Genomic DNA, 60,948 nt, shown 5'->3' with positions numbered 1-60,948 from the left:
AATATGTTCTGCCAGGCCCTTTTAGAAGTGCCCTGAAATATGTTTACACGATGCATGAACTGTTTCTTGCAGTGAAGAGTGTCAGTTTACGAATCTTTTCAAGAGAGAGAGAGAATAAACTTTATTGAAAACTGGTCCGGCAATTTTACTTCGGGGCGAGACAGGGGTAAAGGGGATTAACCCCCGTCACGTCCCACCCTCTGTCGATGACAGTGGTGGTGCCTCAGGTGATGGCTTGAAGTCCTTGGACCCGGGTGGCATATTCAGCTTACCGGATGTTTTAACATGCATTGCATAATATGGAGGTTTTAAACATGCATTGCATAAACAGAGTCATCGGAAGTCGAATGCTGCTGGTACCACCATCTTGCACCCTTGTTCTCATTTTTTGAACTGCACTCAAACCTGTGCTGTTGTGCACATGTGAGTATGCCTGCCCTTTCATATGCTTTCCATAACTATGAGATAATGACACTGCTCTCCATTGCACTGCTTAATTTTGGTATTGGTGCAGTGGTATCATTCTCTGCCTTCACATGGTGCCACCGCCTAGTTAGTGATGAAATATCACTTTTGCTTCTCCTGGAGGCACTGCCATGGAAGAAAGAAAAAGAAGCCTAATCATAAAAGATATATAAAGGGAAGGCCCATGGGAAGTAGACCGTTACCACATGATAGGGCAAACGGTTATTTATACGAATGCTAACTTTAACCGGTTAGTACATATCAAAGTAGAGTAACAGCACATGGGATAGGACGAAGGAGACGGACGAAGTGCTGGTTATTTAAGCTGACAATCGTGTGAAGAGTACAGTGACCTGCTGGCAAGGGCCAATCGTAACAATCTATCACAAACCAAGCAGTGCCTTGAAAGGGATGCAACAAAGGAGTGCTTATTTCCAAAGATTCTATGTGCAAGTGGACCTCGAAGGAAAGGAGGCGTTGCATCAGAGGAGATTGGCTTTCAAGGCTATCGGGCCAACATCGTGCTCCCTCCTAGTATATTTGCTTCCTCCATGGGCACGGCTAAAGTAGCGATGTCTGAAGAAACCAGGTCAGCGGTAGTCTTTCGAACAGAACTACAGGCACACTGCTGCTTGTAGAAGAACAATACTAGGCTGAGATCATGTTCATGCCAGTACTTTCAAGTAACTATGGAGATTTATTTGCCATGTTCAGCAAGCGTTCTTCACTTCTTTCTATTTGGTACTGGAGAATGTTATACCAGAACATGTCTTGCGTGCAGCAATTGCAGGTGTTGCCGATACCTTTGAAAGTTTCTTGGTAACCTTTCTCGGCAACCTTTTTCAGCACCCAGCTGTAGCCTATAATAAATGCAATGTGTCCTTTTACTCTGATTTTTTATAGCCGCCTCATGGACTTAGTGTGTACCCAGCACCTCCTCACTCCAATAAATTTTTGAATACGTCATTTTTCTAAAGCATACATTAATAGCTCATTCTGTGTCGTGACCTATTTGCAATTAGTACTAATAAACTTGAGTATTGTGCTGTGTCCAAAAGGCCAGACTATCACCGTGAAAGATGCTGTCTGAAAAATACTATTGGGGTGAAATAACTGACACAATCTTCTGTAACTACCTTGTATAACTACCTATGCTTGACCTATTCCTTGACATGCGTTTTGTGAGACAATAAATTGTGTTCTCCTCTTTGCCAGTGAGAGATGGACGTGGGTGTGTGCAAAAGTTTATCCAAGGAAGAAGGCATGGGTGAAAATAGTCTTCAATTAGTGCACTGGAATGAGCAACTGCCTTGTAGCATATCCAGTTTAAGAGGGTCTGAACCAGAGCTTGTTGTTACTGCTTCATGGCAAAAGAGAGAGTGAGAAAAACATGACAAGAAACACCAGAGAGGGATGAGTGGTGGCTACCAGGAGGTGCATTTATTTTGTGTGCACAATTGTATACGCCCCAGAGGAAAGAGGGTGCTCAAAAACTTTCAAATCATATGCATGTCCTAGCAGTAAAGTTTAACCAAGGCATCGAATCGCTCAGTCATGAATATAGCTAATCCATTGGTCAGTCAAGGCTACTGATGGCGAGCTGATGGCAAGATGGCCCCTTGCAACGCATGGATGCTTCATATGCAGTTAAACCTGGATATAGCGAACTTAGATATAACGAGATTATCAATGGAACAAAGTATTTAACCTTTCATAACTTCATATCCACAGAACACCATGCATATTTAGAAATAGGACATAATGTAGTGTTTGTGTATATGCGATTTCAATATAACGATATTTCACTGCTGCCGTGAAGGAATATCAAGAGAACAAAGTATGCAGAAACTCCACAGAAGTTCTAAGTAGGCATAAGCATACCCCAAATTCCAAGTTGGCCCATCTCCAATTTCAGTTGGCCCAGCCCTACTGTAGGCTTCCCATGCATTTTCTATGGTGTCCTGTGTATCCCTATGGGTATGCAGAAATCTGATCATATTTGGGTATTCTCTGTGGTCAATTTTTCTTTCTTCAATTGGCTCTTATTGCTTATAAAGCTAATAAGTGTCTGCATTTACACTGCTATAACAACTAAACATCCTTGCAAATTATGCATTTTTGTGCACATACAAGGCATTACACTTTCCGCGTGACAGATTTCGCAGGGGTACTTCCCAAAGAATGCTTGCGCTTTCAAATGGAAACCTACATGGGCGCAGATGGTCAAATGGCTGAGTTACAAGTGGCTGCTTACAAACGCACTTCTTAAATCGTGTGCCGTGCCGCCAATATAATGATCCTCGAAGCAGAGCAGCATGGTCCGTATAAAATCCAATTGCGATAAGATCCTATTGCATGCGCAAGTGTGGGTGGAGGAAGTAGAAAACATTTGTGGCGATGCGTCGTCTGCATCGCCGATAGGGGAGGGGAAGGTTGCCGCACATCTTTTCTAGCACGGCTGTGGCTTTGCAGGGCTGTCAGCGCAGATTAGCGCATACGTGGCCTGCACACCCTGTTTTACATGTCATCTGCCGCACGTGCAAAGAGTGTGTGTGCCGATACGGTATGGCATCATGCGCACCGTCTTTCCGTGCGTTCACTACTGGAGGCTGCGTAGTTTCGAGTTCCGGAGATGCGTTGAAGCGAGGCAGACAATGCATTCGCTTCCCGCTGCCGGCGCTCTTCACGATAGCATCGTCCCACTGCAGGCAACACTATATCAGCCTTGGGGGTGGAGCTGACACGAAAGCGTGGCTGGCTTTGCTTCGTACCGCCGATGTGAAAATATTGTAGACACTGCACGAAACCATCTCTTTCGTCACAAACTCTCGCAGTCTACGAAATGAAAATTTTCTGGTTAAGATTTGCCTATGCACTTGCCCGATAATTCAGAAAAATTTGCAGCCCCTTCCGTACAAGACAAATCCATCGGAGACTGTATTCTTATTTGCATAAAAGGTCGAATCTCAATATAACGAAATTTAGATGTAAGAAAGCAAACTCCCAATTTTACCAACTTCATTATATCGAAGCTTAACTGCACTTCACGAGTGTGCAGGTCACGGTACCCGCACAAGGTACGCATCTGGTGAAAGAAAATCCTGGACGTATATTTGACACAATTATAGGCCAGATTGCTGCCCATCTTCAACTTCAGATTATTGGCATGCTCTCGCAGATGGTCATTAATGCAATGACTCGTCTGTTCGACGTACGAGCTGCTACATGACTTGGGCATCTTGCACACAACTTTGGCCTTACAGGAAATGAAACGTGTGGAATCTTGTTTTCACCAAGCAAATAGCGTTCACTTGCTTACACAGGGAAACCTTCTTTTTTGGTCACAGAGTAGATTACTCGCATGCCTGGCTGCCTTCTTCCTCTAGGGCACATATATTCGCGTACGCAAAATAAATGCACCTCTTGGTAGTCTGCACTTATCCTGTTTGGTCTTTCTTGTCCTATTCGTTCCAAGCTGTTTTTTTTTTTTTTTGCCATGAAGCATATCCAGAATGCACAGATGAGTGGAAAAGACAGCAATTTGTAACGGGTTGGGATTTGTCTGCTGCTGTCGTGTACAAGTTCTTGCAGAAGGATCTCACATGCATGATTTTTTCCATCTGCTCTTTAATACCTTCCAGTCTTCAAGCATGAACAACAAAAACAGGTAACATGCCTCTGCAAACAGCAGACATAGGTTGGGTCGTGGTGAGTACAAACCTTTACAAAGCTTCAAGTCTGAAGGCATGTCTGAAAAGATGCAGCAATGCAAAAACATATAATGCATTGCATAGGCTAATTTCTTGTCAACACACACATACCTCTTTTTGGACTGTAGATACCACAGAACGGCCGATAGAATTGGATAGCACACCTATTAGGTCATCACTGTGAGGCTTGAACTAATCTAAGACAGTGCCAACTTTGGACAACCAATTGACAAGTAAATAATACACGTTTTAGGAGAGCAAGATAGTGGCAGCAGATCTGCAATGTTATGCAATGGAGCTGTGGTGCAGCTCCAGAAGTGGAATGCATATTCTGGGCTATGCCGACACTGTGCATCCATGGAAAGGCTTCAAGGCTGCTTGCCTGAGCAGTGCGTACTCCGTGATGAGCAACCAGTGCAGGAAGGGTGCTAACTGCAAGACCATTAAGAGAGATTTAGACGCCCACACTGCGTCTACTTCTCTTTCAGTGTTGTGGTGACCAGTACTACTACTGCGCTGGTTGCCTGCCATGGATTCACCATTTCAACTCGTCTAAATCAGTACCAATGAGTATTATTTCATCACAGTAATGTTGACTGTCCACTAGGCAAAATCTCAGTGCATTGCTGGCTTCTTCTAGGGTGTGATCACTTCTTGTGGATGCCTGTAGCATGCTACGAGAGGTGTGATGCCTCTCCAGTTCTTTGGAGGCAACAATACAGCTTGCAGTGGTGGCAGGCCACTCCGCGGGCAGTGGGCAGGCAAACTGCATTCGCATCTGCCTTGCAGTAAACAGCCAGCACTTCACAGAATATCTGTTTGGAACTCTGCATCAGGAAAGTGCAACACATTTATCTGTATGGGAAAGTTTAGTGAGGGAGTGAAAGGAACTGAAGATTTACATAAGGTCCATTATGGTAGCAGGCAATCAAGCTGAGCTTTTGGGTAGCAGTCACAGACCACTGGAAATAAAAGAGAGCCCTGCATTAAGCCATCCCCTTCTTTCAATTCTTTGTGGCTCTGTCTTTATGACCTTGGCACAGTCACCAGACGTACACACCGTGAGCACACAGAAACAACCCAACGCGATTGCAGACGCTCTTTTCAGCCTTTTGCTGAACGGAACAAAACCAAAAACCTGACAATACTGGGTGCGCCTTTTTTTACAGGACACGTGCAAGCACAGAAGGCGAGTACACAACAGATGTTTCTCATGTCCAAACGACCAACCAGTGGCAGCGCGCTTTATTATTGCAACGCGCCTTTGAGCTTGTCCATGATGCGGGCCCACTTGGTCGTCGGTATAACGAGGACCTTGCGTATCTGCTTCATCTCTTCATCTTCCTCCTTCCAGTCGCCGGCGACAGCAGTGCCGGTGTCTGCTGTCACGTTGTACTCGAACTGCAGGTCAGCCTCCTCTTCGAACAGCTCCTCTTCGGCGTTAGCGAACACGGCGCCGCCCTGGTCGTCGTTCTCCGACGCTCTGTACTGTTTGCATATGACCAAGAGGTGGGTGAAGTCGTACTTCTTGCCTGCCGCTTTGGCAGCTTCAACGTCTCGTGCTAGGGCGTCGTACAGAGGTAGAGCGATCCGCGGCGGTATGTTCACGAAGCGCTCGCTGATCACCAGACCGATTTGGTAGCTGTCCTCGGTAAAGTATTCGTCGAACTTAGCCGCCAGTCCGCTCGCTGAAGCCCGGCACTGGTCGCGCAGGAGAGCCACGATCTGCTGGACGCACTCCCGTTGCCGGCTCTCGGTGAGGTTGACTACGCTCATGACGCCGAAGACGCCGTCTTCGTCATCCTGCATGGCCTCGTCGTCATCGTCCACATCGTCGTCACACTGCTTGATGACGCTGGCAACGAAATTTCGTTCGAGAATGAGGTTGCTAAGATCTGAGAGATTGACACGTGCCTTGAGGAACAGTTGCTGAAGGAGCCTCTTGATGCCATGGAAGTCTGAGTCGTCCGGAGTGCGCGCCTCGAAGTCGACGTTCACCTCGGTGTCGACTAGTTCGTCTTGCTCGGAATCACTGTCTTCGTTTTGGGACTCATTCGAGCCGTCGCTCTCCTCGTCTTCGCCGAGTCTTTTCTGCCGTTTTGACATCGCCATATTCCTTCCGCACATCGGTAAATTGAATGGTCACAGTGTTCCTGGCATAGCTATTAGCTTAAGGAATATTGCGCCAAAGGCAGCGCCGGGTCGTATCGACGTGGAGTACCTGCCGCACTTCCTATTTATTCCAACCTATAACAATAACCAATACCGTTTTTTTAATAAGTGGTACGCTTACTGGCGTTTGTGCACCCTGAATATCGACGTTCTTCTTAATACGTACTCGAAGACTGTTGTGCGCTAAATCGCTAAACGCGCTGATATTTATGTTGTACGCCAGGTGACGCAGATGGTCGTTGCGAGCAAAATGGCGGAAAGCAATGACTTGTCAGCATCCCAAACAGAGAAACTGCTACAATTTCAGGTAGGGGCCTACTTGTATGATAACTTCGACTGTACACTAGGGGTGATCATTCACACCACAGTTGCTGCGCAAGCTATACTGCGTGGAGTGACTTATATGTTGTTCTCAATAAACAACATCGCCTTTACAGCTCCTGTACTCGAGCGTTACGTTCCGATCCGAACTGCACTTGTTTTTGCAAACTGTTCTCGTACATATCCTACCGTGTCATTCATTAATGTCATCATACTTGTTGTGAGCCGAGCAAGCGCTAATTTTGTGTGCTGTAGCAACAAGCCACGTCTGGAAAACAGCGGAACATGACTATCGTGTGCGCGTCTGTTATTTGTTACGATTAATTTGTATTTGAATTTATTCTCTTTAAACAAAATATAAAATGAAGAAATAGCCACAAAAAGCTACTGAGATTAGCAGCTTGACAGGGTGGTTGCCCTGTCACACGGCAGTAACAGTTTACAAACACTTCTTACGCACGTGACTGCTTTTTACACGCATTTAGAGAGAATGAATTCACAAGGTAACACACATTTTACAAAATACAAAGGAACACCGCTAAGAGTAATAGAATAAATACAACGTAAATTACTGAAGGTAATCTTGGATTGCTTTATTTGGGCAACTATGACACATGATGCTTCTCTTTGCATTTTAAAACGCAACTCGAAAATTTTTTTCAAATCATTTTGAGCAAATGTGGTAGGATGTACGTGATTGATTCTTTAGCATAGGTGTTATGAGGAGTAGGTATAGGCCAAATATTGGGTTGACGCGTGTTATACGCGGCAGCACTTTCCCATTATTGTGAAAGCTCTCTGTGAAAACAGTTGTTCTTTTTTATGGTTGGGCAGTGTGACTGCCGATAAACGAGTTATAATAATTTACCTTTATTATCTTAAATAGTTTAAAGCATTGCTGTGTATGAAAATCATATGGGACGTTTGTAATTACTCTTGTAGTAGACTTGTTCTTCAATGCCTTTTGTTTTGACAGGATCTCACAACGATAGAAGACCTCGAAAGGTGTAGGGAAATACTGGACAGGCACAATTGGGACCTCGAGGTGAGAATTTGTTGCGTATGATATGTTTTGGTAATTGACCACGGATCAGTTTGGTGTACGAAATCGAGGTGTTTGCTTTAATGTTTTGGCACAGGTTGCTGTTCAAGACACCTTAAATATCCAGGAGGGTTCACCGTCTGTCTACTTGCCACCTTCTAGTCGGCAACCATCGGTAGTGGTCGATCACGCGGACCAAAGGTTAGTAAACAAGACTGCCTTAAGTTCGATGGTCACGGCTGTTTTGCCCAACATTTGTTTGAATAACAGTAGCACATGATTGCCTGGAGTTTCTGTTGCCTGCTTCAGAAGTGGCATGGTACCTTGAATAACGCAGTGTGATGTCGACGCATGTCTTTCAAACAGCATGCAATATTGTGCGTACTGCTACTAATTTGGGTTGCGTTATTCCAGTAAGAAATGAGTAAATAGTCTGCCAGTTTCGCTGTAAGAGTAGTAGTTTGGTGGATGATATACAAGAAAAAAGAAAACAGGGTTTTCATGAAAATTGGCCTTCCAGGTTGGATTACTGACTCCTATTGCTCTAACATCCTACCCTCTATTGCAAAGGAGACGCAATATTGAGCGAGATGATGACATGCAAATTGTTGATTTCTGTTGGTGGGTTGTTGCAGGGTGATGACATTCAGTTGAAAATAGCATTCACAATCTAATGGTTGCAGAGGCCAACCCGCAATATAAGCAGTGCAATGTAGGTAACAGTAGTGTTTTGAATAATATGAGAAATATAGAGACGACCAGAAAGGAAGCAAGCCAGATGGTGGTGCCACAGAGGAGTTTGTAAGCAATGTTGCAGAATGATAAGCTAATTTAAATTAATAAGCCTTCACTGTATTCAAAACAATAACTTATACTCGAATTGTGTGCAGTTGAGCCCACCTGTAACAAAGCACAAGATGCATGAAGATACATTTGATATTCTAGTGTTTTATACAGGTGGTATTTTATAATGTTAAAATTGTTATTTTTATATTTTAATGTGTCTTAAAATATTGATTCATGTAATAAGTATTTAGAAAATAAGTACCTTTACGTGCACAGCCTGGCTTTAAATAATTTTTTTTTCACAAACCACTGTAATACACAGATTTATTTTTTTAGCATTCTGTGATAAAGCCACACATATTTGCTAATTTATCTCTTCATCACCTGATTTTCACTTCAGCAAAGCACAAGCCTAAGCACATATTGGCCAATAAAGAGTAGGATTATCATCTTGGCAAAGAAGGGCTACTTATATAAATTAAAGAAGACATGCTTACTTATTTAGTTATATATTAGTACCTACATCGCCCAAAGGCATTGTTGTAGGAGGTCAAAAGAAAAAAGTTAATAGACGGTTACTACTCTCTAATGCAAAATTTGAGTGCAACTCTATGTGTGTTTTCATTTTGCAATATATTGGCTGGCGTGAACAATCTGTCTTCTGCGGCACGTCACAAACGGAGCAAGTTTGGCGTGACAGCAGCCACCGCAGATAGACCTCCCAGACGACGCATGCTACTCTGGCGCCATCTCGTAGTCATCGTCACCGCAGTGAGAGAGAGAGAGAGTGTTTGTGGTTGTGAAGAGGAAGGAGGTGCCGCAGAACCCGTATCACATGGCACTAAGCTTTCCTTCTCACACTTTCTCCATACCCTCCTCCTCCGCTTTCCATCTCATGGTTCTGCTACACCCTCCTCCTCACGTTCTCTTTGCTATCGCCGTCCTTCATTTGCTCTGTGTTTGCTTTAGTCCTTCGCTGTGCTCGCTCGTTTGGTTACGCACACGTTCGCTGCAGGAACGGGCGCCTAAGAGCTGTGCTCTAAAGAAAGCAGGTACGAACATCGGGAACGAGGTCAGCTGTACCGAAAACAACCTATATGAAAATGTATTCGAAGAAAGAGGACAAGCACCAAAAGAAAAGAGGACAAGCACCAAAAGAAAAGAGAACAACATTGACATAATAGAATAGAATCGAGACAAGGTGCAGTAAAAATGGACATGTGGCTTAACAAACACTTAATTGCACTAATGACACAAGGCATCAAAAATATATCCACAGGGAGCTCATTACAAGCACTAATAGTATGGGGAAAGAATGAGAACTTGAATATGTCAAGGCTACATTTGTACTCCCTAATTTCTTTTGTATGGTCATGCCTTGCTGATACATAAAATGTTTGCTTAATATACTTATTTCTGTTTGCTTATTGTAAATACTGAAGAGAAAAGCCCTTGCGGCATTTGTTGGGTTCATGAGTGCCCATTCTCAGAATTTTGTATATAAAAAATGTGTTTTGCACTGATTATGTTTGCTCAGAGTTTCAGTAGTTTGATATCGGGCTTAAATCACTTGATATGAGCTTGTTACAACTGAACACCACTGTATCAATGAAGTAATAGAAAAAATATTCAGTTTGCATTTGAAATGTTTAATACAATGTGAATTTAATACAGTGTAAAGCCCGAGACAGTCACAGTACATTGTCAAAGATGGAAAGAAGAAAACGGGTAGGAAATGGTGCTACAGCTATGTGAACATATACAGATGGAAGCAAACCAGTTAAATCTTATAAAAATCCATCAGCTACACAATAACAGTATTTGCATATGTGTCATCATAGCTTAGAGAGGCAGATACCTTTTATTGAAAATGAAGTGTCATTAGCCACTTTGATATCAAGTGGTACTAAGTTACGAGGCCTTCTCTCAACAGGATTGTATCAGGTGCTGACCTTGTGTGTGACGGCTGTTGTTTTCACTGTTGTAGTAGCTCTTCCTTGTGGCTCATAACGGGGTAGGTCTGCAATACTTGCCTTAAACGATGCAACTAAAGTTAAACCTCTATGTAATGAAGTAGGTAAAATCGGCAATTTGGTTCGTCATAAATTTTTTTGTATTGAAATTCGACCTTTTATGCAATTAAGTACAGACACCGATTGATTTTTCTTACCAGGAAAGGGGCCGCAGAATTCTCTGAGTTATTGGGCAATCGAAAAAAAGTAAATTTGAATGAGAAAACAATTCATTTTGATGAATTTGGCAGTCTGCAAAGAATAATACGGTTTCATACCATGTCGACAATATCTTCACATCAGCAGTACAAATTAAGCAAAGCCAGCCATGCTTTCGCGTGCACTCCACCCCCGCAGTTGATGTAGTGTCGCCCGCGCTGTGATGACGCTATAAGGAAGAGCGCCGGCAGCAAGGAGCAAATGCTTCGTCAGCTTCTTTCTCCAATGAGTCAACGAAACTCGAGATTACGCAACCTGCAATACTAAATCCGTGTGAAGACAGCTTACTTGATGCCACGCCGTCTCCGCATGCCCACTGTTTGCATATGTGGTAGATTACGTGGTAGATTAGATGATTGGATGGGAGCCACCATCTTTCTTGTCTCACCCTCGCACACTTTCACTCTCACCTGAAGCACACAGTATGTGGGGGCACGATAGGATCTTATCGTACTTGAACTTTATAAGGAACATGATGAGGCTCCTCTTCGGTGGTCACTCTAGTCACGCTGCGCGTGTTTTGAGAGGTGCGTTTGCAAGCAGCCGCTTGTAATTCAATCGTTGGTCATCTGCGTCCGTGGAAGTTTCCGTTTATTTTCTCGGCATACCTTTGCGGTGGAAGCGAAATTTCGTTACATTGAAATTGCATACAAACACACATAGTTATATTGAGGTTCTAAATACATGGTGTTCTATGAACAAGAGGCTATGAAAAGCTAAATACTTCGTTATATCGAGAATTTCGTTATATTGAAGTTCAGTATATTGAGATTTAGCTGTATTCTCATTTGCAATATTTTTTGAGAACAATAAGCCCGAAAAAAAGAATGGTGTGGTGACTTAACAGTTGGACCATCAGCTGTGCTTTATGATGTGTCTTCACCCCACAGGTTCTTCTACTCTGTCCAGAGCTGGCGGCCCAGTGGTCTTCTGGGATGGGGCAAATTCATCATCACCTTCCCCTTCTGCTTCTTCTACAGCACCTTGTTAAGCATCATGCGGTATGCATGTAAGTGAGATGGCTTGTCTTTATGTGTTCTTGCACTGTTCCTCTACAAGGGCATGAATATTGTGACCTTCACAGCAAAGCTGTGTAGGGGAGTTCCACAATGCTTTTGTGTGACTAAGGTGCGTGTGCGATGGCGTGGTCAGTATCAAATGGGAATGAAACACGTGCGATGAAACCCTGTATTTGCTTTAAAACATAATGATCAATGATTATAAATAAAGTTACCTTGTGCATATCTCTTTAGATGGACCGCTTATATGATGGGTTTTTTAAGGAGGAGTACATAGTTTTTGTTTCTTGCGTCACCACATACCGGCTCCACATTGAGGGTCAGCTAGGAGTTTACAGCTGTGGCGGCAAAAGATGACGCCGTGGTAGGGTGGCGCATCCTGCGTGGGGGCCTTTGCTAATAACAGCCAGGCAGCGAGCCAGCAAACAGACCTCTAGTACTTCTGAGTGGCGTGAGAACTCACTTATATACGGCTTTGCTGTCTTTGTTGTGTCAGGTGTCAGATAAACGGGCATCTGTGAAGGAATTTTTCGAAATGTTTGGATTGCTATGCTTGTTGCACTTCTGTGACACTTCGAAATATTTTTTGTTACACGGTATTCAGGTAGTGCCTGTAAGCGGCACCGGCTAACCTTTTTCAAATTAGTGGCTCAGTGGCCATGGCATTCTGCTGCTAAGCGTGAGGTCACAAGTTCGATTCCTGGCCGAGTTTTGGCAGAGGCAACATGTTAAAACTCTCATGCGCTTAAATTTAGGCCTGCATTAACCCTTTAAAGAGGGAAGAGGAGCTCAGCTCGTCTAGCATAAATTGCAATAAGGTGAGTGACAAGATCAACTCATCCAGCACTTTATTTTTTTTTTTTGTGCAGCCCCGAAGGCGATTTGAGCTCCTGTGTAGCTCTGCACTTCTTCCAGGTGGTGTGCTTTATTTTGTGCTTGTTGTTAATAACATCGGATGGTGCAAGGAGCTGTTGAAGATAGACTTTGGGAGCATAGACTCACTTGTGTGCAGTGAAGCCTACCTTTGTTGCAGTGTAAAATATATTTTTTTTTCTTAAGAAACTTCACCTGTTTGACAAATTTTTTTTTTCATGGTCTTGCTTGATACGATCATCAGAATCATTTGCACTTGATGTTGGGAGCACACACGAACTCTTATGCAGTGAAGCCCAGCTTTGCTACATTGTAAAAAAACTTCGTTTCGAAGTAAAATTAACTTTTCTTACAAATACTTTTTCTGTGCTCTTACTTTATGTGATCATCAAAATCACTTGCACAAAAAAATTTTTTCCTTTCTTTTTGCAAATTTTCTTTTTTCATTTCGTCCTTAAAGGGGTTAAGGAAACTGAGGTGCTCGAAATTAATATGGAGGCCTGCACTAGTGCACCTCTCCTAGCTTCAATGTTTCTTTTGGATGTTAGACACAAGCTAGAGTTGCCATGTTGGCTAAACATTGACTAAGTGGCTATTATAGTATTATACGAGAAGAAACGGGGTTAACCGAGGGGCCCGATTTTTATTAGTCATATGATAAGCCAACAAACACTGACACCAAGGACAACATAGGGGAAATTACTTTTGCTTAATAAATGAAATAAAGAAATGATAAATTAACGGAAATGAAAGTTGAGGAAAAAACAACTTGCCGCAGGTGGGGAACGATCCCACCTGTGATGCCAATGCAAAGGTTGTGGGATCGTTCCCCACCTGCGGCAAGTTGTTTTTTAAGTTACAGCAAGCTGGTAGAAGTGCTAGAAAGGCCACTTAAAACGTTAGCGGGCCAATTTTAGGTAGAACAATTTCAGTTTACTTGGCAAATGTGTTTTTTGTGGGCGGCCATCACTGTCAACGCCAACATTGAGAGTGAGAGTATGCACTTGATGGCTGAGTTGGGAGAACACACTAAGATGCAAGCGGCATTAAGTATATGCCCATGTGACACCACTTGAAATGGCATTAAAGCTAAGGGAGTTAAGCAGTTAATGTCATCTTTTAAAGGGACACTGAAGGCGAATACTAAGTCGACGTGGACTGTTTAAAAACTAGTCCCGAGACCTCGCAACGCTTGTTTTGCACCAAGGAAAGACTTAGTTTACGAGAAAATTGCATCTGAAAGGTCCGAATGCCTTTTTCGAAATACAAATCTCCCTCCACCAAACTGGGGGAGTGGTAACGTTGCATACGCCATCACCACCCTTTGATGTCGTCAGTGAGTAAGATGGCACCCGATAGACGGCGGTACCGAGCCAAGACAGAGCGGTGGATTCGCCTCTGTAGCTGCTTTTTGGTCAAGTGGTGTGGACAGTTCGGGCATCCCACAACCTCACATGGAAGTTAAATTCTCTGCTACTGGCAGTTTGTGCAAGTTTCGCGAGCCAGCAAAACCATTGCAGCACTACGTGATAACAAAACTAATGAACTGCGAAAGTGTGGGCAGTGTGCAGTCGAGCGAAAATGAGACCTTTCAACCGCTTGCGTCGTTTTCAAGGGTAATTTCAACTAGTTCTTTTTTCTAAAAAATGAAATGGAACTGGACAAGTAGCATTTTATTTCGTCTTACAATACAAGGATGTTTTTTGCAACGAATGGCTGAGTACTAGTGACAGAATTTAACTGAGGAGTGCTTTAGTCATGGGGCGAGTACTTGAATGTCACGGGTAGTCTCTGACCGTGTCCTGCATTCACCTCAATTCCTCGATTATTAAGGCTCTGTTCGCAATAATATTGACGCCTTATAGATTCTCGAGCACTAATCTATCACTTTAGCTGGACTTAATATTTGCCTTTAGTGTCCCTTTAAGCCCAATAGCATGGGTATTAAGTTTGCCAGGATGTTGCCTTGCGTTGATGAGTCAGGCACAGTAGAGATGACCTATTCTTGAGTCTTCCAGTGCAGCACCGCTCATAGCCAAAATGTGGCTGTGACCACAGGTCGGTATAGTCACTCATGAGTGCACTGACTCATACCCACTCCACAATCATTTCACAGGAGTCAAATAGAGCGATAGTGAGTGATGAAGGATTGTGAGTGGACGAGAGTATGGATGGGAGTGAGTGGCAGTAAATTTCACTGACTTTCATCATGACTGACTTTCAGTACGTGAAAGTCAGTGACGGTGATTTTGAGTAGATGCGACCATAAACACGGGTGACTGTTGGCAAATGTGAGTAGACATGAGTATGTATGTGAGTTAGTGCTGGTGAGCGGGAGTGGACACGTATATGAACGGCAGTGAGTGCGGGTAAATGTGAATGACTGTGAACGCAAGTGAGAGTGGGTGAGTGTGATTAGGAATGTGAGGGAGGGCCAACGACTGGGAGCACACATGAGTGTGAGCGTGTACAAGGCCTGTAAAAATATTGCTGAGTCAGTATGAGTGAGTATTTCCTTATTCTGCTGACCTATGCTTAAGACCCTGTGAATATAATAATTGATTGCTGTCCATTAAGGAATTGGCAACACCACAGCCTTGTCAGGGTGTGTTGGAAATACTAGTTCTCAACCGATAGCCTGTAGTTAATGCAGAATGAGGATATCATTTAAGCCAGAATGCCATACAGTGTGGTCACTCTGCAAACTTGATCTGTAGCTAGCTTTGACTCGAGATTTTATGACAGCCATTACTTATGCAGCCTTGTGCTGTTGTAAGTACAGTAGATGGCAGTGTTGTAATGTAGTGACCTACATTGTCCGATGCCAGAGTTTCAATAAAAGCCAGAGCACATAGATAATATGCATTTGAGTTGGTTCTTGATGAAGAGTCACTTGAAGTTCAGCCTTTAGCAGCTACCCTTCCTGTTTTCCTAATGTAGAAAACACTAAACTAGATATCTACATGCCTTTCTGTTGGGCCTTCACCAACTTGACTCTCTTCTCAGTCTTGAGTGCAGCATTTCTCTTTTTTTTTTTCAGGGAGCATCATTTGGCCAGGACCAAGAAGATGTAAGTATAGTAGCTGACAACAGGCTACTTCAGTTTCTTCTTTTCTTTAAGCTTATTCAGCTTTTTTAGGTGGATATTGTGCGGTGCGGACCTAAGCAGTCAGAAATTATGAAATCGGTGGGAACGCTGTTTTGTGACAAATTGAGCTCTGGAACTATGTCAAGCAGGAATTTTGTGCCCTGATTGCTGTTTATACTTTCAGCTTTGCTGTCGTGTTACCAAGCGTACATTGTTTTAGTTTTTGCTGGTGATTGCTTTCAGGGAATTGTCGCTGTTAGGTAAATGCTCGCTTGCAAGACATGCAAACTGTATATGAGGCTTCGTGAACGTTATCAAGTCACTGGCGAGGTAGGCATACATAGTTTGCATGCAGAAAATGGGTAACATTGTGCAATGTCGATTTGACGTGAACACGAGCGATTGCTTTGAAGTGAATCATGACGCATGTATAAATGCCAAACCCACTTCAGCCATGACATGGGATTCAGCAAATACCATTCTAACATTACTTTGCAGCCATGACATCTGCGAAGCTCATGTGGGTTCTCATGGTGGGCATGTGCGCTTGTCTCTTCTGTAGCTAGACTGTTGTGAATGTTGTTGGAGTTTTCTGAATAAGAGCTGCGGGTAACAGTCTTGAAAACTTTGGAATTGTTATCTTTTGAGTTTGCTTCCAGATACTATTTGAACAAGACAAACATTTGTGGAGGAAAATGGCATGATAGCAGTTCACCAGTGTCTCACACCTCTAGCTTTAGGAATGGCGAGGATAGTGCCCTATCAGTTGACAGTTGCTTGCTTCAGTCTTTGCTGCTGGTAATGCAAGCAGAAAAGCCTGTTATTAAAATATGCAATCTTATTGAGAACCTAACTGCAACAGTGCAATATGAAGTTCATAGTGTTAACCTGAAGTTGCTGAGGGCACAGTAATGAAACATTTTGAATCTCCAGTTGTCTAAAAATTAGGGGAGAAAGAAGAAAAAGGATTGCCTCTTTCATAAAAGTTTTAAAATAAAGGAAAGACAGTCTCCGTCGCACTTATCAGTCAAAACTGTAGCTTGAGTGCAGTTCTGGGGAACTGCTGCCAACTGAGCAATTTGCATTTATGTTTAGGCTAGACCATTTGCTTCAACGGCAACTGGAATTTGTCTTATTTGAATGTGCAGCAAAGTGGTACAAGCTGAGGCAAATTTCTTCCAAATCAGTTTGGCTGCTGCCTAAGGAGTGCACACATACTTTACGCATGCAATTGATTTGCATAATTGAAGTTTGAACCAATCTATATTTTACCACGTGTAGCAAAGTATGTGACGCCCCCTCAGGCATAATCTTGGTTCGCCCGGAAGAACACGTGGACTTGCTCCTCGTCAATTTGCCAGGCGGACCCATCTCGCTCGAACGGCTCGAGCCTTCCGTACAGCGGCATGGCGACAGCAACGGGGGGTGGTGTTTCGGCGCTCGCGGCGGCGTGGAATGCTCTGTGGGTACTAGTCGCCATCTTCGTCCTCCCTGTCGCCAAAACGAACGCTGACCTGTGCCTGACCCTGGATCTAGGAGAGTTGCCCGGAAGAGCTGTGCAGCATCACGCCCGAAGCCTCGACGGACACGCCGGGGAAAGCACGCTTGAAAAGCTACCCGGCCATTACAGACATGCTGGCCCCTGTGTCCAGCTCCATGGAAATGGGGTGCCCGCAGATTTCGACGGTCAGCATGTATGGTGGCACAGACGACGGTACAAAGCCTGTGTGCCACATGTCGAAAATCGGCGGGTCCTCGGCCACGACGTGGAGCCTGGCCGCAGAAGAACTTGAGCTTGCTGCCGCACGCCCCCGCCGCATACCCTTGCGACGACTACTCTGGCCGTGGGCTTGTCCGGTACCTGGGCTTGAATCAGGCTGCTGCTGCTGTTTGCTGTTCGTCCTCCCCCTTGCTGTTCGTCCTCCCCCAGTGTCACGAGGATCCCATCCTCGTTGCCAGTGTCACGATCCACCTCGGGTCGTGAACAAGGGAGGGCTTGTGGCACGCTCCGATAGACGGACGCTCCGCAGCGTGGTGGTGCTGAACGATGACTGACCGGCGAGCAGCCGTGCTCGTCGGTGTTTATTGTGGTGCGGTGATCAATGCTGCCTGCCGAGCTTTAGCAGGCCACCGAGCTTGGCGGGCGAACCAAGATTATGCCCGAAGGGGCGTCACATACTTGCTACACCACGTGCAGTGGTTCAGTGGCCACGGCCTTCTGCAGCTGTGCACAAGGTTGCAGGCTTGGCTCTCGGTTGCAACAGCCACATCTTGATATGATTGAAACTTTAAATTCAGCAGACTCCAGCGATTCCTTAAACTCTTCGAGTTCATTTGCTGCGACAAAAAATACTGATTTGAACCATTCACTGCTGTTGCAGCAAACTGTTGCCTGTGGTAAATGTATTCTGTAATAATTAAAAAATTCATGAATCATGGCCATGGCATGGCAATGCACGCACGCCGCATTATGAAATGGATGGACAGAGCAAGCTTTGTTTGGAACTCATAAATCTTAAGTGCCCATGTACTGAAATTCGGTTGCTCGTAAAAAGAAACAGAAGTAGTAGTCCGAACTGACTATGTGTCCTCTGCTATGGTGTCTCCACTACGGTGTTTCCACTATGGTAGCCCTGCATTGCTTTGCGTGATTAAACCCAGTTAATCAATCAACCAATCGCTTAGTTGAGCTTATATTTCCTATTAAAACCACTCAGCTCATACTTTCTTCTTGTACTTATGTACAAAAAGACTGAGATAGGAAAACACCGACAAATGAATGGTGCACAAACTTACAACTGGTTTATTAGTTTAGTGAAGCGATGAGCAGGGCTAGTTGGTGCACATTCGTGATTATGCTGCGCTGAGTTTTAACACCGAAAGACTGAAAGACCACAAGATGGAAGGATGAAATGCAAACTACCAACTCTTAAGTTTTGTCAGTGAACACCTGTACAAACATAGTGATAGGAGTTTTATTTTAAAACTCAATGCAACAAAATTATGGTTTATTAGTGTCAGGTCATGTATGTGTAAATGATAAAAATCAGATTGAAAAAGAAAGAGCAAGAGAGGGGGAACACATGAATCTTTGCTTATCTTGCTCGGACAAGCCAGTCCAACAGATTATAAGTTTTTCATCTTTTCGTACATAGTGCAAGAAGAAAGTAAGAAAAGCCACCAACTAGCCCCTTTCGTCACTCTTTTGATCCACTCAGTCCAATGCTCAGCTAGGAAGGAAAATCAGACTTAGAGCCTTCCATATTGTTCACTGCCTATCTCTTCCCCTTGCAGTGGGCACAGATCCCCTGGCTGATGTGTTGAACTTTATCCAAAGCTTTGAGACCAGATATGGGAGCAATCATCCAGTCTTTTATCAGGGCACATACAGCCAGGTGAGTCTGGGTTTTTGTGTATCATTCTTTCTTCGTAGGCTTGGTGCGTGAAATGAAGCCATTCATCTTAGGAAAATGTGAATGGAAGGTGCCTATATTGATGGTATCCATCACTGGACTTAGTTGTGATGGAAGCTTTCATGGTGAAGAAGGGTTCTTTTCAACCACCAGATTGATTGATTGTGGTGGCTCAGGGGCTACAGCAATGTTAAAGGGCCCCTCACCCGGTCTGGCCATTTTGAGATAACAAGCTGAGTGAATACAATGCACGTTAATGATCGTGTGTGCAAAGAATGTGCCACAGAAAGAGCTTAAATTTCAAACCAAACGCCATTTGCCCTTCCCCTCGCGAGTGCCGTGCTTCCAGCTGCATATGTGCGCCTATGTACATGGAAGTGCTGTGACATCGCTTATAGTGACACATGACTTGGAGAATTATTCTAAGTGACAGCAGTTATTGATTTGATCTATTGCTTCAATAGACAAATTAAAGCTTAAAGGGACACTAAAGGTTACCAGAAACTCAAGTTAAAGTGGTAGAGCAATGTTCTAGAACGTCTAAGGCGTCAATATAATCGCGAACAGAGCTTTAGTAACCGAGAAATTGAGGTAAATGCATGACACGATTTGAGACCCCCCAGCGACATTCCGGTACTAGCCCGATGACGAAAGGACTCCTCATAATTTGTGTTACTAATACTCAACTACTCGTATTAAAAATATCATTTCATTCGATTATAAGACGGAAGAAAATGCTACTTGTCTACGTCTATTCGATTCTAAGAAAAAATAACATTTTGACGTTACCCTTCAGTAATATGGGTGTTCGAAAGGTTTCGTTTTCGCTCGACTCTGCGCGCTCGACTCTGCGCCGCGCACGCTTTGGAGTTTCAGTAGTTTCGTTATCGCGTCGTGCTGTGAGGGTTCTGCTGGCTCGCGAAACTTTCATTTGGAACAAGCAGCGAAAATGCCACGTGCATGTGATGTCGCGGGAAGCCCTCGTTGCTTTCCCGCTCCGGAGAGCCGGTGTCGAGGCCGCCGTCGTAGTACGCAACGACGCCGGCAGTGCGAGCCCTCAGCAGCAGGTTGCGCTCGTCGGTGCTCAAATCGCTGAAGTTGAGCCCACCATCGCGAGCCAATCTGTAGGTGTCAGGGTCCATTGCGACGAGCGTCGAAGTTAGCGTCATAGAATGAAGTACCAGCTTATGGGCGTCTTGCGCTGGAGTTTGAGGTATAGTAGCGGCGCCTGGTGGCGGTGCGGGAAACGACATCTGGGTCGTGCCAGCTTGGGTCGTATTGAGCCCTGGCTGTGGCGAAGCACGTTTCTAGGCCGAGTTTTGCGTCAATTCGCACATTTTTATGCCCTGTTGCGAGTGCGAAAAGGCTCGTCGCTTCTCACAGACCACGCCGACCACACTGCGAGCTCGCCGCAGCCTATAGTTTAACGAAAAAGGACTCTCCGTGTGCCGTGGGACGTAATGTGGGACGTAATTCGTTTCTCCTTCCGCTAGCCACCATACTCCCGCTTTCGCTCTGCTGTCGGCTCTGTCTTGGCTCTGTTTCTGGCCGCGCGTTCGCATTTTGCGCAGAAAAGCCGTAGCGCCGTCTGCGGACGCCGTTCTACTCACCGATGGCGCAACGTCACTATGAGACCATGATGTCAGTACTCCTCGATCGGAGGGCGGGCGATTTGAACTGCGCTAGAGGTACGCGGACGCTTCAGAACGCATTTTCTCTTAAAATAAGTCTCTCCTTGGCACGAAACAAGCGTTTCGAGGTTTCTGTGATGGTATTTCAACAGTTTACGTTGACTTAATAGTAACCTTTAGTGTCCCTTTAAAAAATAATAAAAACTACAAACTGAATGGCTGCGTGTCATTGTTTTACTTTGCATCGTAGCAAGAGAGATGTACTTCCGTTTCATCTGCTTGTTCCATGTCCCATGTCGTGCAGTCTCGCACACACAGAGTAAAACTATGTCATTTTCTACCGTGTTCCAGCTTGCGATCATGCTCTGTGATCTGCTTGCGTCCGCCTCAGTGTTCATGCAGCACTGACTTATACCGCTAGTCGTGTTCAAGTGTACAGCGAGCAAAATCGTGTGCTGTGCAAAACTAGACAAACTCAACAGCTCGCACGCAACACCGCCAGCGGAAGTGTGCCGTGCAGAAAGAAAGTGAGGGGAAAAGAAAGAAAAAAAAAAAAGAAGGCAGGGCCCATGACGTATGCATCACACGATCTTCCAGCTCCGGTATAGGAGAATGTAGGGCAGGAATTTCGCTGGGAGCAAGTGGAAAGAGTGTCTGTGTTGGCGGTGATGCACACCTCTCAAAATCATGGGTTTGCGGCACTGAAATATTTCTATCTCAGCTATTAATTACCCAATTTGAAAAATTCTTGCTGTAGAACACTCCCTTGAGGACACGTAACAATGTCCAGCATATAACCAAAGTTTGCTTTGTGTCCTGGCAAGGGGCCCTTTAAGGGTGCTGACATTACATTCCTGACTTGTGACTTTGTTTTGTTCTTTTGTTTTGTTAAATGTCCAAACCCTCTAGTCTAAATGCTGGAATAAATACTGGTGGCAAGTGTAGGAATGTGCTAACTTTCTGTAACACTAATCTTCAAATGTGTGTACTTTCATACAGGTGCATGTTCAAGGGACACCAAAGAGGAATGTTAAGCTGAATTCCAGGATACTAAAAATGTCAGTCATGAGCATAATCTTGCTAAGCCAGACAAAAACGAAAAAAAAAGGGGGGCTTGCTGTTTCCACGCCAGCACTTCCTGATGACATCACATTTAGACAGAATTTGCTGGGATACGCAGTAGAACCTCAATGACACCAATCTCTCTGGATGGCACAAATATTTGTAGCACCCAAAATTTGTATCACCCCAAAACGTAAGAAAATCGGGAAATTAAGGAGAGATGCGGTGATGGAATGTGCAACTTGCTCAGAATTTCTGATTCTTTACTTTTTTCTTTCGGCAATCCTAAGACCTTTCTTTATCTGATGGTGAAATACAGTTAAACCTCAATATAATGAACTTCGACTTAGTGAAATTCTCGGTATAACGAAGTATTTAACTTTTCATAACCTTTCGTCCATAGAACACCATATATTTAAAATCTCATATAACGAAGTGTGTTTGTATGCGATTTCAATAGAACGAAATTTCACTGCCGCCGCAAAGGCATACCGAGACAATAAATGGAAACTTCTGTGGAAGCAGATGGTCAGATGATTGAATTACAAGTGGCTGCTTGCAAACACGCCTCTCAAATCGCGCGCCGCCACGCAAGGAGCAACCGCGGAAGTGGAGCCGCATCATGTTCCGTATAAAGTCCAAGTGCGATAAGATCCTATCGTGCCCCGTGCATGGTGTGCTTTAGGTATGAGTGAAAGTGCGCGAGGGTGGGACAAGAAAAATAGTGGCTTCACGAGTGACGCCTTCCCGCATGAGCAAAGGGGAAAAGAGGGAGGGGAGCGAGCTCGCGGTAACGCGATCAAGCGCGCACGAGAGGGCAGAGGGGGGGGGGGAGTAAGTTGGCGCGTGCCTCGATTTCTGGCGCATCTCTGCGGTGGCAGCACATGGCTGTAAGCGTGGCTGAGCGCATACGCAGCTGCATACCCTGCTTTAGGGGCAATCTGCCGCATGTGCAAAGAGTGGGCATGCCAAGATGGCATGGCACCATGTAAGCTGTCTTTCCGTGCGTTTAGTATTGGAGGTTGTGTAATCTCGAGTTTCCGTGATGCGTTGGAGCGAGAGGCAGACGAAGCATTCGCTGCCCACTGCCGGCGCTTTTCCTGATAGCGTCGCCCCAGTGCGGGCGATGCTATCAGCCGCAGGGGTGGAGTGCATGCGAAAGTATAGCCAGCTTCATTTAAGTCGTACTGCCGATGTGAAGATATCATTGAAGTTACGTGGCATGAAACCGTATCATTCGTCGCCTACTACGAAATTTATTAACACGAATTGCTTTCTCATTCAAATTTGCTTTTTTCGATTGCCAGATAATTCGGAAAATTCTGTGGCTCTTCTCCATGCATTAAAAATCGATCGACGACTGTACTTATTTGCATAAAAGATCAGATTTCAATACAACAAAATTTCGATATAACAAATCAAATTTCTGATTTTACCAACTTCATTATATTGAGGTTTAACTGTGTTTGTGAAAAATACGCAGCGAAATTTTAGAAAATTGCACCTTTTTGGTGTGTTGCCATTGAAATGACTTTCTGCTTGACGTTCTCTGTTGCTGTGTTGCCCACCCTACAGGCTGCATACTTGCTGGTATGCTTCGTAGTTCTTTTCCTCCACTGTGAATCAACATTATTTCTGTACAAATACTTGAACGCTCTTCCAGCTCATTAACTTTCTTCCATATCCCTCAGTCGTCCTTCATAATTAATTTTACTGTGAGCTTCCCTCACTTCAAAACTTGTCCAGCTCAGAAAGATACATGTTTGTACGCCACCTATAGCAGTGTGCAGCCGGTGCAGCTATGAAAGTACAATGAAGACCAACATTGCAGCAGGTTGTGGTGTGTTTTGCGAGTGAATTTTAGACCGCAGCTCTTGTTCCTGTGGCAAGCGTCGGCGACGCAAAGGCGCGTTTATAGTCTAATGTTTTTGGCATGTGTCGCTTACCGCCAGTCACGCTACACAGCTTGCACTGTGTCAGCCACAATGTCGTCCCCTCTAGATGTGTGCGCTGTACCTGTGAGCGCTGCTCTCTTTGAAGCATGCGTAGAACGAACCCCAACCCTCGCACCATTTTGAACGACTGACTGCGACCATCGACAAATTAGCATGGGCACTTTTTTTTCTCTGCACCATGCATTGTGGGTCGGCACGACGAATGTGCAAATGGAGCAAGAATCATTTCAATGTCGGGCATGTCAGACTGCATTGGCTGCGTCCGGTTGCATTGCTTCGAACTATAGATGTTGTTCTCACCAACGTGGTGGAGCATGGGTACGTGCGCGCGCACTCATGCTGCATGCCTTAACCTAGCTATTTTTCTTCTGACTTTCATTATTTCGAATTTTGTATAATTCGAATTTTCGTAGCGTCCCCGCAGAATTTAAATTAACGAGCTTTTACTGTAGTGTTTTTTTGGCAGCCTGCTTAGCAGTGATGGTATGGTTGATTGGTCTGTTCTTCTCTCTCCCAAATGTACTGACCGCCTTTTTCTTAAAGCAATTATTTCTCAGCGAACTCTCCCAGACTTTCTTGACTGTGGCTGCTGCTAGCTGCCGAATAGGCACGTGTCACGTTGCCTAGCACCTGTGTGTCAGACCACGTTCACACGAGAGCATGTGCATACACATCGGCTTCCATGAAGCCATGGAATGAAACAAGAAAAATCATGCTCATTTTTACCCCTGTCTTTTGCATCGCACTTTTCTCGGCACACATTTGGCCTCACCATTCTTTCTTTGACAAACATCACATTCATCTTTGTGACATCAATGTGTTAACATCTTGCAATGTGAATTTGCATTAACTGCTGTTTGCATTTCGCCTTATATTGCAAACTGTGTAGTGCATAAACAAACACTTCATTACGTTAAAGTTGTGACTAGTATGATGCATAAGTATAATCATATTACACGTTGCATAGATAACAATAAAGACAAATGTATGCATCACATTTGGTTTTATACCATTTAAGTAACCACTTCACGAAACCTCTGCTTCACACTGATTCCAACATATGCTTTACACTTGCGTAATTTAAGCACCTTCTCGTGCATATTGTCTTTCTCTATTCATGCAGGCCCTGAATGATGCAAAACGTGAACTGAAGTTCCTTCTCATCTACCTGCATGGCGATGACCACCAGGACACGCCAAACTTTTGCAGGTGAGTTGCTGTCGAAAGAGAGCCACGGAATGTAGAAAGGGGTGCAGGGGCATTGAGAGGTGAGGGACAACTCCCATTTATTTCCCTCCTGCTCCCTTATTGCGCTCCTCCCACCACTAAAGAGTGTTAATTAATTAATAAAGGGAAAATGAGGCATTGACCCGACCGTAGCAAATTTGAATGGATGGAAGTTTGGTTGGATGTCTCATTTTCCCTTTATTACTTAATACCTACCGTGGTTGCTCAGTGGCTATGGTGTTAGGCAGCTGAGCACAAGGCTGCGGGATCAAATCCCAGCCACGGCTGCCGCATTTCGATGGGGGCGAAATGCAAAAACACCCGTGTACTTAGATTTAGGTGAACATCTAAGAAGCCCAGGTGGTCGAAATTGCCGGAGTCCTCCATTACGGCGTGCCTCAAAGTCGAAAAGTGGTTTTGGCACGTAAAACCCCACAATGTAATTTTTTTATTACTTAATTCTCTCCACCTTGAGGGGTTCTGCACAACTACTGCGCCAACGTGCTAATTGATGTTCATATCTGCTCAGCCCGGCTGTTATTTGAAGTGCATGTGCTTCAGCACAAGCAGCCCTCCTTGTAAAAAGTCTTGCTACAATTATACAACAACTTCGGCCACTGGGTACTTGCCACTGGGTGTCTGCTTGAATAGACAAATTGGGCCACTGGGTATGTGAACATTGCCTGGTTAACATTCCTTCCTTTCTCTTGGCTGAACCCCCAGTATGGGTTTGGGCTTGAATAGACAAGAAGAGGCAGAAAGGGAAGAAGTCGGCGACAGAAGCATCCAAGTGCAAAGCGAACAAAATGGGACCAGAGGGTGCATTGAGCTTGGAGCGTTGAGCTACATAGAAATGAAGAAGGGAAGGCATTTCAGTAAACATCAAAGAAATCATCGCTTATCACCCAATCACACACATGTGTAGAATCGGTGAATTTTTATTGTTGCTTTTTATTGTACTTCCATTTTAAAAAAAGTGGCTTCAGTCATGATAGCATAAACACACTAATATACTCGGCTCATTTTTTTTTTTAAATGCAAGTCGTCAACACTGACAAAAGGACTAAGGACGATTACACAGTGGTAGCAATTTATTGAGAATAAAAGAGAAAATTGGCCTTCTTGCAGCTAGGTGCTGTTTACATACCGTGCTTGAGAATGTTCATAACTACGTATGAATTTTGTAGCACCTGTGTTAAACCTTCAATGCTTTACTTTAGTCACCATGCTTCTGTCATCTCTCTGTTGTGTGCTGTGTTAGCTGCTTCACCCATGTTCACATTGAGGTTTAGCACAGCCTTGTGCCTGGATAAGATATAGTAAATTTGCATTTGTAGAAACAACTTCGCTATTTTTATGACGTATTGCTTATTGACATACAGTATTTTTCTTGTCCCCCTTGAACTCATGGTATCTGCATGGAACTGTTTCAGTGTTCCGGTTATGGAAAGGTTGTATTAAAGTAGAATGGTGTACTGCAGTGCAAACTATTTGAAATAGTGAAAAGGAATAGCAGAAAAGGCATCGCTAGAATATTGCGGCTGTGGAATGTCTAGGCTAAAGGCAAGGATATGTGCGTGCAGCCAGATGTGTTGACAAACATATTTTCAGATGATCACTTTTGAAAATTTTCGCCTTATTTCGTGTAACTAGCAGTGGATGCATCGACAGGTGGCAGCTTTCTATACTGTGAAAGGATAGCATGCTTCGCACTGTGCCAAGGATCGCCCGTAGACACCGACGCATCTTGCGCTAGTCATGCGAATTTTAAGGTATCTCCGTAAGTGATGAACTGAGAATAATGCACACCTTTCTTGGCCGCTTGTGGTTGGCGACTGTACAGTAAAAGCATGTTCATTCGAATTCTGCAGGGACGCTACGAAAATTCGATTTATACAAAATTCGAAATAATAAAAGTCAGAAAAAAAAATAGCTGAGTTAAAGTGCATATATATTCCGGCGTAGCAGGAGTGTTTGCGCATGCGAATTGACGGCCCTGCTTGAGTTAAAGTGCATATATATTCCGGCGTAGCAGGAGTGTTTGCGCATGCGAATTGACGGCCCTGCTCAAATCTCAAAGGCCATGCTTTTTTGGTACTGCGAGCACCGATAAATGTCACGGCCGCCATTTTTTAGACATTAGACATTTTTAGTGTAGCGTATGCTATAACATTGCATACGCTAAAAAATAGCGGGTTGTCACTGCGCATGCGCTGAACGCTAAAAGAAATAGCGGGTATAGCGGGCGTACGCAACGCAAACGAGTTAGCGTTAGCGTTTTTTCGTGGTTTGCGGAGTTTGCATGAAACATGGCGGTGGTCCCGGCTGCCCGCTTCAAATTGAAGTTGGCGTTGCTTTTGTAAAATCCACTTTGTTCGTAGCAAATGATTGTGTAAATGGCTTTCGCTTAGTCTCAGGCCGCTTCGACGACAGAGTATTATAGATAATCTCATGTTTTCGAGATCGCTTCTCGTTTCGAACGAGTCGAAGCCTAACGGAAGAAACGTTCGAGATGTCAGCGCCACCTATCGTTCCAGTCGGGAAATAGCCACAATGACGGCGTATGGCCTCTGAGATCCGAGGATCTCGCCAGCCAACTAAAGCTAAAGAACGAGCGCTGCTTAGTGTACGCTACACTATAGCGTATAGTGTAACGCTATAAGCTGCGTACGCTAAACTGAAATTGTTTATTACCTAGTGCAGCTTCTCAGCAGAACACCTCGTAGAGAAAGAGCATAGCCTACAAGATGTAAAAATGATAAAAGAAAAAAAAAGCACATGCAGCATCATGCTCGCATTTTTATCTTAAAGGTCTTGACAGAGGGAAAGGACTGACCTGCAATGGAGGTGCCGGCCATGCCTGGCCTGGCACAAACGTGTCTCTCTCCAGTCGGCCCTAACAAAGGGCTGTAGATGGAAAGAGCAAAGCTGTGTGGCTCGCACGGTGATGCCAGCGTCGCCACCGTACTCCCGTGCACTAGCGCTCTCACCATCCACCATGCCGTGGAGTTCTAATTACTGGTGGCGGTGTGGATTTCAGTGTGAATTAGCGGGATGTGTTGCATATTGCTTTCACTATATTGTTAGACCGACCGCGGTGGCTACTTCTAATTATTTGAAATTTCTAATTAACGAGTTAAGAATTAACAAGCTTTTACTGTATGCAGTAAAACCTCATTGATTCGACCCTCGTTAATTAAAATAATCAGGACACGTCCTCTGGTCCCATCAGCCATGTACACTGCATAATGGAACCAAGGTCTTATTCATTCGGACATATTTGGCCACACATCAGTTAATTTGGACAAGTATCGGTGCGCAGTGAGTGCGGAGCACTGCAAATGTGCAATGCACAAGAGCAAAAGTGATGCTAGCAACCAATTGAAATGAAGCGGCCGAGTCCACATCGCCGAAGTCACCAGTGGAAATCATACGAGGAACGCTTCATGGCTATTTGTGCTTTTACAGCCTTCACTTGCGTTTACTGCTGCGCAAAGCACCGCATTTGCCGCGTGCTTTTATAACTCCACAGTAGCCATCCATGATCGACTGCAGTTTCGTCCGCAGCAGTTGTGGTAGACCGTGGTTTCGTTTTTGACTCGGTGCAATGGCTACGTAAACAATGTTACAAACACAGTGGGAGCTGCCGAGGATGAAGAGTGCTGGCTACATTGTGATAGGCAGGACATCTGTTTGGAGATCACTGGCAAAAAAAATAATTGGGATGTGTGAATTGGGATTGGGCAGCTTCCGCACTTCTCTTGTTAAAAATGGAAACAAGGTTTGCTGATTAATTCAGTCAATAAAAGCGTGTTGATGCAGTAGCCATATTTTTTTTATTGTTTTCTTGCTGCCCTCAATAACTCAACATTTGGTTAATTCAGACATGTCTGTCAGTCCCATGATACCTATCCGACTTAATGAGATCTCACTATGCCAACGCATTGCCTCCTTTACTAGATGCCTGCCACATGAGCAGAAAACCAACTGCCAACCCCTTTCCCTTTTCTCCTCTCCACTAGCGTCGATCGCAAGTACCACATGTTGCTGGCGGAACCACTGGGCACTACCTCGCATGGCTTCTGAAATCTTCAGCAGGTGTACGTGCTGATCTCGAAGGCCATTAACCTTAATCATAGCTCAGCGTATGTTTGCAGGCATTACAGGCAACAGCTACTCGAGAGCCAGACAACCAGCCTTTAAAACGGGCACTCAAAGGATTATGCCGATAGTGGTTTCACTGCGGTACCAACAATGTAAACACCACGCGCTGGGTTACAAGCCGTCAGCACCGCCCGGCGCCCGTGATAGTGTTGGTCGCAAACGCCACCTCACGATGCTTGTTTACAACTGAGGGCAGGCCTGTTGTCCTGGGAGCTCGAGCCAGTCCGCCGGCATCTAGTAAAGGAGGCAATGGCCGACGCATACAGCGCTGAGTCCCGTGAAATCTTGCGAAAGCAATAGTATCTCTGAAAGTGATTAACTGAGAATACCACCATAGAGGTAGTCGAGCACAATATGGCCCTACAATAACCTCAACTAAATATGTGCTCTGTCGCCATCTTGCGATGGCAATGTTGTTGCATCTGATGGCTCTGACGTTAGGCTGTTGCCAACGCCACAAACACAGTTTTGGTTTCGTATCTGATTGTAATATGCAGGCAATTTTCAAACCCATTTTCTCAGGAAAAGAGTGTTAAATTCAGGCAAATACGATACTGTATTGTTCTCCTAAAATGTTTCTCCAGTTTTCATTGCTTCTCACCTTCACTCATTTGATTGTGTTGCACGGTTGTGTTTTACTCACAGGGATGTGCTGTCATACCAGCCACTGGTGAACTTAATCAATGGTCACATGCTTTTCTGGGCGTGTTCTGTCAACTACTCCGAAGGTTACCGAGGTGAGGGAACATTCATCCATCTGTGGTGTGCTTAAATATCTTTTGCAGTAGTAGAGCATGATAATCTGCAAAGCACATTTATATTGGCTTGTCACTGTGACCTATCAAATACTCCTTAGGGTGCTCACCATCGTATTGCTCATTGAGAAGCTTGCGCATGGCCCTAGCCAAAATGCATGATATTATAGGGAAAGCTGTATTTGCCATGCTCAGCACTGATGCTGTCTCATTTCTCACAATCTCTTGTCTCGCTACATTGCGGTGCTTGAAGTAGCCGTAAATTGGCAATGAGATAGAAAGTCAAACAGGGGACTTGTGGTACCCCACTCCTGGAAGAAGGCCAATTTGGCTGTCAGAACACGATGAAACTTTTGGAAACCTTCTGAATGTGTTTTCATTGCACATTATAGTATTTCATGCTGAATCGTACTCTGTGCGTACCTACCAACTTTTATGATTTTATTCTAAAATGCCAGATTTTTATCGCTTGTAGTATTGACACAAATATTTTACGATTTTTTTCATTTGGTTACAGTTTCAGACTAAAACAATTTCAAAAGAATGACAAATACAGTTGCTGAGTGATATCTTAGGGCCTAATTTTTCGGGCCCATTGACTATGCGGGCATGCACAAGTGGCAGTGACATCAAGTGATAGAAGCTATTTTAAAAGCAAACTGAATTTTGAACAGCTGTCACAGGAATATTGCACTAAAGAGATACTGAAGAGAAATATGATTTCTTCTGTATTAGTAAATCGCCCTTCCACAATGCCAAAAACGCCACTCTTACTGCGATAAAATCCTAGGTAGGGCAGAAAAGGAGTAAAAACGAAAAGACGGGTGACGATGCAGACTTGAAATGAGAGCGCAGTGAACTTTTTCCAGCAGCATGAAGGCACAGAAGGATTTTTAAGGTCATTAGGTGAGATAACATTGATTGTGGCTGCTGGCTGATTTGCACAGAAGGCCAAACGCCCATCACGGATTGGATGAAACCAAGCAAGAGTACCACTTGAAGACTGTTTTCTATTAAGTACAGTGAAATAAATGCTTTTTTATGTCATTCTTCCCCTGCTTTAAGTCTACTGCAGTTACCGTTTTGAAGTAAGATAGTTGGATGCACCTGGTTATGTTGCCAATTATTCTTCTGATAAGACGAACACATTTTCATGATCCCTTCGAGTTCGTCTAAAAGAGATACAGAATAAAAAAATTTGTCGCTGAAATTTCTGGATCTAATGATAGCTATGGCACCGAGAGTGACTTAGGGCTCTATAACATAAAACTATTCCAAACTTTTCTATTCCAATTCTGCAATCAGCCCTCCCCGATTGGTCAAAAATTTTTTTGAACCACCCCCATGTCACCTGCCTGTCACGCGACGTCACGAAAACCGCGATAGCTCCCCATCTGGTATGACATGTAGACACTGATTATGCATGATTTGACCGAACAAAAGAATAATAGTTATTTCTTATTTGACGCGTTTTCGCCATTAGCCCTCATTTCTTATTTGACGCGTTTTCGCCATTAGCCCTCGACTACAGGTCAAACTTTTTCGGGCTGCACCCACTTCACCTGCCTGTCACACATCGTCACAAAACCGCAAGAAAGCACCATGTCAAAATGACGTGTACATGTTAAAGATGCATTATTATGCCGAACAAAACTGAATTTTCTTCTGAATAGCCGCAGGCTGCCCCGTTCCGAAAGGAATAAAAGATGGCTGCCACCGATCGCTCAGGCACTGGCTACTTGCACTTGCCGGCGAGCATGGATTTATTTGCGTATAATAAAACCTTTTGCATGGCCTTGTAACGTTTTCGAGCACTTTCGGCACGTTTACGACCTCGTTCTGCCAACTCTTTGCTGAGGATCCGTTCCAGCAGCATTCTTAAGCTTCTGTTGCATGCCGCAGTGATTTTCAACCAGCCACCGCAAGCTAAGTAAGGGAAAGTGGACCAATCGCAGACGCCGGCACCACCCTCTTCGTCCAGTTATCGATTTTCGGTGCAGTAGCTTGGCCCCATCAAAGCCCTCTCCACTTAAGCATGTTCCTAGCCTCTTGTCATCCAATTAGGTAAGACAAACCGCTCAATGTAGGCAATGTTATTTGTTTTTCAAGCAGACAAAAGTGACCTATGAACGAGAAGAGCATTTGATTGGTCTGTTCAGACAACCTTGCGGGTGACCGCCCGAAGCTTGTGTAGGCGTTACGCAAATTTGACATCAAGAGATTGGAATAAAAACATATTGGGATAGCTTTACATTATAGGGCCCCAAAACAACACTCTTTCTGAACAGAAATGAGCAAAAAGTAATTATTTTAATGAATATTTCTCAAATCAGTGGCCTCCTCTGAAGGCTCCGGCAAAATTGGATATCTTGTCACACTTACCTGCCTCACTGCTTCCTGCCCATTGCAAGCAATCGCCTGCGCTGAGCGCACGAAAGGGCCAGTTTGACGTTTGGTGCGACACGTTTGCTTTGTTGTTCGACTGTCCAAATCCTACCGCTTCCTCATGTGAACTGTTCAAGAATCTCATCTTTCCTCTTGTGGTTTGATGTTAGGAGCAGCCATATCAATGCCGAAGGTCTGCTGCGCGCAATGGTGCCAAAATACTTATCCCATAAACTACTGGTTTGTTCACGCTGCAGAGGTGCCGTTTGGCAGTAATTTGTTGTTTATGTGACGTTCTGACCCAGATATTTGGCCAAATTTGCCTGAATGACTCGAAATTCGCTTTGTCTGCAGAGACGAAGAACGAAACAAAATGTAGATATCGCCTACATGATAATGGTAGTGCCATCTCGCTCCCGCCAAAAGAAGGAGCGCACTGCCGCGAAGAAACAACAGGGGAGTGGGCGTGTTAGCTAGCACAGAAGGAAAGTGTTAAGCTGAGGTATATGGTACCTGCTCGCCACCTGTGTTCCCTGTAGCTGCCAGTTCTGCAGGCTGTGCATAAAAGCTTTGCATAAAAGTTCCTCTGTATTTTATGCGCTAGCAGCGGTGCCATAACATACGACCCAGTGGGCGGAGGAAACAGCTTTGAGCCAAACGTAATTTCCCTACGTCGCCTGACATTGCATAGTCCGAGGCGTAAGTGTCCTCCCTCTGCTGAAACCAAACATGGCAAAGCGTTTGTGTGACTTGACCACGCTGGGCGCACAGCCACGGATGCAACACTGTCAATGAGGCGTGCGCCTCCCGTCTCGCTTTCTCATTAATGACAGGTGCAAGGTTGTGAACTGAGCCACAGGGACCGCATTTATATCTGGTTTCCACGTATGATGCCACCCTTGATCTCTCAAGGTCTACGCGTGTCCGTGCAATGCACAGCGTAAACGCTTACCACGTTGCTGGTCCAGGCTGCCTTGGCACCGCGGAGGGGGACTGCTGCGGCAGGTCGTCGTCATTGTTGCTAGATGACACGGACAGATTGTACGCATGTACCTTTATCGTGTGTAGTCGTTCAGTAGGTCGCTCATTGAAGTCGGAGTCATAATCTCCGCTCACGCCATCATTCTCACTAGAACTTACCATTGTGCATTGTGCAACGTGGGGAAAACAAAACAGTGCGCAGCCGGTCAGTTCGCCTCATCGCTGCTAAAGGTAAATGTGATGTCAGATCCGCCGGCTTGTTGTCAGAAGCGCGTTGCATGTGACCCGGTGGCCTCTTAGAGAGCGTCAAAAATAAAGCCATCCGCTCAGAAATAACACAGATAATGACTATGTACAAGAGCAATCGTGCCTTAGAAATGCAAATGTGGTACTTTCTCAATATTCTTGGATTTTTATTCTGTATCCTTTTAAAGGGTGTCTACTGTACACAGGAAGAGAGGCAGAGATAACGAACATTTTATTGAACCAATAAAGACTTGCAGTTTCACCTGAAAGGCAAAGCACCAATCGCGATAGCAAATTAGCAGATAGCTATACGCAGTAAAGATAGTAGTTTTATTGGCCGTATAAACATCTAAACATTCGCTTACTGACTATATAAACCATAATATAATGCATAAGTGCGACTGAACGAGGATGTAGAAAAAAACAGAAACAAGAACAGCACTCTGTCTCTGTGTGTTTGTTTCTTTCAATGTCCTCGTTCAGTCGCGCTTACACATTCTATCATGTATTCAAACGAACTAGCCTGCCAACATGTTTTAACTAAATTAACAAGCACAGTGTCACGCGTGTACCAGTAAACGTGAACACATCTAGCTCGATGAGCGCAGGAACTCACTGTCAAAATGCTGGAGTGAGGAATCGAGCCTGCAGCAGTGATTGAATTCGCATTTTTGCATCTCTTACTTCAACACGAACGAAACGTCAAAATCACAGCGCATATGAAGCTTACCGGCACTACGGGCATTGTGCAAACATCGCAGATCGCTTTGAAGGTGAGGCCCACGCGGGCGTGCACTTTGGCCGTGTTGCAGATCGCTTTCAAGGTACGGAACCCGCATAGCTGCACCATAAGCAGCAGTCGTCGAGGAAGAACACCTCGCCCTCGCCTCAGCCCCGTGCCTCGCACAGGAGAGGGTGAGCCACGTTCGCCGGCTCACCCTCGCACGCCTTCACTCGCACATACCGCATACGGCGTGCAGCAACAATTTTATTACCCTTGGACTTTATACGGAACCTCACGCCAATGCCGATGGCAGAAATGCATCTTGAGTGTCCATATAAGTGCTATCGCAGTAAAAGAGAAAAATTAAAGTGGTAGGCTGGGTGCGTGATGTAGATGTGATATGGGCTCTCGACTCTCATGTTGGAGAAGGTATGGGAGGAAAGTCTGTTGCAGATGCTGCTTGAGTCGATGGGGGTTCTCTGCTGTGGAATGGGTAGCCTACCCTCTTGCACAATCACGCCAGCATTTCATTTGCTTCTATCTCCACTATTGCTAAACCCTCAAAAAAATTTTGTTTGTGTGTGGTGGAACACTCTCTAGACACTGCTTTTAACTTGCAGTGTATAGAAGAAAATTTTCCAACAGGTTGTGGTGAAGGACACTTTAAGTGATACTTTAACCCTGCACTAGACATATAATTGCCTGGAAAAAAAAAAGATATATTTATTGTATATCTAAATGTGCAAACTATATTGGAAATAAGCATAATCCATGAAAAGAAAAGAAATATGTTGCTGAAACTTTTTCAGCAATAGAGAAGAAACAACAGGCAGGAAACTAGAAATGGGCTTCCTGCCAAACCACCTATTGCTTCATTTAGAATTTGTACTGACAGCTCTCACCATATTTGAACCATGGGTATACATTTCATTTGCTTTACATTACGTGTGTGACACTACTGCAACCGGAGATCTTGCATCAATCTGTCTCCTCTGACCGTGTATGCACAAGAAAGCGAGTTGCCTGCCAAACTTCTTTCTCGTTCTGTGTTCTTACTCTAAACCAACAAATGACATTTGCTGCGTGTCACTTAGTGCTGGCAGAAGACGTTTAACCAAAGCTCTGTACTCAATACTGTAATTCAGCAAGAAAAAAGACATTCTTTCTGGTGTGTTGCCTGTAGGCAACGCTTGTCCATAAAGGGTTAGGCGTGATGGGTAGCGGCTGAAAGTTGCACGGATCTCCTCCAATTTTTAATGGTATAATGCTGTCTCCTTGACTCTGCCAAAACTGCTGTGACTCGAGCCCTTGCTTGTGTTCATGCAGTGTCGCAGGCACTGCGGGAGAACACATACCCATTCCTGGCGATGATAGTTCTGCGGGACCACCGTATGACGGTGGTCGGCCGCCTCGAGGGCCTCATGGAGCCGGACACGGTTATTGTGCGGCTGCAGCAGATCATGGCCGACAACGAGGCTGCCCTCATAACAGCTCGCATGGAGAGGTCAGTAAGGCCTTGCTTGTCCCTTGCCACATTGGTTGGGGACCTTTCGGCTGGCTTACTATTTTGATGGTTGTCAGCAATAAATTGGACAGTTAATTATAAACCATAGGTGCCACAGGGCCACTTTATGCAGCTTCTTCACAAAGAAAGACTGCACACATTTATTTAAAAAGGTCCTGAACTACCCCTTGGGCTTGGTGAGAAATTGTAGTCTGCAGATAGCACGTGCTGCTGTAAACATAGCCAAATTTTACAGTCATGCGCCGTGCATGGAGCTCGGAAGCAGATTGCGAAGTCACTTTGTTTTTCAAATGCTCTTTTTAACAGAAGCAGGTTTCCATGCATAGCTACTATTGGCCAATGGGCTGACATTACTCAAGAAAGGTGTGTGGTTCCATGCGCTTCTTCCTACTGTCACTGTGTATATTTATTGGCGCAGCTTAATAAACAGGCTGAAGTAAGCGATAATTCGACTTTTGAATTTTGGTAGAAATTACGCACTTCCGGTAGTATGACTCTCATACTATAGCCTACTATTGTTTGCTAACGATCGGCCATGCCTGCCCGCATGAGAGTGAAACTTTGGCCACACTGCTTATCAGTGTCGTAGGCGTCAGGTGTGGCTAATTTCAGAGTGTTTTAAACGCTCAACTAGCCTCAGACCATGCGAAACTTAAGATCAGACCACACGCATGCTAGCCAGGTGTGGTCACTTCTGGCCGCTCCTGGCTAGACGCCTTGGCAGATATCGCTTCGTATTGACCTATTGGTAGTGCTTCAAAATGCACAAGTTGAATGTGGCTACCATCCGAGTCAAGCTGGCGCAGGACAAAGCCGGTCTGCACCATGTAACACGGCCAGAGTGGAGCACATATTGCTAGGACGCACTCAAGCCCTGTCACGTACAAAGCAAACGCTGTGCATACGCACTACAGTTGCATGTAGCTACGGTCTGCTACGTAGCGTAGATACTGTGGCTGCCGCAAGCTGCAGCGACATATCCACTTGCTGAGCACGCAGTGGCTCATTGAAGACAACTGCGTCGGGCGCATTGTAGGCGCCAAAATTAGAAAGAGTGGCATCTATGTGAACATCCAAAATCAAATTTGAACTGCGTGACACGGTGACGTTCAGTATGTGGAATGTCGTGGGCGTGCCCTGCTCTGCCATAGTCTTCACAATGCAAGGCATTGAAGAGGTACTGTGAAGGGGACCTTTGCCACTAACTCTGCTTCTGCTGAATGTATTGAAGTGCTTCTTGTGGCAAAATTTTCACTTCAAATTCATTTCTCGACTTTAATAAAGAGTGGTTCGGGGCCCTTTTAACGGGGGACACGGCCTGATATGGTGTACAAGCAAGCCGTACGACTAAGAAAAAAACTTTCTGGGTGCTACTCGTGCACAGTTTACCATGTTTATTAAAATTTAATGTGAGTTTCTTTTTTTCCCCCAACATCTGTACTAATTCTGCACCGTGAGCTACGTGCGACATTTGTACCAAAAAAAAAAAAAAAGTAAAAAAGTAAACTTCTGTGCATCCGACACAGCCTTGGAAGAACAAATCGGTAAGTCACTGCTTGTCACGATCTCAGTAAACTGTCCGAGCCATGTGGAGTTTGCAGATAAGCTTGAGATAGGCATATTTTATACTTCATTCGCATATTATTGATATATTGAACTATATTTTTCAGTATTTCTTCAAATTTTATATATCCGGGATCGAGTGCATGTGACAGTGTTTCTTTAAGACAGTGCACATTTTGTTAAGTTAAGAGTGAGAGTGGGGTTGAATCCTTGCAGGGACGAGCGGTCCCTGACGCAGAGTTTGCGGCAGCAGCAGGACGAGGCCTACCAGGCCTCGCTGCTCGCCGACCAGGAGAAGGAGCGGCGGCGCCTAGAGGAGGTCAGGCGGCAACAGGAGGAACAGCAGCGCCAGCAGGAGCACGCCCTTCAGGAACAGCAGAAGAAAGAGGTCAGGCTGCGCGTCTTGCCCACTGCCGCATGTGTCACAACCATGTGGGAAGCGAAACTGAGGAGAATATGAGTATTGTCACTCCCATGGTGGCAATTTCCCATGTGGCATCCCAAAGCACCTATTAGGTGGGGACACTTTCAGGCTGGGGTGAGAAACATCCCTTTCCAAGTGTTGAGGTTTCATCACCAAGATGCGAGTCTGAGTTCGGGAAGCTCTGACCTCTCGCCACACTCTTTGCCTCTGACTGTGTTGATCAGTCTGGAAGATTCCAGGAGGTGCACTTGGCTGCGGGAAGGGGAGGTACCAACCCATATACTGAAGTGCCTGTGTGTGTGGTGTTGTTGAGGAACATGTCAGGGCCTCTCACTTTTTGTATTCCTGTACAGTCAAGACAGTGAAGTGGAACTTCGTATTAACCTTGGTGGCAGTGGGCTAGGAGATGTTGCTGCAGACTGAAAATTGTGTGATCAGTGCACCCTACCAGGACTTGCCTTTCGGGCTGAAATATGAATGCTTACTTGAAGAAGCCTCAAAGGCAGAAAAGTGGTAGTGGATAGAGGACACACTGCTAGATTGAACGGGTGTAATGTTAAAAAGAAAAAAAAAAGTGTTTCTGGTGCAGCACAAGGTCACAATAACGTAAAGCTACAGTAGACTTCCGTTAATTCGACTCTGGTTAACCTGATCCCGACTGAAGGTCCTAGTGGGCGCCTATGCACTTCCATAAGCCTGAACTTTATTATTTCAATCCTGAAATTGGCCTTTGCCAGGTAACTCGAGCTTGGCCAGCCAGCATGTGCCTGACCTCTATGGTGACTCCATTAGTGCCCCTTTAGTGGCAGCACCAGCCTCGGCGGAGCTTAGGGAACAGTTAATGTGTTGCACACTTGCCAGTCTTCCATCAAAAAACGCCCGTTTTCAGCCTGCTTGAGGAAGATTTTCGAGCAAGAACCGTAGCTCCCAACATCTGATTACGGTATTTACGCGATTCCAACACGCATGTATCTTTAAAAGAATATCGATGCCGAAAATTGCCTGCGCGGCGCAGTCCGACATGCAATCAAAACTGCCTTTGAAGCGTCCATATGCGTTATCGCATAACACAATTGTACTGCAGCAAAGCTGACTTTAGGAAACCGGCCTCCACTGTGCAACACGTATTTTCTTACAAAAAAAACTCTGGTACATGTTAGATTTCTGCTTTCTTCAGGAAGCTTCATGTAAATTCTACATTAGTTTTCTACTTCAGACACATAAAACATGGGTGCGCGTGTGATTAGGGGCGTGTTAGGTTCATGGAAATATTGCAAAATGAATCAGTGACATGTTTGGAAAATTTTTATGCATCTTGTTTAATTCGATTTGCCGGATAATTAGATCAGTTTTGTTGGTTTCATCAAGGTCGAATTAATGGAAGGCGACTGTATTTCTCTGTGGTTTTATTCCAATTCTGCCATTAGCCCTCCATGACTGTAAATACATTTTTGAGCTGTCCATGCCCAAGAAATTTTTACCCATCACGGAGCACTAATGGTGGATTTGGAATAAAAACAAAGGGTAATAGTTTTACGTTATCAGGACCCAAATTGGTGTTCATTGTATTCTAACTTAAAGGAAAGAGGTGCACAGGACAGATCACTTTCTTGAGTGACTTGAACGAAGTCATTTTAAGAAGCAGTTCTTCTCTCGTAGGAGATTCAGCGTATGAAGCTGGAGCTGGTGGACCAGATCCCTGAAGAGCCACCAGATTCAGACCCTGGAAGCATTCATCTCGTCATCAAGCTGCCAACAGGAACACGTCTCGAGAGGCGGTTCAGGCGGTCACAGTCACTCAAGGTGTGTATACTTGACTGCTGCAGTTGTGGCTGGAGGAGTGATTGCATTTTTTTCTTGGCTAAGGGAAAGTGTATGTACTTCCGCATCTTCTTTCCTTTTTCAATAATGATTATAATAATAATCCAAGCATGTATAATTGCCTGCCTCATGCCTGCAGCAAGTTGTCTTTTCGTCCATTTTCATTTTCCTTTTATTGCAGTTATAAGCCAATTTCCCCTTTGCTTTCTCTGGCTTTGTTGTCTGTTTGCTTCACATGGTTGTAACTAACAAAAAAATCCGGCCCTTATGTTACTTTTGTCTTCTTGCTTGGGAAAAGAAAGGCCACGTGATCCGTGTTTTGTACAAACTGGCTTGATGAAAATCCTGTTAAGGTCTCTTAACTGGATGGTCTTGCCATTGAATACTACTTCTATTTTATTCCTTACTTTTCAAACTCTGTCGGGCGTGTGCTACTTGTAATTTCAATTTCATGGACATGCTCCCGGACACTCCAGTGGACAGTCGGAACACTAAAATGCCAACTGGAAGTGAGCAACGAAAAGGAGGGCTCTGTGTTCCTGTGTCGTCACACTTTGTCATCATAAATTAATACAGTGGATCCCGCAAACTCCGCTGCATCGTGTTATTGTCTCTGTCCAGTACTTGTAATATCTCCTTGGAAATCCGATGTATACTGCACTATGCATGTATCGAATTCCCGTTCACTGTTACATTCAGTATAACAAACGCTGCACCCCTGCAAGTGCTCTTCTAACGGCGATGCAGTCACGTTTTGCACTGTCAGCAATATTTAATGCAGACTAATTCATTCATAACTGCGCTGTTTTGGCAGATGCTGTCAAACAACACAGTCGAATGCACCAAGAAAATCCTGGTGTTATAATTGATCATCCTTATTAACCTGGTTGTATTAAAAAAGCAGAGGAACAAACATTCAAACATTTTATTTGGAGATAAAGAAGCACAGTTGAACCCACTTATAGCATTGCCAGTTTTAACAGTACTTGAAAGCATGATGAGCAGCTGCCTCACCCTGAACTTCCGTGTGTTTTGTGGCAAAATAAACTACTTACTAGAATGTGCCTATACTGCATTATTAGCTCTAACAATTAAACCTGGCTGGGTTTCTGCACCGTAAAGAAAAAAGGAATGTGAAATCCAGAAAAAAATATGTGTGCTGCTTCGCCACTTCCACCTTTGTGGCACAAAAGTGAATGTAACAAGGAGGCTCTCTTTTTTTTTATCAGGATTTCATGTTTTTTGTTTAGGAACGCCCACCCTGAAGCCAGGTTTATATGGTATGACCGATAACACTGCATGGGAGCATTGTAGTAAGCAGTTTATTTTACCATAGAATGCATACAAAAGTTGGCAGTGCATTGGCATATCCTATGTATTGTTAAAGAGACACTAAAGGCAAATACCAAGTCGACGTGTATTGTTTAAATACTATTCCAGAAACCTCGCAACGCTTGTTTCGTGCCAAGAAGAGATTTAGGTTACGAGAAAATTATCTGTAGAGTCCGAATACCTTTTTCGAAATCCAAATCTCCCGGCACCAAACAAGGGGAGTGGTGACGTTGCATATGCCATCACAACCATTGCTGCCGTTGGTGAGTAAAAGTTTCTGTCCCCTCAAAGTGGACATGGCCACGCTGTAATTATTGTTGCAAACTTGCCAATATTAACAATATTATTCATTACTGATACGGAAGAAACCTTAACGCACATACAGTCGCCGACCGTTTATTCGGACCTCACGGGGACTGCGGAAATGTCCGAATAAACAGGTGTCCGAAAAAGCAAATTAAGAAAAAAAAAAACAATGAAATCCTTTATTTCCACGCACTTATTCGGGCTCGGCAGTAGGCTTGAAGAAATCGTGAGTGCGCCGTTGCACGCTGTTCCGTTTACGCGCAATCAGATAAGCCTGAATCTCGGAGAGGGTCGTACGGTCACTATAGGCGGCTGAAAGCACAGTCACTGCTTGTGCACGCTCCGCGTGCGACGGCAGCATAGCACATGGTGCGTCATCTTCCGACTCGGAGTCATCGTCCGGCGGTGCAGCAGAAACCTGACGAATGATCTCGCCGTCGTCGAGTTCTGCGCATGTCAGTACAGCAGTGTCAGCACCTGTGAAACTGTCAAATGAGACGGTGTCCGGAATTGCAATGCAACCACTGCGCAGGTCTCGGCAGAACATTTTCCATGTCAGTAGGGAGCACATCGGAAGGCGACAAATCTTAGGCCTCCCGGCACCCGCTTGCCGGCATTCCCCAGCGCAGTCTGCGCGGGCACTGTCGGCGCCATTAGACACTTGACACGATGTTTCCGTACGCCGCGTTGGATCACCGAAACCTCGACACAGCACACAAACACCACCGTGCCGACACCAGTCGCACAAACGAAAAACGTGGCCTGCTCGCAGCGTCATGCGCGAAAGAAACAAATCAGCTGCTGGATTGTCTTGACATGGCATACTAAGCTGAAACCGGAACTGCTGTACGGCCACTCTGTCGAACCAGGCAGAAACGATGACATAGAGTTTCTAAATAAATACCTAGAGGGAAATGTGGCGCTAGTGTCTACGGGGGTTCTCATGAGCGTTGCCTCAACCTACATGGGAATGATGGGAAGTACAGGCTTCGGATTGGCTTCAATCTTTAATCTAGCGGCGTTTGGTTGCGGCGCAGTAAACGAAACTTTACTCAAATATTATCGCGTTAAATCTAATTTTATTTCTGCAGTAAGCTACATAATGTACAACACGTTACATAAACTTTGTATGACTTTGAGATGGAAGCATGGTTTACTATGGTTTGACACCAGGACACACCAGGGTATGCATTCTTGTGCGCTTCTGTTCCTGATTTAACCCCAGAGAATAATTATTTATTTATTTTTGCAACAGCAATAAGAACCGTACATGTACTTATATAAAAAATACTCAACAAGTAATTATGGAAATAAAAATGTTGTATTGTGAGAAAGTGTTGCGCCCTTGAGCGGAATGCTACAAGTGTCATCTGCTACGACGCCTGCTCGCTGCAAACGCGAGACTTTTCTCGCAGACGACAGGCACTTGCGAACTCTCTCGCTCTTTCGAAGAGCTGCGTCAGCTGTCATGATTGCTGAACGTCTTCAAGTACTTTTAAGCACATCTGCTGCAGTGCTAGCTAGGACGCTATATAGTGGCCTCCTACGAGTATGCTTCATCATATGTTATATTGACGTACCGCTTCCGAAGCGTTACGGCGTCGCTTTGCACGTACCCATTTTGCGACATTAGACTACAGCCAGGAAGCAGCAACCTTTCCTACCACAAGTAAGTTTGTGTTCTCAAAGACCTAAAACACGCATTTCAATGAGCACATAAACGAGCAATGCATAATGAAGAGTTCAATAAAATTTGATTGTCAAGCCACTAGAAGTACAACTGTATATGTCTTGCATCAATAGTGCCTTCTTTTTCCTATTCGGAAGTTTCATAAAGCACGTAACGCAACAGTGCCAACCTAACCCACTTAACAAACCAAGGTCCAAACGCTCAAAACATGTTCTTTCAACGTTTACGATGCCGCCGCTTTCTCGTCCGGGTTTCGACGCCACACCGCGACACAAACATCGTCCCAGTTGCTGGCCCAGCGCGCTGTCGCCACTTTGGGCAACAGTACAAAGGCAGAGAGCTTTGCGTTGCACTGTCCTACTGCAGGTTATAGCAATTGCGCTTGGAGCGAAACCAAAACTGCCAAAAAAATACTTGTAGACTAGTTTGCTAGTCAATAGAATGCCAATCCGAAGCCTGTACTTCCCATCATTCCCATGATGGTTGAACGATCGCAGCGCCAGATTTGCCTCTAGGTATACTAATATGAAACTCTATGAACGATGATGATGAGCGGGGATTTCCAGTAGCGCCACTTCGTGGGGCAGCAAGGAGGCTCCGTTCAAAACAAAAATGGCGTTCAGCAAGTCGAACTAAGCGCCGGTCAGAGTCGGTGCATGATGCCCTCGATCGAATTGGCTCAAGGAGTGTCCGAAAAATCAGACGAGAGGTTGCGAGGTGTCCGAACTTTCGGCAGTTGTTATACATTATGGTCTATGGGGAGAATGGCGGTGCCGCGAAGCCGACCGAATAATCGGGCATGTCCGAATTTTTGGAGTCCGGAAAATCGGTCGGCGACTGTAATGTACTCATGAAAAGAAAAAAAAATTGCGTTCGGCTTGCTCTGCCGGCCGCCATTCTTGTTTTGGTGTCCTGCACTACATACAGCGGCAGCTGCCTATTTGTTGACCTGTTGTCATCCCGCAGCAAACGTAGGATGAAAAAAAAATGTTTTCTTTTCGCGGGAAATTTAACCCGCGTAATGACCCCTGAATTTGCATAAATTTTTTTTACAAAAAAATGTGATCATTATGCGGGTAAATACGGTATCCAGAATCGACTGATTGCAAACCACATTATTGTGATCTTATCCTCGCAACTCGCTGCACTATTGTAAACGAAATGGCTGGCTAACAATGCCAGGTGGTCATGGTGCTGACACACATACAGATTTACGCATGGCACCGTGTGACAGCGATCACTAGCAGTACGCATGATCCGCATGGAAACTCTGCTTTCAACACCATCTCCACTGCGTGATGCCAGTGATTTTTTATTCCATAATTAATGATAAATGTCTTGTGCCTGTCAGCAAACTTCTTCAAGTTTATCGTAAAATGCTCAACATTAAAGACTTGTTTACGATTGTCGTATTGACACCAGTAATTTTACAATTTTCTTGCATCTGGTTTAAGACAGAACTGATTTCAAAATGCAGTACCTGGTCGATTTTTCAGATCATGATTTTTCAGACCCATCAATTCTGCAGACTTACCTGCCACAGGGACACCAACATTTAAAACCTTTATATTAACAGCAGTCGAAATTTTAGCTGCAATTGCGGAAATATTTTATTAATAAATTTCATAAATGTATCTGCTTGTGGCTCAGATCATTCTTGCTGAAAACATATACAGCAGAATCATGTTCGCACCTTTTCAAAAAGAAAGAAAATGCAGAAAAAAGTGTACTAACCTGAAAAACGTATAATTTGAAATCACTGAAAAATTTGTCATACTCAACTGTAGTTGCCATGTATGTAATGTGAAGCGTTGAGCTAATCGTTGCAGCTGGTGCCGTCGAGCTGGTGGGGACTGAGCAGCCCATAACATGCTTTGTCATCTTCCTATTCCCAGTGTTTGAAGGTGCCAACTGGAAACCGAACCGAAATTGAGTTAATGGTTGATTCTGGAATGTGGCACTGCCAGGATGAAACATGATGCACACTGCGCAACCACATGCAGCAGGGAACAGCATGCGTTTGAGTTATTGATTTTAAAAGTATGCAATATGCTTTCAATGACAATATGCATCGCATGCACACTGTGAAACAAATTGGTGAATATGCTTACCGCAAAAGGGTTGGCAGTGATAGCTGTGGATGGCGATGCGTGATGATCCGCAAGATTTCTTGGTTGGGAAATTTACCTTAATGAAATTGAGATGGTGGGTGGCGCTGATTACAATGCCGCCAGAGTGAGACATGATGCTTACTTCATGCCACGTGCAGCAGGGCAACAGTGGCCCATTTATCGCCTTTTCAATAGCATGCACTATGCATGCTTTTAATGGCACAATGCCACACGCGTGCGCTGTGAAACAGGTGAAGATGCTTGTGGCAATATGGTTGGCAGTGTTGGAGCTGTGAATGGTGATGTACGGCAACCCACAACAGGATTTCCTGGTACTGGAAGAGAAATGAGTGCACGCTGGTATTTTCACGTGACGTGGGTGGGTGAGTAGTGTGGGGAAGCTGCTTCGGCGGGTGCTTACTGCTTTCGGTTACGTGCAGCTCGCACTTTTCTTGTTTACTTGGGATCTAGCGGCCGTAACGTATCATGCGATATCAGTTTGGCGATATCAACCGGTAGCAAAAGATGTGTAACTCTACTGGGTCATTTGTTTTTTGTTCTCAAACTTGAACGTTGGGGCCGTGAAATCGTATGAAGGGCCATATCTTCGAAATTCTACTGCACAGTGGAACCCCATTGGTACATTCCTCGCTGTTGCATTTTCCCGGCTACTATGTTGCATTTTCCCGGTCCCGACCTAACGCCCATTGACTCCTGGGTATTATGTTCCATTTTATACGTCCCCGTTCTGTAATGTTCTGGCATTTTACATGGAACTTAAATGCCGTGGTTACATAAATTTAGCAGTGCAGAGGGGAATTCAGATGTATGAAGTGCCTGAAGTATGCGATTGTCAGTCCTGATAAGCGTGTCACTGTGTGGCCGTAGTTTTTGTCGGCTCCCTAAAGTCAGTGTTGCCTCCATACAGCTGTATTACGCGGCAAAACATAGCACAGAGTGGAAAGAGGCCACTTTCAGCGGAACATTGTACGTGCCCATTAATTATACATGCACGTAGAGCTGTTTCTGACGTTTCTGTGGCCATCTGGGGCCTTCCTCACTGTAATGTTTTCTCATCTGTTGTGATATCTTTCTGCTGTCACTTCGAAAATGTATCACCGGGGTTCTACTGTAGTAAAGCAAGCATGCTTGTTCACAGTGTCCCTACATAGGAAAGTCAGCAACTCTTTAATAAGCAATCAAACAGTTTTTAGTATAGTTCATAAAACATTACTATTTTCTACTTTATGCTTTAGTGTTTTTATTATCTATGGTTGGCAGGCGTAACCCTGTGGCCTTTTGTTCATAAATGCTTAGTGAGGACATACCATCTGCATAACTGTTCCAGGAACCTGTGAAGCAATTTTTACTGCCGAACATAAAAACCTTGACTCACAATGTGTGGTTTAACGTTTTTATATGACAGCTACAACTATGTTACATCGAGGTTCTTACTTCTACTGTATATGTGTGAAATGGGCAAGCAGAATTTTTTACAAGTTACGTATAATTGCTTATCAACTTTGCCTTTACATCTGAAGGCTGGTTGCCATACATTTACTTTGCTTCTGTTTTTTTTTCCCCTACCCCATCCTACGTTGGCCCAGTATCTGTACTTTTATGTATTCTGCCAAGCGGATGCGCCCAACAGCTTTGAGATCATCACGAACTTTCCACGACGGACACTGCCCTGTGAGCCCACGCGCGAGTGCCCGGAGCCGCCAAGCTTTGCCGAGCTTGGACTTGGGAAGACAGAGACGGTATTCGTCCACGACCTGGAGGCGTGAGCATCACCTACTCGCAAGACTGTGCTCCAGCGCTCTAGGTTTTTTTCTTTCTCTTGCCACTGCCGCTGCTGCTGGTTCTCCCTGTTCTTCTGCTGGCATAGCTGGTAACTGTTGGCTGCACACATCAAAAACGCCTATATTTCATCATCGTTCTGGGCGTTAGTCGTCATCATCGTCGTCACGAGACCTCATTCACTCTTGTGCCGTGCGCAGTTACAACTGTGAGTTCGTTCTCGGGCTGTCTTTGAGCACTCTCTTTCTCTCTCTTCTTTTTTTCTTTAATGTTTTTCAATGGATGGGGAAAACGTAGTTTCCTACTGAGACCACTAGAGGGAACTGGGAATGATGGTTAATATACATGGATGTGTCTGATCTTTGTACTTGTGGCTTTGTTTTCTATATTTTGTCTGCCTTTATAGGCCTAAATTTTGAAACACTGCTATTCTTCTAAACACACTAGGCAGTAAGACTCTGCGAGCCTGCATAGTTGCTGCAAATTGTGTCACTTATAATTCGGTATTATTGTGGAAATGATTCGTTATCAAAGTCACAAAGCTGTTCGAAGCCAGAAGGACGAAGGATAGGCAAATTCGTGTTCCAACCATGATTCGCACGCTGACTGAATAGCTGCCTGTGCAGCTTTCCATAGATGCTGGCGCCAGAGATCGCTATAGTAGTTCTTGTAGGAAACTCTATGGGGGAAAAGGCAGGGAACAAACACCATGGAGTACTGCACGCAACTGCATCACGAGGGGCTGCCAAAAAGCCATGTGTGCATTGTTGATTTTTTTTTTTTTGGTAGTCTCCTTTCTCCAGTTTTGCACCATCCAAATCCCTCGGTGAGGTTCTGCTAGGAAGGCATCACTGCTCAGACCCTGCAGCTCAGCCTTTGAGTTGCCACTTATGAACTGGCATATGTTATAACAAACCTCTTACTTTTCGCTGACTGTGCTTTTGTCATAAGGATGCAAAAACACAGCAGCAGCTGCATTTAAATTATGAGCTATTTCATAAAAAAAAAAAGAAAAAATGTAATCAGCTAATCAGCTGCCGTTGCAGCTTCACCTCAGTGGTAGTGAAGGTTGTTGTTACTCTCAAGATGTGCATGGTGTTTGCCAAAGACAACAGGTAATGAAGGCCTGTTTATTATGCACAAAACTGTAGAAAAGAGGCTTGTAGGATTTTTGTGGGTTTTTTTTTTTCATTCTGTCTTCCAGCTTTAGTTGCTCAGGAGTTTATCGAAAAAATAGTAATTTGTGAGTCTGAACGCTGTGCTACCTACCTGCCTTTGGCAACTTGGTTTCTCCAGGTGTTTGACTTAGCAAATTACATAGGTGACTAGCACTTGCCAATTTATTAGATTTTCTTGTAATGCTATTTTGGGGGGCACTCATACATTTCCACCGCACTCAATCTCTTATCTCTATGTGCCTGTATTAAATGACAGGAAGTGTTTCTCACAGAAATGGAAAAACCTTGTTGGCGGTGTAACTGCAACAGTGGCCTCTGCAGGGTGTCATAATTGTTTCACCCGAGACATTTATTTACAAGTAGCTGTATGCAAAGCTGGAGCAACAGCTGTATCAGTTTCCCAACTGCCTGGCTTGACGTTGGCTGTGGGAAGTTTGAAATGTATTTTTCTTTCTTTCTTGCTGGCATGTTAACCTTACGAGGATTGAACAGTTAGTGTAAGCCACGACAAAGGAAAGGTTGAGACCAGGTGATAAACATACTCGGGCTTGTGTCGGAGGTCAGCTTGCAGCAGAAGCATGCAGGCCACATTGTGTAGGGCCAGAATTGACTCTAAGTTATGTAGTGGGATATTATCACACTCAGTACTCCGTGGAGTTCATTGAACGAGAAGTAATTAGGTCTTCATTGTCCACAAATCCGAATGCACCAGTTTGGTAAAAGCGCTCCATGGACTTTGACGCGTCCTTGCGTTTTACGTCGTCAGCAGTGCGTTTTCTTCAGTCGAAAAACAGGTAGGGAATGTTGCAAGGCATGACGAAACCTTCTGTATCTACGAAGTCATAGCACTCTATACTGAACACAAAGTTCAGTTTAGAAGTTTTTTTTTTTTTATCATAACAGAAATGGCTTTGTGACAAGACATCAGGTTTACAGAATAAGTTGATGTTGTAGTGAGGAAACTCGCTTTATTTTGACCAGTGGATGACAGATTCAACTACTGTGGTTTCTGTCACCACGATAATATACGGCAGCAATGCATCTCAGAACGATCACATATTGTGACGTCACAATGAAAAAATTTTCGTTGTACTGTTATTAAACTGATTGCAAAGCCTAGCAGCAGCTGTAGCAACACGCAGTGTGTCTTTATACATCTGACGAAAGCTACGCAATTTCTTTTTAGGGAGAAAAATCTGCTAGTGAGGGCTCATGCAGTCTGACTGTGCTTGCAGGGGTTATGTCCTTGATTATGCAATGTTGTGGCGTGTACAGTACGAAGTTGACAATGTTGCACAAAGTATGACACGCCTGCTGCTTTTGCACCTTTTGTTTATAGCATCTTCATCACTTTGACCTCAAGGTGTTGTGAATAGAAAATTTGAAATCTGCAAGCGAATTTTTTTTTTTTAATTTTAACTATGCGCTAAAGTTTTGACCAAGCTTGTCAGAGCTTTGTCATGACCTCGCCAAGTACTCTGCAGAGTTACTTTTTCTTTATGTGAGCATTGTTCATTTGAAATTTTCTGATGCTATGCCCTTTAGGTTCCCTGCTCCCCCACTGTCATCGACAACAAGCAGTGTGATGTAATTATTTATATGGAGCTGTATCTACAAGATTTATAGAAAGAGAGAAGCTTTGTGGCCTCTGTGAGTACAAGTGACACGCAAGTGATGCGTTGTCCAGCTACTGACGTAGCCATGAGCTCAGCTGATGTGCCTGATTTTTACATCAATAAATAAATGGAATACTGTGTATTTTGGCTTTGTGTGTAAGTGTGGATGTTTCCACTCTCGCCAGTTAACAAAATACCAAAGGCATGAGTGTGAGCAACGGCATTGGTGGAGACATCTTGTGATGCCAAGTTCAAGTGTAGCACCAGAATTACTGCAATGACACAGAGTGTTCTACTAACCCCACATCATGAAGACATTGGGAGCAACGTAATCATTAATGTACATAGTAACCTTTCCCTCCTTTTTCAATGAGCATGTAAGCATGAAACACGAAAAATCCGAGGATGGCTGGGGAGGGGGGTACACTCTTTGTTAGTTGTGAATGCTAAAGCATTAATGTCCACTTGAAGGCCGCTGAGTGTTCAATCGTGTTATGAACGTCTCGCTGGCAAGCCAGCACTCTTTTTTGCTCAAGGAGCCATTTGACACTTTCGCATCAAAACTTATGCTGAATTGCAATGATAGATCGCGAGCGCTTGGCCGGATCATGAACGGAGCGCGTCGCTCCGACTGAGATCGCTCTTATTTGCCCGCACCATATCTTTGAAGGGACTGCGTGCGCTCCCGCGGGGGCATTTAGTACAGGAAAATCGAGTGAGAGGGCGCTAGAATAGAGAGAGGAACAAGCGCTTGGAAGCGCAACCCACCACCCCATTTCACTGTCCGTGTCAAAAGAATCATCACTCGACTTGGAAATTGTACTGTCTGAGTCAGAGCTGTCTAGGAGCGCGAACAAAATCGCACGGTGTCCACGTTTTCCATGTTGTGCATAGCTGCCTGCGACCGGAAACAGGCGACCGTGACAGGAAGCAGAGGCGGGTGAAGGAAATACGTCACGAGTACTTCCGGTCAAATCTGCCGATTTCGGCGGAGCAAATAGTTTTGCTCCACGGAGCAGTCCGGGATCAGCAGCTGTTCCCATTCTGCCATTGGAATAGGATTGCTCCATACAGAGCAGAAAAACTTGATCTGGATCTACCATTGGAATTCAACATTAATTGGTGATGTAGTTGATTAAAGGGACACTAAAGGTTACTATTAAGTGAATGTGCACTGTTGAAATACCATCCCAGAAGCCTCGAAATGCTTGTTTCATGCCAAGGAGAGACTTTTTTTAAGAGAAAATGCGTTCTGAAGCGTCCGCGTACCTCTAGCGCAGTTCAAATCGCCCACCCTCTGATCGAGGAGTACTGACATCGTGGTCTCATAGTGACGTTGCGCCCTCGGTGAGTACAACGGTGTCCGCAGACGGCGCTATGGCTTTTCTGCGCAAAACGCAAACGCGCGGCCAGAAACAGAGCCAAGACCGAGCCGACAGCAGAGCAAAAGCGGGAGTATGGTGGCTAGCAGGAGAAATCCGCAAGAATAAGCTGGTACTTTATTTTATTCTATGACGCAAACTTCGACGCTCGTCGCAATGGACCCTGACAACGACAGATTGGCTCGCGATGCTGGGCTCAACTTCAGCGATTTGAGCCCTGACGAGCGCGACCTGCTGCTGAGGGCTCGCACTGCCGGCGTCGTTGCGTACTACGACGGCGGCCTCGACACCGGCTCTCCGGAGCGAGAAAGCAACGAGGGCTTCCCACGACATCACAAGGACGTGGTATTCTCGCTGCTTGTTCGAAATGAAAGTTCCGTGAGCCAGCAGAACGCGCACAGCACGACGCGATAATGAAACTACTGAAACTCGAAAGCGTGCGCGGCGCAGAGTCGAGCGCGCAGTGTCGAGCGAAAATAAAACCTTTCGACCACCCATACTACTGAAGAGTAACGTCAAAATGTTATTTTTTCTTAGAATCGAATAGACATAGACAAGTAGCATTTCCTTCCGTCTTATAATCGAATGAAATGATATTTTTAATACTAGTAGTTGAGTATTAGTAACAAAATTATGAGGAGTGCTTTCGTCATCGGGCTAGTACCGGAATGTTGCTGGGGGTCTCAAATCGTGTCATGCATTTACCTCAATTTCTCGGTTACTAAAGCTCTCTTCGCAATTAGATTGACGCCTTAGACGTTCTAGAACATTGCTCTACCACTTTAACTTGACTTTCTGGTAACCTTTAGTGTCCCTTTAAAGTGCCACAAAATGGGAGTCACTACAATCGCTGCTGCTGCCATCCGCGTATCCTTTATAGGTATCTCACTTGCCCCTCTGCATAATTAAGCATAGGTAAGCTTGCTGAAGTGACCATCCACTGCATACTCTGCTGTAATTAAGCTGCCCACGCTGTATATTGCATAAACATAGCAGTCACTTTATCATCTGCAAATGAGGTGAAAACCTGAAAATTCACATGCATGCTCCCTCACACAGGTATGTACGCAGAGCCTAGCCTTCTTCGGATGGCAAGGGGTGGCGGGGTCTAGCATGTCTAGCACTTGCGCTTTTCCTGTGGCACAACAGGCGTCGCCCCGTCGAACGATGCGTGTCTACCCAAGCCTAATCACAGTCATGTCTAGCCACCAACCTGGGCACAGCCGTCATACCTGGCTTGACGATGATTTTATACCTAAGTATAATAATTACAGCTGAATCAAAGATTAACTAAGTGAAACCAAAACCTAACCAGGCTAAACCAAGCTTTTGCTTTGCCTATCCAGGGTTAGCTGAGCTAAGCCACAGCCAATTTTTGTTGACATTGATTGTGCCTGCTGTGCAATTCAGCAATGGTCAAAAGAATGCAGGCTTTCTCTTTCAATAGGAGAAAAATGGATGTACTCTTGCATTAAGTGTGAGCTGCAATGCATGAGTCGTGGCGCTCCCAGTCAAGCAAGGCCCCTCAAACTTCATAAAGTAGCGATATCTCCCCTTTCCCCCGTCTCTCCTTCCTTTTGCACCCCCTCCCCCTTCGCGATGGGGCTGAGCAGTGCTTCCTAAAGTGTTGCAGCAAATAGTGCTGCTTCCTTTCCAGTCTCCACGGGCACACCGTCTACTCCATAACAGACCTTTCGCCGAGTAAAATTTCGCTTAGCCAAGCCATGGACTCTAAGCGTTTGCACTAGCAATATGCCTCCCATTAGTTCGCCTAGATATTTTGGTAGACTTATGCAAATAATATATTAACTGCGGCCGTTTGTTGTTTGGCTTGGTCATTCGGAAGGAAAGTATCCGAAATGCACGCTAGTACTGCCGACGGTGACCTGCAGTGTTTTGTGCACGCTACAAATGAGTAGGCAACCTTCCGCTGGTGTCGCAAGATGTTGCGAATGGTCTTATATGGTAGTTTCGTAATTGAATGTTACCTTTCTGGCCGCCAGTCGCCCTCTTGTGATGTAGATAATCCGCACCATTCTTACCAGGTGAATTCGCAGCTCTCATCAACTATGATGCACCAAGGCTGGCAGTGTGCATGGATGGTAGCACTGACTGTTTGGTAGCAAATTAAGCTGCAGTACCAGCTATGTGCCAACCTTTGTGCATGCTTGCCAATTGAGTTTGAAATTCTCAATTCCGAATTTGCCCAGAAAATATGACATTGCTGAAATTGGTCCTTGGCGAGTTAGTCCTATATACGTTAACTTCATAGACTGCTCTGAAAAGAATACTGCTCATTTTAGTGTTTTGCACATCATTTTGTAATCGACAAAGCCACAAAGGCAGGCAGTGCCTCGGCCCCTAGATGGAGGAAGTGGGAGGGGGGCGGAGGGGTCAGCATGCAAGTGCGCTAGTTGATAACATGAAATGGAATAGAGTAGGTTTCACAAGCTGATTTCTCCTGTTCAAGTCTCGTGCTTTATTAAAAGGCAGCTATGCTTAATGTTAAAAGATTCATAATCAAAGTTCTTGCATGTGTCTTGGCATTTTTCTGCAACTTGAGTTGGTGTATATACAGTTAAGTGCACAAGACAGAACTATGTAGTGCTGATGGAAACGAACTACTCATTGTTCAAGAGCGGTGTAAAAAGATGCAGAAAAAGGGCAAACTACTTGCTGTACTGTAGCGTGATATGCCTATGAAGTCATAGCATGCAGAAAATTATGCACGCCTCATCACATATTTTAGAGCGCAGCTCTTATGAGTCCATTCCTGTGGCGAGCGTTGGCGTAACTGAGTGAACGAGCGCAGTGAAGAATGAAAGAGCGAATGTGGAGCGCAGAGGGGGATGAAAGACTCAAGGAGGAAAGCGGAGGATGAGGGTGCAGCGGAACCAGGAGGTGGAAAGTGGAGAAGGAGGATAGGGCAAAAGCGCGAGAACAGCATACTGCGGCGATGATGGCTACTAGATGGCGCCAGAGTAGCGAGCGTTGAGGTCTTTCTTTGGTGGCTGCTGTAAATCACGGCCACGCATCACCCACGCGTTGCCTCTCCCTATCTCCACATTAGCGAGGCAGTCGCACCACACCCCACTCTCTTTGCAACGTGCCGCACCAGACAAATTGTCTGTGCCAGCCAATATATCACGAAATCAAAACACATATAGAGCTGTGCTCAAATTTTGCATTACGGAGTATCGTAATCGTCGGTGAATTTTTGAGGGTCTCGCAACTTGCCTTGCAAAGTGGTGTCGAGAATCAAGGTTCGAAGTTTTCTCTGGCAATTCTGTGTATTTTTTAAGAATTTGTTCTCATGATATTGTGTTTATTGGATGGTATCGCAAAGAGCGTGCTTTCGCAGACTTGGTTGCAGCATCTGAAGGTGAAGCAGCTCACGGCAATGAGAAGCACCACAAACATCGTCTTGCAAAAGAAGAAGAAATGAAAGAAGCCCTAGTTTCGCCTGAAAGGCAAAGCAGTGATAGTGATAGCAAAGTATTAGAAAACTACACCAAATAAGGTTAGTAGTTCTATTGGCCGTTTAAATGGAAGTAAACATTCGCTTAGAAGGCAAATTAACAAGCATGGTGTCACGTGCGCACAGGCAAACATGAACAGATCTCACTAGATGATCACGAACACTCGCTATCGCAAGCTGGATTGGTGAGTGTTTGCGGCAGCTGGGAGTGAACACTTCATACTGCCTCTCGCTTCACTGTGTCTCGGAAACTTGAGATTACGCGACCTCCAACACTAGGCACTCGGGAGCACAGTGCGCATGCAGCCACCAGCCATCTCGGCTCGCCTAATCTTTGCACCCGTCGCAGATTACCTTCAAAATACAACGCGCGGGCCCCATAAGCGCCTAGCCGCACAGACAGCCCTGCGCAGTCACGGCCGAACTAGAGGAGATGCCTGCTCTCCTCCCCCAGCGTGTGCTTGATCACATGATCTTCGACATTGGGCATGCGAGAAGAATACACGCATCAAGTCATATCATCCTTCTCGGCTGATCTCACACGCTTTCCCTTGCACCCACAGTATAAGGTATGCGATCTTATCGCACTTTAACTTTATAAAGAACATCACCGTAAAGGCGCAAGTTCGCCCGGAGTGTCCTTATAATTGCTATCGAAGTAAGAAAAAAATGGTAAGTGACCTTAATCTTTGACTTGGGTGTCTCTTGGTGACTCTCGCACCTCGGCGTTTGTGTTCTGTAGGTTAAGCGAGTGAACATGGAGGAAGGAAAAAGATGAGGAGAGGCACTACCCCCTCCGCGCACTAGGAGAAAAGTGCGTAGGAAGTGACGTATTTTCTTTTCTTTTTTCCTTCTTTTGCTGTAGCGACCATGTTTTCGGGCCACAATGACGGCTTTGTTATGGTTGTGTGCGCTCACACATATTGCTCTGTGGGTTTAGTACCGTGGCAAAGGCGTCGTGTGTGCAGGATTGTGTTAGTCTCCATGTTTTGTACTGCTGTGTTATTCTCCCAGCTGTTGTTGTGGCCAGGCAAGACTGGAAGAAGTAAAAAGTGTGACACGAGCACGCATGCAACGCCATGCACCGTGCCACGGACGAAGGATGACGTGGAGATATTTTTCGCATCTTCGGTGGATTGATGCTAACGTGTCATCACAGACTGAAACCGCTATGCTTCAAGTTATGTATGATAAACACGGTGCACGCCAGTGACAGCTGTGCAGTGTTCCTGCTTTTGACAGTGCATGGCGCATTTGTGGCACGTAAAAGATCCATGTGGAAGGATGGGAAAAAAAGCGGCTGCCGTGAGTAACAAGGGGACAAGCCCCCTTTACTGCAGTAATCTTATACGTGTGCTCGAGGGGCGCAGTGAAATGAAGGTTGGCGGATGCGGTGCAAGAGCGAACAAGGCTCGACAGAAGAACATACGCCTGCACCATGCCTGCACGTATGAAGGCCCCGTCACCGCGCTAACCACACGCACATGCGCTTACTGTTCGGCATCACAAAACTTTGTTTCCATGAAGCTTCACTAACCGTGAGAACAACATACCTCAGGCCACAGTCGGTGTATTGAAACGCATAACTACGATCTCCTCTGCCAGGCTGTTCGTCGGCGTCGGCGAAATGAGACTCGTCACACCTCCGCTATGAGTGGTCGCCCGAAACGTGCAGAATGAAGCAAAACGATTCCGATAAAGCCACGACCAGCATACGTGTTTGTTTTATTGCAATGACATTTATATGGACACTCCAGATGGATTTCTGCCATCGCCGTGTGAGTGAAAGCGCGCGAGGGTGAGCCGGCGAATGCGGTTCAAGCTCGCGTGTGCGAGGGAGGAACGCGGCCCGGATGCGGGCCCTCTCCTGTGGCACGTGAGGCATGGGGGCTGAGGCGAGAGAGAAGGGGCGTTCTTCAGTGGCTGCTACAATGCCTCAATGTCCTTGCCCGCCACTCCGTACAGAGTGAACACAAACCACGGCGTCTACTACGGCGTTGGCCACGCGAATCACAGACACCGTAGTAGACGCCTTTGGTGGACGTCGTAGGGATGCGTTGCCAGCGCCCGTGTGTCTTGAAAGTGGTCTGCGACGTGGCTAAAGTGCGCGCCCGCGCCGGCCTCATCTTCAAAGCGATCTGCGATGCTTGCAGAATGCACGTAGTGCCAGTAGCTTCGTATGCGCTGTGCATTCGACGTTTCGTTCATGTTGAAGCGAGAAATGTATGAAGGTCATTTCGCTTGCTCATGCCGAGATTCCTCACTCCAGCGTTTTCACAGACAGTTTCCACTGTTATTGAGCGATGTGTGTTCATGTTTACCTGTGCACGCGTGACACCGTGCTGGTTAACTTAGTTAAAATACATTGACGGGCTAGTTGGTTTGCATCCACGATAGAATGTGTAAGCGCGACTGAACAAGGACGTAGAGAGAAGCAGACAAAGACAGTGCTATCTCTGTGTGTCTGTTTCTACGTCCTCGTTGAGTCACACTTATGCATTCGATCATTGTTAATTAGTTAGCAAGCAAATGTTTATAACCCTATACAGCCGATAAAACTACTCTCCTTACTTTGGACAGCTATCTACTAATTTGCTATCGCAATCGATGCTTCGCCTGTTCGGCGGAACTGTGAATTTTCATAAACTGCAGATGGGCTTGCCATAGGTTGTATCGCGATGGAATACACCGCGATTGGACCGTTTCTCATATCACTATGGCATGCAACCATGCTGGGCTGCGCGTAAGTTTGCAACTGTGCAAACGCGCAGCTCAGTATGGTTGTGCGCCAAAGGTGAGAAATGTAAACAAGAGAGGAGAATCTGGCCCAACACGATGGCAGAGTAACGCCGACTTGCGGCTTCACTTAGCTTCACAAAGAGTGACGTCAGGGCCCCCTACTATTTTTCTTCCTCCATGCGAGTGAACATCTTTCCCCTGACACAATATGCAGGCGAGGAGCAAGGGATGGCGAGGAGGAAGTGCAGTGGGCGCCACCTGGCGGAGCACAGCCCCCTAGCGAAAGGCGCATGAAGTGCACCTTACGCACACACTTTGGTGCTAATGTCAGAGCATGTAATAAGCGTGCGCAGCTGTTGCGAGCGAGCGAGCAGGTGAGCGCCGGGAGAGGAAAAGCGAGAGAGGGAATGACGTCACATCCGCTCTGCTACGCACATGTTCAGTGTATGCCAGGAAACTGTTTTCCATTAATTAGCCAGTTAAATAGCATGCCACTTTGTGTGTGACATCATTCGTGACGTCATACGTTCGCTTTCTACTTCCGGGTTTCTAAGAGTTTCGCTAAAGTCGTGCTCACGTGGCGAGTCTCTAAAGTCTACGATTCTGTGCCTTGGTGTGCGGTAAATGGTGATTTCTAATGCATTCAAATTATTCCAGACACTGCAGTAACTCAGCTTGTAACTAAACCTATGCTCTGATATCTAAATGAAACCAATGAATTTTGTACCGCACTATTTTTTTTTCTATGCCGGATTTATTTTGAATTTCATCCCTGGTTGTCTCAGGAGGGGAACCAGAAGTGCTGCGCAAGAAAAAAGAGTGTCACTCGATGCTCGTGCCACTAAACAAAAATGAGATAGCGACGCGCGCAGCCCACAGTCTACACACAATACAAACGACCAACATGTACTTCGCGCCAACTTGTTAATGCTGAATTTAAACAAAGAAGGCGTTCTTTCTCTCGTGATAGGGGGGGGCCAATAGGGACGCGGTGGCAGTAGCAGTAAGGACAGGCAAGGAAGGAAAACGGGGAGGAACTCTTCAAATGATGTCACCATATTGCGATGTTTGAGGGTTTATAGGTGTAAGGTTGAGCTAGTGGCGCTAACTTGCGAGGTTCTTTATAGTCACTGGGAATAACTATCTCAAGACGGTCTCCACCATTTCTCACAAGAATCTCGCACGTAAGCGCCACCTGCTCGACCAGGACAGCGTTTTAGGAAAAGTTTTACGGAATTAAAAAAAAATTGTCTGTTGCAGATTACAAAATTTTAGTACTTGAGATGGATTATTCAAAGAGGCGGACATAACTTGCACGATAAAACGAAATACATTTTCAATTAGGTAACGAAAGAAATCTCAAATTCCTTAATTATTACTTTATGGCACATATTGCAATTTGTACGTAGCCGGTGAGTTTGCAAGGCATATCCACTTGGAATGAATTTTCAGAATGACACCAATCTAGGGGTGCACAACACAATGGAAGAAATCGCGGAGGCCCAACAGCTAGCGCAACACGAAAGATTGACAAAATCACGAGCTGGCAGGAACATATTACAGGCAATAGGTGCAGAACTGAATACATCAAGGAGCCCAATAGAGGCTGAAGTAGAATTAAGGACTGACGTTAGGAACAAGATCAGAACCAACCCTCTCCCCAGAAACATGCATCCAGAATATAATGTCGAAAGGAGAAAGGCAAGAGCTAAATCACTCTTGCAGGAAATAGAACAGCAGAACCAATTGGCAGCTGTAGTTTATGCAGCCTGGGCGAAAGGTAACCCCATGGTGGCGGAACAAGTGGCAATTGCTCTAGCCATCAGGAGTAATAAGTGGGCCTGCATTTACAGTGATTCGAAATCCGCTATAAAATGTTTTGATAAAGGCTACGTAGCTGGTGTTGCAGCGAAACTTTTTGAAAACATTGGGATTATGAGAACTGAAATTCGATGGTTTCCTGCGCATGTGGGAAAAGTGGACGAGACTCGGATAAACCTCAATGAGGTTGCTCATGACTTGGCACGAGGACTTGCTAACCGTGACAGTCACAACCGAGCTGTTCACCATCAAGCCAGGGAATCTAGAGATCATTTAATAGCATACAATGACATTACCAAACACTACTATTTAGGACGCAGACAATTCCCATTGCCACATTCAAAACTGAACAGGGCTCAGGCAGTCTCACTGCGCTTATTGCAAACAGGTACATATCCCACACCGTACACTATTAATAAAATATATCCAGAGAGGGAGATTAGGATGGACTGCAACGATTGTAATGGCATCATTGGAATCAGACATATGCTGGCGGGGTGCCCTGCTACTCTCCCCAACCTCGTTGAAGAATGAACACAGTGGGAGAAAAGGATTCAAAGCCCATTATTTCAGGACCAACTAAGGGCCGTCCAGAGGGCCCATGATGTCGCTGAAAGGCTTGGCCTGACAGTGCCAACGTGGGAGCGGCCCGCCTTGACTTAAGAAGTCGAGCCTCCGGACCTCATTCGAATAACTGTTTTCACACACACACACCAGTTTGTTGATATGCGCCATGAAACTCCCCGTAAAAATGCAGTGTTGTTCCACTTACTATTTGAACAAAACGCTCTTTTATGCATTGAAGCATACTATTTGAACAAAACGCTCTTTTATGCATTGAAGCATAAAAGTAACTTGAACGCCCATGTATTCCATACCATACTTTGGGAGTAATATATCGAAACTGGTGTCTTCCTGGAGATTCATTTCAAGCGGATACGTCGTAGAAACTCCCTGGCTACAATTTGTAAACTGGAATATGTTTCGTAAGGTAATTAAGAAGTTAATAAGCGAGCATCCGTTAATTAGTTAAATATGCGTTTCAGTTTCTCATTATAGCAATCTCCACCTCTCCGAATAATCCATCGCATGCAAGGACAAGAATTTTGCTGTCTACCATCGGCGATACTCAAAAATTCCGTACTTTAATTCTGGATACGAGCTTGGCACTCTTAAAGCAGTCATTAACGGCTCTCTGGTTATCGCGTGAAGCAAGGAAAGGAACCATGGAAGAAAGGAAGAACTAAGAAGGGAGCATTGCACAGCACAATCGAAGCCATGACAGTCGACCCAATAAATGATAATGTCGCGGCGAGTTTCAGTGTAATTCACTCATTTCCTTCCTCCGTGCTTCGAATGTGCCACTGCGCTTAGCGCGAACTCGTCCTTAAAAAAAAAAAAGAAAGAAAAAAAAAGAGTGGGACAGTGAGGTGCGGCTGTAGCACTTGCACGTTGAAACAAAGACGATGAATGCATAGATGGGTTGCACTGACGTCATCCTAGGCGCCATGTTGGTGAACCAGGATGCTGAGCAGCTGCATCCATTGGCGTCTCGCACGGCTTTGTGGCTCCAACACAGCCAGTAGGGTAGGGACTTATAAGCTTTCCCGTGGGTGCAGGTTACCCGCGTCAGGGAATGTGATACACCGACGACACTTAAGGTGCCGTATTGAAAACCATCACGGTGAGAAGCTGCGTCTGTGACGTCAAACTACAGAAAGCAACCGAAGTTGGACAAGCATATTGGGAGAAACTCGCAGCGCATACCTGTTGGCATCTTGCACACAGCTTAGTAATGCCAAGAATATTTGCCGAGGTTACGCGACCACACTCATACATGTATGTATAAGCAGGAGCCGATATTACAAACCTGCGCCGAGCTCACATTCGGAGTGTTGACGATATAGGTGAC

The 60,948-nt window shown here is 45.0% G+C and overlaps 3 protein-coding genes across 3 annotated transcripts in view; 1 reads left to right on the top strand and 2 right to left on the bottom strand.

The window, feature by feature from the left end:
- Nucleotides 1-4,072: 4,072 nt before the first annotated feature.
- LOC142585024 (BRCA2 and CDKN1A-interacting protein) lies at nt 4,073-6,487 on the bottom strand. Its single transcript, XM_075695459.1, has one exon. The coding sequence runs from the start codon at nt 6,300-6,302 to the stop codon at nt 5,424-5,426; it is 879 nt and encodes a 292-aa protein (XP_075551574.1). The 5' UTR covers nt 6,303-6,487; the 3' UTR covers nt 4,073-5,423.
- Nucleotides 6,488-6,498: 11 nt separating this feature from the next.
- Nucleotides 6,499-49,765, top strand: Faf2 (Fas-associated factor 2). The gene is made up of 12 exons (XM_075695455.1): nt 6,499-6,654; nt 7,645-7,713; nt 7,808-7,911; nt 11,618-11,736; nt 15,660-15,689; nt 19,002-19,102; nt 24,892-24,977; nt 29,805-29,896; nt 35,577-35,754; nt 37,555-37,726; nt 39,422-39,565; nt 46,630-49,765. The coding sequence occupies exons 1-12, from the start codon at nt 6,580-6,582 to the stop codon at nt 46,807-46,809; spliced, it is 1,350 nt and encodes a 449-aa protein (XP_075551570.1). The 5' UTR covers nt 6,499-6,579; the 3' UTR covers nt 46,810-49,765.
- A 10,764-nt stretch (nt 49,766-60,529) lies between these two features.
- The window catches only part of LOC142585020 (sodium-coupled monocarboxylate transporter 1-like), an 87,290-nt gene continuing 86,871 nt past the window's right edge, over nt 60,530-60,948 (bottom strand). Inside the window, exon 18 of the mRNA XM_075695453.1 lies at nt 60,530-60,948. This exon is cut by the window's right edge and continues 619 nt beyond it. The gene's annotated coding sequence lies outside the window, so the exon portion shown is untranslated.

The sequence above is a fragment of the Dermacentor variabilis genome, chromosome 6 (genome assembly GCF_050947875.1).
Source record: "Dermacentor variabilis isolate Ectoservices chromosome 6, ASM5094787v1, whole genome shotgun sequence".
In the NCBI taxonomy this organism is placed as follows: Eukaryota; Metazoa; Arthropoda; class Arachnida; order Ixodida; family Ixodidae; genus Dermacentor; species Dermacentor variabilis.
Note: the sequence above shows the minus strand (reverse complement) of the source record. Positions and strands in the feature narration are given on the sequence as shown.

Coding starts and splice junctions, on each gene's coding strand:
- Faf2 (XM_075695455.1), top strand. CDS start 6,580: ATGGTCGTTGCGAGCAAAATGGCGGAAAGCAATGACTTGTCAGCATCC. Junction 6,655..7,644: donor AGAAACTGCTACAATTTCAG/GTAGGGGCCTAC, acceptor TTGTTTTGACAG/GATCTCACAACGATAGAAGA. Junction 11,737..15,659: donor AAGCATCATGCGGTATGCAT/GTAAGTGAGATG, acceptor TTTTTTTTTCAG/GGAGCATCATTTGGCCAGGA.
- LOC142585024 (XM_075695459.1), bottom strand. CDS start 6,302: ATGTGCGGAAGGAATATGGCGATGTCAAAACGGCAGAAAAGACTCGGC.